The sequence below is a fragment of the Salminus brasiliensis genome, chromosome 19 (genome assembly GCF_030463535.1).
Source record: "Salminus brasiliensis chromosome 19, fSalBra1.hap2, whole genome shotgun sequence".
NCBI lineage: Eukaryota > Metazoa > Chordata > Actinopteri > Characiformes > Bryconidae > Salminus > Salminus brasiliensis.
In genome coordinates, this window is record NC_132896.1 from 4,329,107 (window position 1) to 4,387,308 (window position 58,202).

Sequence of the window (58,202 nt, forward strand, 5' to 3'; positions counted from 1 at the left end):
TAAATTCATTCATGTGACTAAGTAAAGGGAGACATTTTCATGTGTTAATCTGTTAATCTACTTGTTAGCCTTGATTTAAAGTGACAGTCTGCGACCAAAATATAATATGCATGTTTTTTGGGGGTTTTTTTTTTCCGTCACAGACCCTCTGTCACAATCTTTGCTCTAAATGGCAACAACCTCATCCATTAAACATAGGCTCCATATCTCCATATCGCCAGCATATGCACAGTAACCCATTTCAATAAACAACATTACACTGCCGACGGCATCTTCCCTGAAGTCTATCCCAATTTCTGAATTGATTAGTTGGACAAATTCTTTCACACTTGGTAAAAATACATCTCATTACTTGTGGCACAACAATAATACAACCTTCCAGGCGTACACTCGTGTAACAAAACCAAAATATAGCGATCAGATGGAAAGTGAATTGGAAATATAGGCTACTAATGTTTTAATGCGTTTTATAAGTGTGGTGATTCTCGAGATTCCTCAGGGTTCAATTGTGGGTCCGTTGTGGTTCGGAAAAGTTCACTTTTTCATCCTCATGCCTCTATCAAACAGTACAAACAGTCTTATCTTTGTAACAAATGCATAACATACTTTCATATTATACCACTTGATGGCATTTGCATCAGAGCATTTTCAAGTGCTGTGACCAAACAACCCACAATATGTTGAGCATGGACAATGACGCCCAGCGGGCATTGGTCAAGTAGCCCTAGGCACAACTGAGGATCATTCATAGGACTAAATAGTGATGCTAAATGAAGTCTAAGGAAATGTGTTGTGTAATGATCAGGCAGGCAGGCAGCGCTCTACCCTTTAGCGCTAACTGTGAGAAACAGTCACACATGAGGAGGATGAGTGTCTAGATAGCGATGCGTTGGCGAAAAAATGGCCTCTGCCCTTCTTTACACGTTATAATGAGATGGAATAGAACGGGACACAGATCTTTCCTCGCTGAGCTTGTTTGTTAGGGTCAGTGCTCTCCAAAAGGCTAGTCACCTAACGTCTTTTCACACAGGCCCAATTTGGGTCCCCAGGCCGCCGCTACTCTATGGCGAAATGGGGCTATGCTAACGAGAAAGCTAAAAGCATGTTGACTTCGGCAAGTGAGACTTCATTTTCCCTTCCATTTGGCGTGCTGTCCATCAAGGCGCGGCCGTCTCCAGCTCATCTGCGTATCATTATTTGCTGCAGAGTGTTTTCCTTGCTCGCCATTAGTGCCGGAACGAGGATCGCGGTAATGGGCCAAAGACTTTCACAATAGCTGTGGACTTGTGTGGGTGTGGGTGTGAATGTGTGTGTTTAGCTCTGAGGACCACACTTTTACTTAGAAAAACATGATAATTTCATTAATAATTTAGCTACATTTATTTATTTATTCATTTATTTATTTGGTTAGTTGTTAGTTAATTAGGTAGTTAGGTAGGTAGGTAGGTAGTCTGGTGTTTGTTTATTGTTTGAAAAAAAAAAGCTGAAAGGTTAAAGGGCCTGTATGCAATATTTGTTTTGAACTATTTTTCCATGAGATTTGCTTATAAACTGATGGTTTCATACACCAAAATACATTAAAATCAATACATTTTATATACCACTTTTCCAATATGTCTTTATTCCTATAAAAAGTTTAGATTTTAGTTATTGTACCTTTAATTTATATAAATAATGTCTGTAAATGACTTCTGTTCTGATATTTAGCTGTCCTGTATTATGTCCCATTAAAAAGCAGCTGAAACACTCCTTATTACTTAAAAAAGTTGTTAATATAAGTGTGGGTGGGGGCTACACTACTTAATAGGCTGATACTGTGTATGTGAATATGTTGGATTTTTATTTACATTTACATTTATGGCTTATTGGCTTATTTACATTTATGGCGTATTACAACTTTGGGCCAGTGTAGTGTTAGGAGTCTTGCCCAGGACTCTTATTGGTGTAGCGCAGCATCCTGTCACTCAGACAGGGAAATAAACCCCAGTCTCCCACGTGGTGTGGCAGTTCACCGGCAGGTAGTGGTGCCATAGTGTTATCTGTTGCACCACACCAACCATGACACGACATGACATCACAAAAACAAGAAATTAGCCTAGTTCCCATATATGGACTGGGAAAGTGGATAGTTTGGTTTTATGCATTCAGTTCTCTATGATCGAGCTCTTTAAGGTCAGTGTTGGGTTAGCTTTTACATACAGTAATACAGGGACCAGCACAGGTCTGCTCGGCCTACTAAACCTGGCAATTAACAGGTGCGTTTAATCAGTTGTGCATGAGCAGGAAAAGCACAAACTGTGCAGGAATCCGGCCCTCCAGCAATAATACATACAAAGCACATGGAAACACCTACTAACACACCAGTGCAAACAGCATGTGTGTGTGTGTGTATATGCATGCATATGAGTGTGTGTGCCTGGGTGTGAAAGTGACAGAGAAAAGCAAACACTGGGAGAATGACCTGAATGGAGTTGGCTGTCATGGCAGAAGAAGGTGATACCGTGAGAAATGGCTGCTTTGTCGGGTTTCACTTTGTACAGAAGTAACAGCTTCTTCTGCTCCAGTCTCGGGAGGCCTGTCCCTTCCTGCTTGCCATGACAAGACAGTGAATTACAGGACATGAAGAAGACACGGCAGACAGTGAATGTACAGTGAGTTTGCTGGACTCTGAAGGACAGCTGGTATATCTTCACAGGGAACAGCATTTTTTTGTCTGGTCCCTGTACAGAAACATTGGCAATAGAATATGACTCATCAGCAGGTAAACATTAACCTATGGGCACCAAGCTGCCTAATGCCATGAGGTCATGAGGTGGTGATTGTTCAACATCCTGACCTCACTAATACTCTTGTTACTGAATGCAATCAAATCCTCACAGCAATGCTCTGCTCCAAAATCTAGCAGAAAGCCTTCTTACCTGGACATTAGAGACAGTTACTCCAACAAAAGCAGGATACATTCCTTTTAATACCCTTGACTTCAAAAGAAGCAATGAATGAGCAGGTGTCCCAATACTTTTGTCCATATATTGTATGGAAACAGACCTATCTCCACCTGTCCTGATCAACATATGACAAAGAGCAGCGGCGGACACCTCCGTCTTCACGTTCCCTCGTTGAGGAGAAAAGAAATACCTCCGGCCTGTCTCTTGACAACACTAATTCAGTCAAAGACGTGGAGAGGAGCGTGAGGATGGAAAGGCCCATTAGATCCATCAGCAGGTTGAAATTAGGCCCGGAAAATTATATCTGACACGGAGCATAATTACCTTTGAGTGGAAGGGAACATAGATCACAGGTTTTCTGTCAACGACTCGCCGTTCATCTTCCTTACTGTCACCCGTCTTTTCTTTTTTTTTCGACGGCAAAACAAAGGATTGACACCGGGTGTCATCTTTAATGAGTGAGTGTGTAATAATCATCGCTGCTGCCGGGCGCGTTAAACATAAAGCTGCAGAGCAGATTCCTTACTGTTACTGCCGTCATCGATCTCATAACACTGTTGTCATAAGCAAACCTCATGTTTTGTATTTTTACAATATTAGAAAAAGGTATTTTATGACAATGGCTTGTAACAAAGCTCTGTTTGACACCAACATACACTATATGGACAAAAGTATTGGGACACCCGCTCATTTATTGTTTCTTCTGAAATCAAGGCTACTAAAAAAGATTTTCTCCTGCTTTCGTTGGAGTAACTGTCTCTACTGTCCAAAGAAGAGGCTTTCTACTAGATTTTGGAAGAGCATTGCTGTGAGGATTTGATTGCATTCAGCGCCAAGTGTGTTGGCGAAATCAGGTAAAAAAAAGTATTGGATGGAGCACCACCATCATTTTACAACAACATTTGTAGTACATGGCGCTTTCCTCCGAGCCCGGTGACGTTGCATTGGCGGCAGTTTCGGAAGGAGGAGTTGCGTGTTGGTCTTCACCCTCCAAGTGTCTGGAGCACTGCATGTGATAGCGATCACATGCATCCAGTGACCGCTCGGTATCTCTCAGCTTGTCCAGAAAGGCATGTGTAAAGCGGGTGGTTTAGTGGTGGTTCACAGCGTGAATAACACTTCCCCGACTGTAGGGGGAGCCTAGAAGGAGGAAATACCAATTCTCATGCAATGCTGCTTTTGCCAGTGCGGACCCTCCCCAAGATGGAACAGGAAGGGTGGACTCCAGGTCCAGGTCGACCTTTTGAAGCCGATCCCCCCGTTGGTGTGGTGAGTGTTGGAAGAAAGGGAGGAGAGGTGGAGTATGGGGCGTTATGTCATAACTCCACTTAAATATGACAGATATGTAGAAACATCTGGGAAGAGCACCGAGCGCAGCTTCCAAAAACATACTTGCTTCCAATGAACGGAATTGGAAGTTCCTGACTCTCCGCCAGGTTTAGAAGAAGCTCTCCAGAGAGGAGAAGTCAATGGGATTAAAGATGGATAATTATGCTTTGGGTCCATCATGTACATTCACTTATGAATACACACGCCAACACACTTACACACACATACATATGCACAGTGCTGACTCTCTAACCCAAACATCTCAGGCTTGTGTGTGTTCGTAATTGAGGTTGAACTCCCTCTCTTTTTCTCGGCCCTCTGTGTTTCTCCTCGTCTGCATCTTTGCGCTCGTAGACGGAGCGGAGGCTCGAGGCTCGAGGCAGAGGGAAGCTGTGGGCCCGTCCCGCGAGACATGGGAGCCCATCTGTCTGTGTGTGTTTCTCTCTCTCTCTCTCTCTCTCTCTCTGTATGTGTATATGTGTATGTGTGTGTGTGTGTGTGTCCTGCTGAAGTTAAACTAAGACCCAGCTCCTCCTCAGAGATCCCCCCCATTCCCCCCATCTGAACAGACAACAGATGGAGCCCCCCCAAACACTCCTCTGCCATGTTTGTTTAATACATTTAATTAATATTCCAAACTACCTCAATAGAGACCCACCGCATCCCACCCCTCCCTCCCTCCTTCACTCCCTCCCTACCTCCTTACCTTTTGTTCCCTCCTCCCTTGTGCCGTCTTCCATCCTCCTCCATCTCCTTCTCTCACTTTGTAGATCTCTCTTTATCTCTCACTCTCTCATCTTTTCTCTCCTTTGCTCTATTTTCTCTCTCTCTCTTTCACTCTCTCTCTTTTACTCTCTCTCTTTCACTCTCTCTCTTTCACTCTCTCTCTTTTACTCTCTCGTTCTCTCTCTCTCTCTCTTTCACTCTTTTGCTCGTTTTACTCTACTTCAGCTCTCGCCTCTCTATCTCTCTCATTTGCTTCATCTCTCTTTCTCTCTGCGTTTCTCTCTCTATCTCCCTTTTTCTATCTTTCTTTTTCTATCTCTCTTTTCATACATTTCTCTCTATTTCTCAGTGTCTCTTTTTCTATCTCTCTCTTTAATTCTCAGTCTCTCTTTATCTGTCTCTCTAATTCTCATTCTCTCTCTCTCTCTCTCGCTTTCTCACTCTCTTTCTTAGTGTCTCTTTCTCTCTAACTCTATTTCTCAGTGTCTCTCTTTCTATCTCTCTTTCTAATTCTCTGTGTCTCTCTCTCTTTCTATCTCTCTCTCATTCTCAGTGTCTCTCTTTATCTCTCTCTATTTCTCAGTGTCGCTCTTTCCATCTCCATTTCTATCTCTTTTTCTCTCTCTCTTTTTCTCCATCTCTCTCACTCTTTCTCTTTCTCTGTCTCTTTCTCTACCTTTCTCTGTCTCTCGCTACATTTTTCAGTGTCTCTCTCTCTTTTTATACATCTCTCCAATTCTTAATGTCTCTCTTTCTTTCTCTCAATTTCTCTCTCTATTTCTAAGCGTCTCTCTCTTTCTCTATCTCTCTTACTATTTCTCAATGTCTCTCTTTCTATCTCTCCAATTCTCAGCGTCTCTCTCTCTTCCTATCTTTCTCTCTAATTCTCAGTCTCTTTTTTATCTTTATTTCTATCTCTTTCTCTCAGTTTCTCAGTGTCTCGCTCTCTTTCTCTCCATCTCTCTCACTCTTTCTTTTTCTCAGTGTCTCTTTCTCTACATCTCTCTGTCTCTCACTGCATTTCTCAGTGTCTCTCTCTCTTTTTCTCCATCTCTTTTTTATCTCTCCATCGATCTGCCTTTATAATTTTCTCATCTCTCTCTCTCTCTCTCTCTCTCTCTCCCTCTCTCTTCCTCCCATGCCCCCACCCCAATCTCCATGTATTTATCCCTCCGTTCCGATAGACCAATCAGCACTGATTGCTCACACACACACACTGAGACACTAAGCATGCCCGGGGGTCGTCTCTAAATGAAAAGCTCTGTGTATTTCTCACGGTGTCGGATGTGTTAATTACGCGCTGCCCTCAGGACCAGCCAGACCCCGACGTCTGCTTGGACATTGTCCACTGACAGCAGTGTCAGTATTAGAGGCCGTACAGACATGGGCAAAACACTGCGGCCCGAGTCCTCGGGAATATTGGACTGTACGTCAAATCCGACCAGACAAGACACTGTGACCCCTGGGTGATGCCGGCCCCACAATTAACAAGACTATTTTTAAAAGGCACTTTTCCGCCGCGGCCGCTGGTCAAGATTAGAGCCAGGGGATCCAGGCTGCTAAAAGACGGACGCAGACAAAAGCTGTCATGTTATTGCCTTATTACTCAGTGTTGGGGAGTAGAGAGGGAACGACTGTCATGTTGCAGTTCTGACAGACTGAGGGCTGCTAGGAAAAAACAGATGCACTAATTGGTGATCATTACAGGAACTCATAAAGGTCAGTGATGGAGACGTGTTCGGAGGAGGGACGTTAACTGTGTGACGTTTAAAGTTTGTGACTGTATCCCACTGTCTCCTCTCTCCTCACCACAGACGACAGCCATATTTACATATTCCAGCTCTCTGCCAATTACTAACCATGCTGACCTCATTACACACAGCTGTACTGCAGACAGGAATAACCCTTAAACTGCAGGCTTATTATTCAGATTAGGCTTATTATGAATTATTCAGTGTTTTCTATGAATTACTCAGGGTATACTACTCTATTTACTACTCTATACTACTATTCAGTATGTACTGTGATTACTGCTATTCATTAGTTATTAATATCTATTAAAAAATCAGTATCTTCTGTGAATCATTTAGTATCTACTATAAAGTATCCACTACATTCTGTTAAATAGTAAGTATCTCCTGAAAAGTATTTAGTAACTAGAATTCATGTACTATGAATTATTATTTAGTATATAATACTAATTATTTAGTATTTACTAACTTTTAAGTGTCTTCTATAAATTAATAATTACCTACTACTAATCGTTTATTAATTAATTTACTGTCTACTGTAAATTATTTAAAAAGTACAGTGGATTATTCAGTATCTACTGCAAATTATTTAGTATTTACTACTAATTATTCAGTATCTACTATTAATTATTCAGTGTTTCCTATGAATTACTCAGGGAATACTATAAGTTACTTAGTATGTACTGTGAAGTATTCACTAGCTAATTAATTATTCATATCTATTCATCTTCTGTGAATCATTGAGTATCTACTAATAATCTTCCGATACTATACTATTACAATTGAGTAATTATTGAGTATCTACTGAAAGGTATTTAGTAAATATCAACAAACTTTCAATTATTCAAGTAGCAAAAAACTTTCAATTATTTAGTATATACCATCAGTGGTCAGTGAGTGTATCTACCTGTAATTAACTCTATATAACATTAGAATAAACCTAAATAAACATAAAGTCAGTGGTCAGTGAGAGTGTCTACCTGTAATTAACTCTATATAACATTAGAATAAACCTAAATAAACATAAAGTCAGTGGTCAGTGAGAGTGTCTACCTTTAATTAACTCTATATAACATTAGAATAAACCTAAATAAACATTAAGTCAATGGTCAGTGAGAGTGTCTACCTGTAATTAACTCTATATAACATTAGAATAAACCCTAATAAACATAAAGTCAGTGGTCAGTGAGTGTCTACCTGTAATTAACTCTATATAACATTAGAATAAACCCAAATAAACATAACATCAGTGGTCAGTGAGAGTGTCTACCTGTAAAACCTTTTTTATACTAACAAGGTATAAAAACAAACCTGTGTGTGTGTGTCTGGGTGGCTGTCAGTATGTGTTTGTGAATGCATGCATATTTGTGTGTTTATGTGTGTGTGCATGTGTGTGTGTGTGTGTGTGTGTGTGTGTGTGTGTGTGTGTGGAGGGGTAGTCTGTTTACTTCTCAATAAACTCCAGCAGTTGCAGTTGTCCTCTCTCTGCAGTGCTGCAGACCTCATCATATCTCTGACCCGGCGAACAGTTCGAGCGGCCCAGTCGAGCGTGCAGCATGCTATCTCATCTCCTCCAGGACACACACACGCACACATGCAAACACACACAGACACACACACACACACACATGCATACAGGCAAACAGCCTTGCCGCTTCGTTTACCGTCTTCATCCACACCCTCATCTGGAATAAAGCGTTAACTCACATCCTGGTGTGTCCTGCCCGTGCAGTGAGAGGGCCTATAGCAGCCTGTTGCAGAACTCAGTCATAAAGACGGACGGATGGACAGATGACAGGGCAAAAAGGATGACATTGGTGCTTGTTTTGATGGGGGGGGGTGTACATATATATATAGAAATAATAGGATGTAACAGCCACTAGTCTTCTGCAAAGGCATTGTATTGCTGTGAGGATTTGATTGCATTCAGCCATGAAAGCATTAGTGAGGTCAGGTGCTGAAAATGGATGATTAGTTATAGATCAAAAATGCCCAAAAATCAGCTCCTCTGCTCCAGAGCTCAGTGCTCCCAGTGCTGCAGGGCTTTATACCCACCCCTCTATCTACCAGATTAAAAATTGGGCTGCATGGCAGCTCCAGAGCATTGGGTAATATTGGCAATGCTTTTCTGTGGCCATTAAAATCAAGCTTGTGTCAGTAATTGATGCACTGTAAAGTAGCTGAAGTCTCTCATTAAAAGGAGTGTCTGGATACTTTTGTCTTATGTATAGTCTGTTTATACTGTATATATAGTAGTTTGTAAAATTAGGACACCCATGAAAGCCTTGCTTTGTCTTGTTTAACATATTTAAACTTCTGGATATCAGATCCAAACAAAAAAACAGACCAAGGCTCAAGATTCATCTGTCTAATGCACGCTGTCTCAGAGGGCCTGGGCTTTGTCGAGGTGTTTGCTGGAAAACTTTAGTAGTCTTGCTCTGAGATAAGGGAGCCGCCATCATTCCCGAGAACTCAGTACTTCCACTGCGCCACAGCTCAATGCTGTGGGCTTTATACCCCTCTAGCCCACGTCTGGCAGACGCTCCAGATAGTCCTATTCTATTGGCAGTACTACTTCTCTACAGGGGCTAGACAAGCTGTGTCTGAGCACTTGCACATCTGTGTCAGCAGTGGGGAACATTTGAAGTGGGGAAGATTTTTCCAATTTTTTTCCAATCAATCTTTCGAACCTTTCGTCCTGTGACTCGTCATGTAATAATAACAGTAATAATAGTGAGGGTGATGACAGCACTGTGGCCGCCGCACGTCTTTGTGCGGAAACAAAAGAAATCGCCTTCTGCGTCTTGTAGCCGAGCAGCTGTTCGTCAGAAACAGCTGTGTGTAAGACTCTTCTGCGTTTGCTCTGTTGTCAGGCCCTGCTTTTGGGAGGCAATCCAAAGCCTCGGGGCAGAGCGAACGAGTGAGCGAGCGAGAGAGCTCCACTCTGCTAGTCCCGCAGCTTCCACACAGCTGCACATGGCCCGTTTCTCGCCGTGACTCTTATCAAACATGAGCATTTACATACTGAGAGCAGGACATGAGCAAATCAAACGTGTCATTAGCATATGCGCCGCGGGTTCATTTGACTTGCTAACGCGGCAGGCCTGGATTTTGCCACGGCGGATATGTTCTCTGCGTTCACTAAGACAAAGGTCATCTGACATGTACTCCAATTTGGAGTGTCCTCCGGCTCGGCTTTATTCAAAAAGCAGCTGCTGGGACTCCAGTGTTACCAACTAGACCAAGTACTGAGTTTATGTATGCAGATTTGCAGAGGGAAATATTCAAATGGGATTCTTGTCATACGGTGGTCAAATGGTGCCAGGAAATGGGCTCAGTTTGGCTAACTCGCCCATCCCTGAGAGCAAAACTCATCGTTGTTGTTGTTGTTGTTGTTGTTGTTGTTGTTCTTGCTACGTTCGTTTGAGTTTCGCCAGCATTATTCCACCCAGGCCTGTTTGAATCTGCTGGCTTTGAGCTTCGTCCCTTTCCAGCATTCCTAACGCGGCCTTTCCGAGGCCTTTGTGTGTGTGTGTGTGTGTGTGTGGGATAGAAAGAGAGAGGCACTTCAGAGGTGGGATGTGTGTGTGAGAGAGCGAGAGGGTGTGTGTGTGTGTGTCTGCCCGTGTTTTATTTTTGGGTTTTTTTATGTTCGGCTAGCTTTAGCAGGCCGAGCCACGCGATTCTCTTCTAGGCCAAACCTCTGCCATGTTTAATGGATGACTTTTCAGCTAAATAATGAATCTATTTATTGAACTGCACAGTAACTGACACACAACTCCATACACATCATGCATATTTCATCCCGCTTCTATTCTTATTTCAGGGCTTTGCAGTAGGGCAGCTGTGGAGGCTCGGCTCACTCCGGCTGCTGCCAAGAGGAGGCGAAGAAGCAGCCAATTACAGACTAACACTGCCCTCATGTGGATAAACACACTGTCAGTTTTATAGGCAATATCAGCAAAGTCAGAGTGACATGTCAGTTTGTGTGATTTTGGTGTTAACAAGTTGGAATTAGACACAGAAAGTAAAGATCATGAAGGAGTGAAAATAACAATAAGGCAAACTTCCCAGAATCATTTTAAGATTAATCCCAGACTAAAAAAGGCCAAACAAACTACCATTGGCTTTATAATTTAGACCTGGACTAAATCCAAAAGTTATATATATATATATATGGTTGAAGACTGTTTTTCATAGTATTACTTAATTTAGTACTTTTACTGTATTGTGCTGTTACATTACATTGAAATTGCATTAAAAATACATTTACTTTTGCATTGGCATTATATTACATTGTACTGGTTTTAAATTACATTGAAAACATTTAATTACATTAAAACTACTGTTAAATTACTTGTACTGGTGTTAAATTACATAAAAAATTAAATTTACATTACAAGTACTGTTAAATTACATTTAAATTACATGCAAGTGTTAATTTACTTTAACACCACTGTTAAATTACTTGAACTGGTGTTAAGTTACATTGAAATTACATTAAAAAAATAAATTTACATAAAAAATACACCCAGTACCCTTTACATAGGTTGACCAGACGTCCTTTTGAAACATTTGTCCACGTCCGAAAACATTTCCGAAACATTTGGCTAACAATGTAAACTTTTGGCTAACAAAGTAAAGCAAAGTTAAGTTTATCCCGAACTGTAAACAAGAGGATACAAAAACAATAGTTCAAACAATGCAAGTTCAAGCCCTAAATATTATTGTTGCAAAGAAGGGCCTTGCTCAAGGGCACAACAGTGGCAGCTTGGCGAGCCCAGCCACTGAACCCAAAACCCTGTCATCAATAGCCTGGAGCTCTAACCACTGCCCCCCAGTGGTGACAAACAAATGTTTTGAGAGTAGAAAATACAATATTTGCCTCTGAAATGCAGCAAAGGTATAAAGTATGATAAAGTCACATAAAGGAAACAAAAACAAAGTCCTTTAGTGCAGTTCTTGACTGAATGTACCAAAAGTAACACATCACAACATCACATATGAAATGAATGCCCAAAAACACTTATCTACAATTGAACTGAGCAACTGTCCAGCTTTTAACATTGAAACTCTGCCTGTAATTATAAAATAAAGCACAACCAGTGATGTAATACAGTCCCAATGTCCGAGAACTTAATAAGAAGTTAATAAGTTACCCGTTATTATGGCTATTTATTAGTGGTTATTATACTGGTGAGGATGATGATGACAAGTTTAGCCCAATTGAGTGCACTGTGATTTACGTGCTGAAGGCCTTCCATGAAGCTGTGGTCCCAAAGCTTGCAGTACCCTTCATTAAATTTCCTACAAGGACCATCAGATTGATGCTGTGCCAAGATTGCCAACATTTAATGCAGTAATTACAGTATTTTCATTCATGTTTACCATTGGTTCAATATGTCCAGATATCTTAGTATATCTATGTAATCAGTAATAAGCTCCTTGGATTAAAAATAAGCACTTTACATCTTTAAGGTGGTAGTAACCTCAGGTTCCTGGAGGTTCCTGCAGATGGCGCTGCACAAGGATGAAGGGGCTATCAATACCTGTGGAGTGTGTGGTGGGATTCATAGATTGAGGAAAGATGTAGCGTGTTAATGATTGCATTGGCAAAAACCCAATCAACCCCTGACCAACAACCTCACTAACGCTTTTGTCGCTGAATACAGTCAAATCCTCACAGCAATGCTCCTCCTCCAAGATCTAGTAGAAAGCCTTCTTCCCTGGACAGTAGAGACAGTTCCTCCAACAAAAGCAGGACCAGCTCTTTTGAGTAACCTTAATTTCTTCAGAAACAATAAAGGAGCAGGTGTCCCAATACTTTCGTCCATATAGTGTATTTACCTTGTAGCCTTTCTGCACTTCCATAGGCCAGTTAATAAAGCGCTACAGCACAATGTGCACTGATTACAGAAAGCAAACGTGAGAAGAGCTCAGTGTAAACTGATGGGCCAGTGTGATACAGCTGATGGAGTCTGACGGAGCCTGTGGGTGACTGGTGTGTAAGGCCCAGCAGATGAATTCAGCAGATCTTATCTACTGCTAATCTGCTAATCTCTCTGTCAGTAACAGAAGATGTTCTCACCGAATGTTTTGGTGTCACTTCCTCCCGTTTTGCGCTCATCAGTCAACGAGGGGGTTCCTGCACATGTGAAAGTCAGCCCGATAGCCGGACATATGACCTTTCACCTAGCTGACTGCGCTGGCCTCTGGGCTCAACCTGGTCGGGTTCACGTGTGTGTGTGTGTGTGTGTGTGTGTGTTTGTAGGTAGACGGATGGATGTGTGTGTGGGTGTATGTGTGTTTTAGTATGATGAATGTGGGCCTGAAAGTGAATCCTCAGTGAAGAGCTTTATCAGGTCATGTGCTCACTGTTATTGTTTATTTGAGACGTGTCTCTACCTCTAATAGTTCACCACTACTTTACACTGCGACGAAAGACAGAAGCAGTCTGGACCCAGAGTCTGGGCACTACGGGTCACATTAACCCATTCAGGTCCAACAGCTGCGCATTTATTAATGCAATTATTATAAGTAGGAAGAAAAATGTAATATCTTCCAGCTGCTCTAAAATTATGGAAGTAGTATATATATATTATACTTCCATGACATTCCATAACATTTTATAAGATATATATATATATATTATTTTTATTTTTTTGGTAAAGGTCAGTCGTCTCATCCAGCCAAAACATAAAGCTTAAAGTCACTCAAGAGAACACTTCTTCCACTGGTCCACAGCTCCTCAATGCTGGGGGGCTTTATACCCCTCTAGCCCACGCCTGGCATTAGGCAGCATAGAGCCAATAGGTTCATGTTTGTTTATCTGTTCCAGAGAGTCCTATCCTATGTGCACATCTGTACAGCAGCTGAATGCATTCATTAGAAGGGGTGTCCACAAACTTTTGGATATATAATATTGATATTTTTGATGTTATTTGTCTCTGGTATCTAGCTTATAACATTTCAATCTACATTAAACAAGTTGTTAAATGAAATAACAGCAGTTATTTACCCTATAGATTTGAGCTGTGGGGCAGTGGAGGAACTGTGTTCTCTGGAATGAGGGTTGGGGCTCTTCCCAGTACTTTTGGGATGAGTTGGGGAGTTCCTCATAGCAGTGCTCTTCCAAAAATCTAGTGGAAAGTCTTCTTCCCTGGACAGTAGAGACAGTTACTCCAACAAAAGCAGGATCAGCTCTTTTTAATACCCTTAATTTCAGAAAGAAATGAAAAGAAATGGATGAGCAGGTGTCCCAATACTAATGTCCATATAGTGCATGTTAATGTTAAATAGAGCTGTTGAGGCCTTCTTCCCAGCAGTCCTCCAATGCTCAATTAAACATGTCTGTGAGGTCATCTACGGTCCACCCAGCGGAGAGTGCTCACTGACAGTGTAATGTAGTCCAAGGCTGGGCCTGGTCTGCGAGTGTTGGTGTATTTAAATAAACAGGGGTGTGAAGGAATGCTGAACTGTTTGATGTGCTGCTAACACAATGGGCTGTTTGTGCAGCTCCAGGTGTCCCAACACTGCTGTGATTCATTCACACTGTGCCAAGGTCTGGCAGCCCACAGCATCAATCTGCGCCACGAGAGGGACCAGAGAGCGCAGGCATTCCACCCAGACACAGAAGAATGAGCTGCTTGTTCAGGAGGAGACTCTCGCCTCTGTTTACTGGCAGCGACGGACACTAGAGGACGCCGTTTCCCTGCTTACTGTAAGTGTGTGTGTGTGTGTGTGTGTGTGTGTGTGTGTGAGAGAGAGAGAGAGAAAACAGGCCTGTTATCTGTGGTTATTTTGTTTTGCGTTTGTTTGTTTGTGTTCAAACTATTTGTTTATTTTACAGTAACTTTTTTTCTTTAATAAATCATATCCTGCATTTCAACATTCAAACATATAAAGTGAAATTATATCACTGTTATGAAAACAATTATTATTATTATTGTTGTTGTTGTTGTTGTTTTTGTTTTGTTGTTGTTGTTGTTGTTATTATTATTATTACTATTGGTATTAGATATTATTTATATTATTTGTTTTATTATCACATTATTATTATTATTATTATTATTATACTTATTATTATAGTATTATATAATAGTAAAAATAACAATAATAAATATATAATATAAACATATAATAAACAACAATAATAACAATTACTTTTAAAATGATTAATATTTTAATTATGTTATGGGTTATTAGGACTTAGCAGACTATCTCTACGCCATCACAGAACCACAATAATAATAACAATTATTATTATTGTTATTATTGTTATTATTACTATTTATATTGTAAATATTACTAATATTACTATTATTATTGTTATTGTGAATTAAAAGAGTATCTTCTTACCATCACAGAGTCATGTTATTATTATTATTATTTATTATTATTATTTTTTTTTTTTAGCGGGCAGCCTCCGCTGCAGTGCCCGGAGAGAAGCTAGGGTTAAACTGGCCTTGCTCATTAGCCCAACAGTGGCGGCTTGGTGAACCTGGGTATCGAATCCACAGCCTTGTCATGAGTCGGTTTGAAGACTTTGGAAATTTGATTCAGCTGAAGTTCTGAGTACTATCGCCTAGGGTGTCCAAACTTTCATCACAGTTTTTGTATTTTTTACATTATAAAGAATGTTTTATGTTATGTTAAGAATATGACTGAAATATATATATATATATATATATATATATATATATATATATATATATATATATATAAATTTATATTTGATTATCTACAAATGTTTGTGTTCACGACTTCTTATAATATTGTTTTCCCCAAGGTGCCAAACGTTTCTAAAGCATCTTAACAAAACAAGGAAAAAAATTTCTGAACTTTCAAAGGAAAAAGTCAATGTAAAAAACATTTCGTTCCAGGTCATTTTGGAGCATTTCTATTGGTCGGTTCGTCATAGAATTTGAACACAATGTAAAGAACGACTGCCAGATTCACATTAGACCAAAAAGTAAAAATCGGCAAAAACAGAGATACAAGGCTTTTGCTTGACAGCGAAGAAGACACACTGTGCTGTTCTGTGCTACATAAGGTTGCACCCATTGCTGACACAGATTTGCAAATGCACACACACACACACACATGGCCTGTCTAGTCTCTGTAGAGGAAACGGCCAGTAGAATAGGACCCTCTGCAGAGAGGCCTCACTTCCAGATTCAAAAATGTGTCAAAAATGATGTAAAAAAGTGAAAAATGAAAAAAAAAAACTCGGTCTGGTCATGAAACACAGTGAGAAAGGTGTGTTTATTTGGGAGCTGATGTTGTAAATTGTCTTGCGTTTGGGTTTGGGGAATTAAAGCTGTCTGAATGATCTCCCTGTTCCGTCCTGTTTGATTCATGGTGCTTCACCTTTACACCCTGTGTGGGCAGAAACCAGCTTTAACAAAGTCATTAATAGTTTATATAAACCTTCTATCCGTGACATCTGCGTAGGCTACTGTTATTAATACTGCAACCTTTTGGACGGCTTGTTTTCCTGCTACTTTTTTGTTGTTCTTAATCCTTACAGGCTGTTTACCCGAGATGCTATCAGCGTTCTAGGGGCTGCTTTTGGAAATACTGTTTTTTTGGGGGGGGTTTTTCAGTTCGAGCTCCAGCACGAGGGCAGGGGTTGTTATTCCCACATTAGCACTGACAGATGAAATCAGGTAAAGCTGCGAGGAGCCGGGACTGGAATGCACCTTATTCCAGTCACTTCTATTAGAATGCATCTGATGCTGAAGCTTACACTATGTGGACAAAAGTATTGGGACACTTGCTCATTCATTGTTTCTTCTGAAATCAAAATGTTATCCTGCTTTTGTTGGAGTAACTGTCTCTACTGTCCAGGGAAGAAGGCTTTCTACTAGATTTTGGAGCAGAGCATTGCTGTGAGGATTTGATTGCACTCAGTGACGAAAGCGTTAGTGAGGGAAGGATGTTGAATGATCATCACCCCACCTCATATATCCAACTCCCTAACTCATCCCAAACGTACTGTATGGAGCACCACCATCCATCATTCCAGAGAACACAGTTCCTCCACTGCTCCACAGCTCAATGCTGGGGGGCTTTATACCCCACCTCTAGCCCACATCTGGCATTAGGCAGCATGGTACGAATAGGTTCATGTTTACGTTCAAGTTTGAATCCCGAGCCATGCTGCTTTGCCATCAGCAACCAGAGTCAGAGAGAGCGCAATTGGCCGTGGTTTCTCCAGGTGGGTAGATGGCGCTCTCTTCCCTGAGCACAGACTGTTCTGTTAGCTGATGTAGTGGGGCTGGAGGCTGTGACAATATGAATGCTCAGGTAACATGCCCATGTAGGGCCTGTATGGGTAGCCCAGCTGGCAACCAGAAACCAGTTTTCTCTGTGGGTTCATAAATGGCTGCCCACCAGGGTCAGTCATAAGACCAGGAGTGGGTTAAACATGGACCCTATCTGGGTTGTACATCCCATTTAAAATGTAGGTGGGCTGTAACGATGGGGCCACGAACAAAACCTGGAACCCACCCATGTGAGCCCAACATGAGCATGTTGGCTGGAAGCCCCCTTATACTAGTATACAGTCCTGACGCCATGTTTGTATTTCAGCCCCTGAATCTGGTCCAGACGCCCTAGCTCGGCTTTTATACAGTAATTTAATTAATCTAGTGGCTAATCTGGCCACTGAGTGTGATCAGGCTGTGTCATCTGTCGTGTTACTCGTCACTGAGTGTCTGAAACCTCAGATGAAAGAGAGAGGATCTCTTGGATTCCTCTGGAGTGAGTAAAGAGTTGAGCTTGGCAGTCTGAGAAACACCAGCAACCTGCCAGCCCACTGTGCTGCACTGCACAAAACAAGAGGGGAATTTTAAAAGCAGTTTAAATCAAAGCCGGTCACTTAGTTACCCTCTTTTACACCCGGAGATAAATTACGGGATGGTGGTGGGCTGCACGTGCATTGCCTCCTCTTCCTCTCCCTCTCTCTTGTCCTCTCTGCCCGTTTTAGTGGCTGTGAAAGTGCAGAGTGGCCTCTTATCTCCAGGTTTTAGTGCTGGTGTGAAGCTGGGGGAGATGAGAGGCCTTTGCTTGCTGTAAAGTTGAGTGTGTGTTGAAGATGCAGGGTCTCAGTCAGTCGTTTGGTCCCTGTTTGTTTGAATTGGCTCCCATTGATTCAGCCTGTAACTCAGCTGATGCTTAACAGCACCAAGGTTACGGGCGAAGTTGGACCTGGGTTAGGTTTAGGACCATAGTCAGGATTTGGGTTGAGGTTATGATTAAGGTGAGATTTGAGATCAGAACAGAATACAAGTACTGTAGTTGCACTACATGTCCAAATGTTTGTGGACACCCTTTTTTAATGAATGCATTCACGCCAAATGTCAGGCATGAGCTAGAAGGGTGTAACACCCCCTAAAGCATTGAGCTGTGGAGCTGGTGATGATGGGGATGCTCTGGTGATACAGTACGTTTGGGATGGGAAGCTGAGGATGATGAGGTGGGTGGTGGTCATCCAACATCCTGACCTCACTTGTTGTTGAATGCAATCAAATCCAAACAGCAATGCTTCTCCAGAATCTAGTAGAAAGCCTAGGGCTTCTTGCCTGGACAGTAGAGACAGTTACTCCGACACAAGCACGACAAATTCTTTTTAATGCCCTTGGTTTTGGAAGAAGAATGGAATAAGCAGGTGTCCCAATACTTTTGTCAATATATTCTACCTTGAATCTACAAAACTACTGTCCCAGAACGCAGTAATAATGTGATTGGCTGCTTCACTGAAATGATTAAGTCAAGTAAATGTAAAAGTAGCTACCAGTGCCACAAAAAACTCAAGTACTGAGTCACCTCTAGAACCAGAGAGGAACTTCTTTCCACATCCAGCATCTACAAACACAGGATCTACAGCCTGTCAGACTCTGTTCTCCTCTTTTTAGATCCATTTGTTGTCAAATGAAGCTTAAATGATGTAAAAACAACTGAAGTACCTGTAGCTGAATAATTGTAAATGACCCCACTCAGGCGAATGCATCTAGCGTTCCTTGCTCATAAGTAATGCAGTGGAATGGGTGGAGGGGGTTATTTGGCTGGGCTGATGGAATGCAGCCTGTGGACTGTATTAAATGAATGAGTGGATTCGTACCAGGGCCCCAGCATCCAACATCATCTGAAGCCATTACTGCATTACCCCCAGAGACCTAGCCCCACCTGCAGACTTTCCCTTTTCTCCCTCACTTACCTGTGGGTTAGGGATGACATATGGTCACTTCAACATCTACTGCAGTCGTGGATTTGTATTCCTTAAATGGTAGGAAATGGCTTTCCAGATACAGTCTAAGTCAATCCTGGGACTGAATATGCATTCACTACAGACTCGCAGAGCACACTAATATGAGGGTTATGGTTGATTCGGGACATTTCTCATCTCCCATCATCTTAAATTACTTACTTTTCTACTCATTTGAATGATCAGTCGGTCAATGTTGGCTGTGTTCATGTCATATGTCACTGTTGTTCGTTTCTTTTATGGGAATTGTTTTCTATAAGGATTCAGAAATCTATACATTCTTTTCTTATAAAAAAATAAATAATAATAATAATAATAATAATAATAGTAATAATAATACTGTAATTCAATTTAATGTGAGCAATAACTCAGTTGCAATAATTGTACATATTTATTATCACTGGTATTACCAATATGCCACATAACTATATTCATACAATTTATATTTATGTACATTTTTCAAGTTTTCTCTTTTTTTTTTTTTCTTAGTCCAAAATGTATTTTATTTTATATAGTGTTTATTTATGGAGTATCTATTCGTTACATGAACTGTTGCAACTGTAACAACTACAATATTCCTCCTGGGATCAAAAGGAATCAAGTATTTCTGATTCTGATTCTGATTCAGATATTTTGTTAGTTGCGCACAGAGAACAATAATTGTATGAAAAATCAATTAAAGTTATTAGCAAAAAGAAAAGCTAAATGATTAGGTCAGGGAATCAAGGAATGGCTGATGATAAATCAGCTAATGTGGCCCCTTTTAAAATAAAATTCTTTTAAAAAAATAGAAACTTTGCAAAATGCTTTTAAAAAAGTGCCTCAAATGTTTTATGGGTTTTTTTGAGTGATGCCTCAGAAGAACCACTTCTGCTTCCTTAACCCTGGGTTTATTTTTCTAATGCAGAAACTAGTATGATTTGTTTGGTAACCATTTAGTTGAGTGTATTTTATGGAGTTCCACAGGGTTCTGTCTCAGGGCCTCTGATGTTGATGTTCATTGTGGCAGAAATGAAGGGTGGGCCTCTGTACAGGGTTTCAGGGGTTAAAGAACAAGCTTCGCTTGATGTAAAGCTTCTTTACCAGATTAAAGTAACTCACATATTTATTGTAAACATGGTTCTTAATGGAACCCAAAAGGTTGAAGTAAGAGTGGGGCAGGATTTGAGGTCTTGCATGGTTGCTAGAAGTTCCCATTTTCTCCAAAGCTTTGAGCTTTCAGTTTTCCACTTACTTTCCTTTCACGTAGATCATTTACGTAGCTTATCTTCTAGCTAATCTCCTGAGAAATTAATTATAGCATATTACCGTACCTCATTTGCAGTAGAGGCAAGTAGGCTAGTAGTGTAATGACCGCTCCTACTTATCTAGTCCTCTGATAATCCAACTCACACTCACACCGTATCAGATCAGGCATCTATCGTGCTCGTTCACTCACTCGTCCTCTCAGCCCATCCATCACCACACCTTTGTTCTTATCGGTGTCTCTGTCGTTTATCTAATCTAATCTAGCTCCATGAATGAGCAGCAGCCACAGGGTTCGTGAAGGTGGCAGCGATTCAGCCAGCTGCTCTGTCCAGTCAAGCAGCGGGAGGTGTTATCGGCCCGGAATCGGCCAGCAGCGTTTACAATCTCGTCTCGGCGTGAGGGCTCCTCTGTCCATTAGCTCCACGCTGGGCTTCATCAGGGCACCGGTGGCCTTTTGTAAGGTCATTCAGGCAACCCAGGATTGTTCCGCATGCAAATGCGCTGTACTCTCCGGCATGTTTCTGTTTCATCACTGTTTCCCAACACCAGCTGGAGATCCCCTCCTTATCATTATACATAAGATGTTTCCCAAAAGCAGCTTTCCAGGAATGTGGGTAAAGCCTCTTAATGAATGGAGATGTTGGAGAGGGAGATAGCGGCAGGAAAAAGTTCTGGCTACAGAAAATGGATAGTGTCAAAGAACTGAGCTATAGCAACATCTGATTTTCAAGATCTGATCAACGTTTTTAAGAAATCCAATAAAAAGATATATTTCAGCTCAGAAAAATGTGACCTTCTTCAGACGTTTTGCTTTCCTATGGCCGCCGAGGCCTAATAGCTAGAGAGGTGGACCTACAACTACAAAGGTCACCAGTTCGATCCCCTGGACTGGTAGGAAGCGGGGGTTGCAGGAGTAGGCAGTGAAACAGGGCTTTCTCCTCCCTCAGCATTCACAGCAACATTCCCTAGAGCAAGGCACCCAACCCCCACTTGCTCCCTGGGGTGTGTGCTCACCAGTGCGAGTGTGTTTTGTGGAAGCTAAATTCTGTTGTACTGATGTGCAATGCTGGAAATGGAAGCGGAGGGAGAAGAACTGTCCAGGAAAGCAGCAAAGTGCTTGAATTATCTCTTCTGCAGTTCTCAGAAGATCAGAGTATTTTTGTAAAGGTAATATATACTCTCTGATGTCACAGCAGTGGGCGGGCACTATGCAAATGAGCTTCTAATCAGTTCTTTTATTGCTTTGAGGATCCTGACCAATCGCACACACATTCACACACACACACACAGTTGGGGTGTTTAGATGGTTCTTAACATTTGAAATGGAGCATTAGCAGCAAGCAAGTAGCCTGCTAAAACAAACAGACTCTATAAGACCTCTGAAGGCGTCCTGTGGTATCTGACACCAAGACGCTAACAGCACAATCTATCCTTTAGGTCCTGTAAGTTGTGAGCTGGGACTACCACGAGCACCAATCCCAAGAGTCTTGGGAGCCCATGACCCTGTTGCGAGTTCACCAGCTTTTGACCCACTTTTGGTAGGTACTGACCACTGCATAAGACCTGCCTGATGTTCTGGAGATGTTCTAGAACACCCAGTCAACACATCAGCTATGTTCACTTGCTGCCTGATATAGCCACCCCCTGATAATCACTGTTTTTCACTTATTACGTCAGTGGTACTAATGTTATGGCTGATCGGTTCATTGTTATTGGAGTTTGGGTGTTCTGAGTATTCCCTTCATCCAATATCCAACTCTCCATCACCTTCTCCTGAGAGCCTGAGGAAGAGACACTGAGATGAGCCAAGACTCCGAAGAGGAGAACCTTTCTTCCTCTGGGTCGCCTGTGTGAAGTGATGGTTGACTGTCTAGGTCAAAGAACATAAGACATGTGAGGCAGAGTCCCTCTCAGTGATGACGGCTGTGTTACGCTTATTTTCACAAATTAACGTTACTGGTTCTGGTCCAGTGACACGATTGTTAGGATTATTATATGATTATTATATTATGTTGCACACCTGAGCAGTACAACAGTCTTTTGTTGTCAGTTTGGTGACTTTTATACATAATTTATTAATAGTTCTGATCAGAGGAGGATGGGTCGGGTCCCCCTTGTGAGTCTTGGTTTCTCCCAAGGTTTCTTCCCCCAGCTCTGAGGGAGTTTTTCCTTTCCACTGTGGTCTTTGGTGCTCACTGGAGGTCTTCTTATGTTGTTGATTTATTGTCTTTTTACCAATTACTCATTGTGTAAAGCTGTAAACAGTTGTAAAAAGCTATACAAATAAATTTGATTTCATTTGATTTGATCACATAGTGTAAATAATTAAGGAAATAGCATTTAACTCTGAAGCAATTATTTAATAGTTATTATACATTTATAAATATGTGTCATTCTCTAGTCATGTCAAACAGGCCCACAGAAGTTTCAGATATTTTTAAATGTACAAAAAGAATTTGTCCACACGTAATTTTGTCATTTTCATAAAGTAATGTGATTTTTCGGAGCCCACTTCCAAACTGTCGTTCTCTTAACCCCAGATAACGAAGGGCTCTGAATTTCCTTTGGAATTTTGAAGAAGTCGTCCTGTGAAGCTGGATAAGGTTCGAGCTTATGGAATCAAATTGCGTTTTCCAGGAGAGCTTTTGAAAATACCCACTTGGATGTGAAAAATGGAAAAATCCGGCGGTGAATCAGCAGTTTTGAGCGTGTGCATGAATCTCTTCTGAGAGCTTCTGACTAACTTTCCTAGACTAGAGCTGCTCAGTTGAGGATATCTTCATTGGCAGAGATAGGGCAGGCCTGGTCTGAGGGCTCAGAGGGCTGGGATGTGAGACGTGTGGTTATTGGCTGTATGTAGATCTTAGTGAGATGTTCAAGGATTTCATCAAGCTTTTTTGAGCTCCTGCAGTAGAAGATGAAGAGCTTGGCTGCTGGTTGATGTTATTTTACTACAGTATATTGTGGGGTGGGGAGGAGTTGGTGGGCCTAAGGCTCTTACAGTCTAAATAAATACTGTAGCTTCACCCATAAGATGTGGGAACTGGTGCTTGGTACACAGAACAGCTTGAATTCATAGCAGATCAGCAGTGTTTTAGTAGCAAGGTACTGAATGTGATCTGAGTGAACAGTCAACAAATCAGCCCATTCATTTTCCTGAAACCTAATTACAAAAGGTAATTAGGTAATCCTAATGCCAGTATTGTAACTGAACAATAAGACTTTGGATGCAATAAACCTACGAAGTTAAGAGGTTAATTTGCCCATAAACAGAATAATAGCAGTGTGACATATCACACATACTTTACTAATTAACCAGTAATGAAACCAGATAAACCAGTTAAATAAACAGATGCCCAGTATAGACTAAGACTATTCAACTTACTATAGATCTTTCCTTGGAGTCTCTTAAGATTTGTAACTTTTACTATATCCTAAGATTATCCTAAGATAATTTACATAGAAAAGCAACGCCAGTCTGGAATGGTGGTCCTGTGGAGCATTAGCGATGAAGTAATCCTAGGGTCTATAGACTTTGGGCCTGTCATCGTTACATCATGTGTTTGATGACCAGAGATGACACAGTCATCCATGTATGGTCATCACCATTGGACTTCCTCTCTCTGAGTGGGTAGAATGGTGGACCTCCATTGCCCCCATCCTTAACTGTGCTTCGCTAGCTAGCATGGTTATCTGTTAGCTGATGTAACAGAATTGGCAGTTAGACTATTAGACTATTAATAATAATAGTTAGACTATTAATTATGTCCGATGTTTTGTTCAAATATATGTCACATCGGCCACAAAAAATCTGATCTGAGCATAAACATAGCTTTAGTGTTCTCCTCCAAGCGTGTTGAGGCTGGCCTACACTACACTAACATAAAAATCTTAACCAATGTTGAAACCATGAGACCATGTGGGTGAAACTGTGCTTTTAAACTGCCATGCTTTCAAATTCTTAAGTCAAGGTCAAAGCCACATTTCCCACAAGAGAATCGACATCCACTCGGCATCCACGCTACAGAACACTGAGTCGTAAATATTAAAGATGTTTCATACTTAAGATTCATGATCGAGGGGCCCAGCTGCTCTGGGAGACGATCGGAGGACTAACGATTGGATTATAGACACCACACACTACAGGACAATCTGGGAAGATCATCATTTACGATCATTTGAAACTTTTTGTGATTGTAAGAAAAGGCAAATCTGCCTTAAAATCGATCCGATCCTCCTGAAGTGTGGGCCAGGCATTAGTGGAAGTTTAAAAAGTACAGGAACTTCAAGAAGAAGAGTTTAATAGGTCAATGGTGAGAGTTGGGTAGTAGCTTGTCAATGGGAATTGGCCGTGATTAAATTGAGAGGATATAATAGCTATTATACGTTGTATAATTTAGTATAAAATAATACTGCATATTACAGAATGAGAAGTACCGGCTTACATGTACTTTACTTATACAACAAAAGAGCCCTACCCCACCATTCATACACATTCTGATCATTCCTGATGGTCTGATCTACACCCCCTTCCATAAGCACATTTTCACTACATCCGGACATTATAAATCTGACATTAAGTGGAAAAAAAACAAGTCCAACTTTTAACTCTATGAACATGGATTCCAGTTCAAAAGTTGACATATAAATAAAGTCACTGCTACAGGCCAGGAATCCCCTTCTTCCTCCAGACCACCATATCACAAAGTCCAGACCCTCCAGTCGTGGTCATTTCAAAACCATGTCTCAATGTTGACATTTCATCAAGGTCCCCAGTTCAGTTTCTGCACTGAGATGGGACCAATGGCTCCTTTAATTTAAGTGGCACGTTTGAACGAAGTGTCCAGTACGAGTGGACTGTGCCGGAGTTACAAAAAGCAGCCTCCCCGCCTTCAAAGGCCAGGCAGCCCAAATCTGGGACAGAGATTAAGCGCTGTCACTCTGAGATATAGCGGGGCTTTTCTCTCTGAGTAATAGGGTGGAGAGGCTCGCTAATTTACACAGCACTGGGGGCCAAGCAAATTGTTCGAGGAAGAATAGAGGTAGACGTCCTCAGCTAGGGCTCCACATCAGAATGAAATATCATCAGATAGCTGTGCATTCCTAAGGCACAGCTTTAATGCAGAGTATGTGCTTTTGAAGAGCTCCGTTTGTTGCGTCTATGGAATGCTAGAGCTGATCTACCTCTACTGCAGCTTCCAGGCTCAGGGGTGCTTCCAGAGTCAAGCGAACTACAACCAAAGTCTTCTAGAAGTTAGAAAAACAACACGAAAATAGAAGCACCACTTTTTTTTTGTCTTCGCTCCTTTGTCTTGCTTTGCTTCTTGTCCCAGAGCAGCTGAGGAATCCGAAGGAATTCGAGGCCGAGATAAGGAAAACGGGTTATGATAGATTGGCAATATTTTTTTCTTCATTAGCGCTGTTATTATAATCCTGCGCTCCTTAAGCTCATCATGTGATTCCTGGCAGATGGAGTAAGGGCAGTAGGACGTTCATAAGTTACACTAGGTCAGTGCCTTTAAAGGGGAACTCCACCCAAATATTTCTTTCACACTACCTTCTTCTAGATCCTGCAGGAACCTTTGGAGGTTCTTCAGTTCGAAACTGTGGAGGAACCTTTAAAGGTGCTTCTTCTAAAAACCTGGTTTACTGTAGACTGAATTATTATGTATTGCTGCTGTAACACACAGAAGTGCTAATCCTGTGCACCTTGATATACACTATGTGGACAAAAGTATTGGGACACCTGATCAGTCATTGTTTCTTCTGAAATCAAAAAAGAGTGTATCATGCTTTTATTGGAGTAACCGTCTCTACAGTCCAGGGAGGAAGGATTTCTACTAGATTTTGGAGGAGACTAGCTGTGAGGATTTGATTGCATTCAGTGACAAGAGCATTAGTGATGTCAGAATGTTGGATGATGATCACCCTCCCACCTCATCCCAAAAAAAGTACTGGATGGAGCTCCACCATCCATCATTCCAGAGAACACAGCTCTTCCACTGCTCCACAGCTTAATGCTGGGGGGCTTTATACCCCTCTAGCCCACGTCTGGCATTAGGCAGCATGGTGCCAATAGGTTCATGTATATTCATCTGCTTTAGAGAGTCCTATTCTATTGGCAGTACTTCTCTACAGGGACTAGACAAGCTGCTAGATGCATTCATTACAGGGGGTGTCCACAAATATTTAGACATTTAGTAAAAAACACTATAGTGCTGTAAAATAAACCATTAAATAAACAAATAAAATAGGAAAAAAAAGTTAACAGTGCAGATAAACTAAATAATTAATGACAACAAATCAGAAAGCAGGAAACTAAGTGTAAAATGACTGTAAACATATAATCACATGACATTTTTTAATATTTAAATATTTACAAATTGACCTTTTGATGCGTGTTATTCAATTATATTGTCATTAGTATAATATTAGTATTATAAGTATTAAATATAAATTTGAATAAAACATGGTAAACAGACTGATTCCTTTTGAAACTTTTGAACAGGAGCACAGCAACGTTTGACAAACTTTGCAAACCTTTACACTCACCAGGCACTTTATTATACTCTGGCCACACCAGCATTAGTAAAAACCTCAGTTCTTTGTGGCAATGGATTCTACAAGCTCTTAAAAATCTTCCATTGAGATTTTGGTCCATGTCAACATGATTGCATCATACATGTCCTGCAGATATTTTAGGAGCACCCTCATGCTGTAAAGCTGTAAACTCTACCACATCCCGAAGGAGTTCTACCGTGTTCAGATCTATTCACTGGTAAGAACCTACTGAGGAACCTGGAGAACTGAACCTTATGCCATGTTCATGAAACAGTTTGAGAGAGTCATGGTGCATCATCGTGCTGGAAGTAGTCATTAGAAAATGGTCAACTGTGGTCATGAAGAGATGCACCAGGTCAGGAACAATACTCAAATGGGCTGTGCCATTCAAGCCATGATTGATTGGTATTAACAAGCCCAAAATGCCCCAGGAAAACATTACACCACCACCTTCTACATATAATAATAATTATATATATACAGGGCTAAATGAGCTGCTCTTCTTCATGTTTATCTTTAATACACCATAAACTAAAAAAAAACTTTAAACTAAAAATTAAAAAATAGATATATGCATATAGCATATTCTATATGCTATAGAATTATGGGCCTCATTCACCAGTTTCATAAATTTGTTCTTGAGAAAGGTCCAAACTAAAAGTCTAGGTCAGATTCATGATGTTTTAAAGCTGAGAATGGTTCACCGCTCTGCTCTGATAATGATGGATCCCATTGTCCTTGTCAACTGAGCAAATCCAAATAAGAAAACACTGGTGAAAGTCAGAATCTTCGGGTCCGGACCTAGACACCATCTTAACCTCCAACCAATAAACTATAGAGAATTGCGCAAGTTTTCTAGCTTTTACAGTTTGGGTTTATCGGCCCAGGAAATTCACAGACCAATCATATGAGTTGTAAATATCACAGGTGGCGTTACTTAGCCAATCAGATCTGTGCATTACGATGAGCACTGCGAACTGAGTAACGAGAATTCGCAACCAGTGTGTCTCATATACTCTGGGAACGTGGCGAGCGGGACTATGAGAAGAGTCATTAGGCACTTTATTTGAACCCCCTTATGCAGAAAGGCTTATTACACACTAAGGTGTATTACTCAGTAACTACAGAGACCTCTGTACAAACTTGTGGGGCTATTTTTTGATACTAGAAGTTTGTAATAGCACTTTCGGCCCACCGGTGGCCGAAAACTGACAGTAAGGACTGTTGAAATTGACAGAATTATTGTTATTGAACTTTAAGGTAATGTTGACTACATAAAATGTTGATATAGCCATATCTAGGCTACTTTGGTGGTTGGTGTGGTGCAACAGATAACACCACTACCTGCCAGTGAATTTCCACACCACGTGGGAGACTGGGGTTCGATTCCCGGTCTGGGTGACTATGCTGCGCTACACCAATAAGAGTCCTTGGGCAAGACTCCTAACACTACACTGACCCTCCTCTGTAATATGAGTAACATTGTAAGTCGCTCTGGATAAGAGCGTCTGCTAAATGCCATAAATGTAAATTTTCTATAGGATATAATATGACAACTTGACTGTAGAACACTTTGTATAACAGGACTTTCCTGAATCCTAATGAAATACCCCTGTTCTATGGCACTGTTCACAGAACCACCATTTGTAGCACCTTTATTTGTAAGAGATCAGCTTCAGACACACTGCTGGCCCCTTCGCCCCTTTGAGCGATGCTGAAAAGAGTCCAAACCCCTCGGCCGGGAAAAAAAACCCCAAACAAACTGAGCATCCAGATTGTTACTGAAGTCAACAATTTAATTATAAAAAAGCAAGATTATCAGTAACATCCTGTATATGCTTATATGACACAGATAAAACACAGTTTAAGAAACAAAAAAATGGACAAACAACTCTGAGTAGTTTTCACATTTCCTGTCTTTGCTGATGTGAGTCACATTTTCCGTAAAAAAAGATGCTTTTTTTCTTTTCCGTGTTCCAGCTGTGGACTGACAGTAATATTTACAACTTGACCACAAACCATAGTCACATAGCCAGTGTGACCTACTCATAATTTAACCGTTTATGGTTAAAGAGAGAGGCTATTTACAAACGGCGCACACACACACATACACACACACACATACAGGAACTTCAGGGGTTATATCATTACCTTACTGATTGGCCTATGAATGCAAACCTTATGGCGCAGAGTTGAACTACGATATAATAGAATGGTTTGCTGGTATGTGGTTTATTAAAAGGAGCAATTTTAATTTACAAAAAAAAATAATAATAAATTAGTCTCAAAATTCCTAAGAGCTACTATTGTAAATATAACGTGCACATATTACTTTACATCTTAAAAGCACTAGCAAATTATAGGCGATGGTATTACTTCCACTCTGGGGGGGGGGGGGGGGGGGGTCCATACCAGTACTGAAGCGTTGTAGTCGGAGGTGAGGGATGGGGTTGACTGGTTCTAGGGGGTGCTACACATATCTGCCTTTTATCACATTGTAATATATTTGCGCTCTCATGTCTAAGAGCTGATCTCGGACCAGGTTCCACTGCCTAACCCCTAACAGTGGTCATACATGATATTCCCTAATATTATACCTATTTTTAAAAATCATAATAGAAGCACAATTCAGTCGTAAACTGATTAAGTCGTGCAAACTGGTTTAATGTGGCTTAATAATGGTAGAAGAACATCCCTGACTTTACAGTGGTGATGATAGGAACCACACAGAATTCTTTATTTACTGTCCAAAACTACCTACACATCCCTGTACGTCTTCTGAGTTTACATGCTGTTGATGATGATAGTGATAACAGATTGAGTGCTAAATCCAATATGTATCCAATAGAAATCTAGAATTTTGTCCATATACCAGACAAAAGTATTGGGACACCTACAAAGTAGTCCTACCGGACCTTTTGTGACATCCCATTCTAAACCTATAGGCATTAATAACACAGAGTCGGTCCCTCTATGCTCTAAGCTCTACCAGCAGCAGCAGCAGGTCTGGAGCTCTGCTGCAGTTACGGAGTCAGTTGGAGGCTTTTCTGCACTCTGCTCTGAGCTCAGCACTCGGCCCTGACCCGGCTCTGTAACTTTACGTGGTCTGACAGACACTCGGTGGCTGAGCTGCTCTCTGTGAGCTGTTCCTCCTAAACTCTTCCACTGTTCAATAATAATACCACTCACAGCTGATGGAGGAAGATCTAGGAGGGAAGGTCTAAATTTTACCAGCTGACTTCTTGTTGTTGTTGGTGCAGCGGTGTCTCCTATTACATACAGAACCACGCTGGAGTTCAGTGAGCTCTTCAGAACCTCCCGTTCTTTCACTGATGTGTGGAAGAAAGGCAGACTGAATGGCTAGGGGCTTGATTTTATACATCTGTGGCTGAATGGGAGTGAATGAAACACCAGAATCCAATAATTAACCAAGTGTGTCCCGATACTTTTGTCCATTTACCGTATCTCCCAAAATAAAAAAAATAAAAAAATAAAAACTTAAATCTACCAATTCATGTACTGATGTTCTGTGAAGGAGCTTTAAACTCAGCTTCAGACGTCTGGGTCCGTTCACCACCGCTGTGAACAGTTCTGACTCTCTAGAATGGAGATTTTCAGAGTATGCTGATTTCTTATAGACGTAGTTTTGCAGATAAACTGAATAACTGGTGGCGTTAACTCTTAAATGTGTTGAACAGCTTCAGATCAGAGGTGTGTTTTATCCACACTTGATGTGTAAGATAATAATCCGGACAGCTAAAGTGTAGTGGGGGGCTAGACTCTGGGTTTAACATGTGACAGCAGAACCAGCTTATATGGTGGCAGGTCCTTCAAATGGCCAGCTGTAGCTTGGTCAGGTTCCTCTGGTGCATGTTGTGGTGCCGGACGAGCTCGTCAGACCTGGCGAACTTCTTCTGGCAGTTTGGCCACCTGCAATTAAAGGGCTTCTCACCTGAGTGTGGAGAACGAGAGAGAAGGGCATTTTAGACTGGGCCAGGGGTGAGTATTTGAGGTAAAGGATGAGCATTAATAAGGAATATCAGAAAAGAGGTTAAGCTCAAGTTTCTGAATAAAAATATTAAATCTTATGGAAAACTTCTTTAATATATTGTTACTGTCATAAGAAAACACTTTTATTTTATCATTTATAATACCATTAAAAAATATATATTTAAAATATTTATAAGCAATGGACTGAGAGAAGTGGTCCAAAACTACTCGGACTGAAATTGTGTTATGTTAACATGCGGGGCTGTGTGTCCCAAAGGCTTCATAATGCTAAATAATTTTTGTAACTTTTTCTTTAATTAACAAGTTTCCTAAAAACTGTACTTAGGAAGATTTTTGACATATCTATGCTTTACTTAAGCATCTCTTTCACTTAATACTTTTTACTTCTGCTTCCTGCATTTCAATACTGTTTACATTTTCAAAACATCCTCATTACTTTAAATATTTCATGTAACTTTTATTAATTGGGCAGTCACTAATCACGCACTGCTGTTAATGAATCTAAAACTATTGAACAATTTAATGTGATGAACCGCACCGATAGATAACCTCTAACTGACACACTTGTGCAGCCTAGCCCCTCAACCCCGCCTCCCCCTGCCCCCCGGCGTTAAGTATGGTGGCGTTAATTTGGGTTGAGGGATCCACATTAAAATTATTAATATTAATAGTATTGATAAAGTAATAAACATCATTCCTATTATGAAACTAATATAAAAGTATACCTCATAAATATCATCAACAACAACAAGAAGAATAATAATAAATAATAATAATAATTTGTTGTTGTTATTATTCAAGCTAATAATATGTTAGTCAAATATGCACATTAATTTAAGTCATATGCACAAGTTTGTGCACCCCTGGTTAAACTCCCTGTATGGTCAATGTTTTGAGAGTGACTTACAGAATTAAAATTATTGGAGAAAAATATAACATCACATATGTAAAGTTGCATTAAGAATAATAATGATAGGATTCTATGATAGGATGATAGGAGTCTAATGCGTGACCACTGGGGCCTGGGAATCACTGCTGCTTTGCCATCAGCAGCCGGAGTCTGAGAGAGCACAACTGGCCATGCTCTCTCTGGGTGGGTGGATGGCGCTGCAGTGTACGGGAGCATTGCTAGTGCTAGGGGAAACTATAAGCAGGTGGGGCAACTGGCAGAACCAAATTGGGAGGGAAACGGAAACATTCAATAACTTTATAAATAAACAAATTTATTTTAAAAATTCACATTTATTCATCTCTTGGCCAATCAGATTTTAGGATGATACCAAAATCAGATTTTTTTTCTGATGGGATAATAAGGACTCTGTATACTGTATCTCTCATATAAACTGATGGATCAGAGTTCGACTGGTCACGATGTTTCAGGGAAGAACGTACTTTTACAAACACATACTTTAACTCATTCGTTAAGACTCACTAAACTGACTCATTCTGTTCTCCCGTGCCTCATTAGTTTTTGTTCGTTATTCACTAAGATTGATGTGTTTTTTACTCCTTTTGTAAATCTGCCTTGAAAATTTCTGAGATCTTATGACAGTAACAATATCCTGATATTGTTATAACTCAATGTGGACAGATTTATCCACTACATGGTTACACGGTTCATAAACAAAAGTGAGGATATAGAGCAAGATTTGAAAAAATAAAAGTTTTACGCACTTGTTTTACCTGTATGAGTCCGGGTGTGGGTCTTAAGGTGGTCTGACCGTGAGAACTTTCTCTGACATGTCTCACACTGGAAAGGTTTAACACCTATGTGCACACACACACACACACACACACACCCATATAGACACAAACACACACACACACAAAGAGAGAAAGAGTGTAGGCTACAATAGAGGCCAGGAGAGAATCTCCTACTAGAGGAGGTGGACTAAAAGTAGAGGGTCAGATGTGGAATTGGACAGATGATCGTTTAGTGTGTGCCCTGCCAGTGATACGCTGACGTGCAGCAATACATCGGCAACACTTTCGCTGACAGGCCGTAAGTTAGGAAATGATAAGACATCTTCAACCCTCCGCTGACACTTTCTCACAGTTTCAACACACTTTATAACATAATTATAAACTTTTATGCTGATACGGACTGTGTTATGTCACTGTGCTAGACTGTATATTAGGTGGCGTAAATGTAAGCCTGTTAGCAAATGGTCATTCGTATTAGCACTAATGACTCATTTATAATATAGTATAAACAAGTGCCTTAAGAATGGAGTCACTGTGCAAATACAGTAATAGAAGTGCTCATTATGAGCTATTGGTTTAAGGCTGTATCCTTAAGAACAGTGCTGGCTAACTTCTCTCCTCAGTCCTTTACCAAGTTATGGTCTAAACAGCAAGAAAAGAAGGCAGAAGAAGAGGGAACTGGATCAGAGAACAGATGAGAAGGGTGAAGGCAAACCTGTGTGTCTCCTCTGATGCCTCTTCAGCTGGTCAGACCGTGAGAATCGCCGGCCGCAGTCTGTGAAGTCACACTGGTAGGGCTTCTCACCTTCAAAGGCATCAGAGTAAGAGTCATCCTGTACTTAAAATGCTCCTTTCTTCAGCAGAAATTCAGATTTTGCTGCCTAACAATGTCTGGACTGGAGGTGGTGGGGTTAAGTGCCCTGGTCAATGTGGCAGCCGCTAACCAGGGATTCAAACCAGCAACCTTCTGGTGTGATGTCATTTGTGGGATGTAAGTGGCTGATTGGTACAGGATGAAAGAGCTGTGTAATTGTCGGGAGTGAAAGGTCAGCATTACGCTACAATAACAACATGATGTACGTCTGTGTCCATTTGCATGTGTTGTTATTCCGTTAGAGAGAGCTGGACTCTCTAATATTAAGGGACTTCTATTAACCGACACACTGCAGATTCATACTGGGTTAAAATCACTCCATAATTATTACTGTCAGGATGTAGAACCAACACACACTGCAGATTCATACTGGGTTAAAATCACTCCGTAATTATTACTGTCAGGATGTAGAACCGACACACACTGCAGATTCATACTGGGTTAAAATCACTCCGTAATTATTACTGTCAGGATGTAGAACCGACACACACTGCAGATTCATACTGGGTTAAAATCACTCCGTAATTATTACTGTCAGGATGTAGAACCAACACACACTGCAGATTCATACTGGGTTAAAATCACTCCGTAATTATTACTGTCAGGATGTAGAACCGACACACACTGCAGATTCATACTGGATTACAATCACTCCGTAATTATTACACCAGACCATATTAAACTACACACATAGTAGATTCATACTGGATTAAAAGCAGTCTGTAATTATCATTATCAGGACGTAAATCCTACACACACTGCAGATTCATACTGGGGGGAAAAAATCAGTAAAACCACATCTTGTTGGTAAGGAGTGTATAATGTAGTGATCAGCACTGCAGATCTCTGTGGAGCTGACTGGGATTTGACTCCATGCCTAGGAAAGCTAAAGTTAAATATATATATATAAGCTACTCTGGACAAAACTGCCATGATACATCTAAAATGACCAGATCTAGAGCTCGTCTGTTCTTCAGGAATTGAATCGCTTAGTGTTAGTGCAGTGTTTCAGAGTGTAGCGCTCTCTACCTGTGTGTTTGCGGCTGTGCATCTGTAAGTGGGACAGTTTGAAGTAGCGCTTGTTGCAGCCTGGATAGGCACACATGAACGGCCGCTTCTCGTTGGTTTCCGACGAGCGTACGATGGCAGGAGTGATGCCTGGTACTCTTCTCACGTCCTACAACACAGTGAACCAGGTTAGTAGTGATCAGATTAGCATCATTCAGCAGATGGGCAGTTCTGGTGCACTGAGCTGTTCAGTGATGTTCCTGTTCCAACACACCTGGATGCAAAATGAGATCTGCACTACTAAAAACTGCCATGTTCGGTGATTCTCACCTGCTGAGATCTACTTAATGTGAATTAGCACACACTGATACTCCTTTGGAAGACAGTAACAGTTACCATGCAGGTGTAATTGATGGAGAACACCTCCCTCTTAAAAAAAAGGTGCTTCAGAGGGGTTTATTGAGGCGTGCCATAGAACAGAATCTTCAAATCTGGACCTTGAATCCAGGTTCCAGTCCTGGACTTTGTAATCCTTGGTAGGTATGACACTATGTGGCCAATCAATTACATTGACCCTTCCATTAACTTTCAATGAGATCAAAATCCAAGACTGGAAACTAGATTCAAGGTCCAGATCTGAAGACCTGTGCTATAGAAGACCCACTTTAGGGTCCATAAAGAATCATGTTTTTAGAAGAGATGTGTTGAGAATCTTTCAGTTGGTAAAGAAGAAGAAGAAGATTCTTTAGAAGGTTCCTCACATTCACATATCTCCTACAAATAAAAGTGGCTCTTCTATGGTATCACCCATAAAACAGTTTGAAGCACTTTCATTCAATGTAAATTTGTGAGACTAATGAATAGCTGTTACACTGCATTGACAAAAGTATTGGGACATCCGCTCATTCATTGTTCTTTCCGGGTATTGAATAGAGAAAGACTGACACCAGTTCTGCCCAAAGTGTGCATCGTTGGTCAACAGCACTACAACACCAAAACAGAGCAGGTCTGATGCAGCTGCAGTGTTTCTCATCCCTGAAAAAAACAAAGGTTAGCACACCAAGAGCTCATTAATGTGGAATTAGCAGTGAAATGATCGCTGGGATTCACCCATGCCCACCGATTTAGCCGCCAAATGGGAGCAGTTAGTCACGGATGTTAGGCAGACCCTATTCCAGTGCTCCCCTCCCCCAGCCCTCATTTGCCCACCGTTAGAGCCCATCTGCTCTTAATTAGCTAGCGCTTAGCATAATGGCGTTTTGTGGACGCTGGTGTGGTAATGAATAGGTGGTAAATGCTATTGATAAGTAAATTACTAAAGTGTTTTATGGCTGTACTGCCAGATTTATCTATTGACCCCATGGGAATGATAACACAGCGGTCAATGCCACGGTGCCCAATGCGGTGCATTGTGTTCGTACGCTATGCTTTTATAGGCTAAGGAAATTATTTATTTATTATCTATGTTTAATATGCTGATTGCATGGTTGTTTAAATTGCATTCATTTGCATAGCATGGTTATTACCATAGGCAGGTCAAGTATGGTAAGTTCACAGAAAGGAGTGGAAGGAGGACCCGAGTACAAGTAAAAGTAGTTACCCAAAAAATTATAAATTATATAAGTTGCACCCACTGCTGAAACAGATACACACAGCTTGTCTAGTCCCTTTAGAGACGCATTGCCAATAGATTAGGACTCTCTGAGGCAGATTGTAAACATGAACCTATTGGCACCATGCTGCCTAATGCCAGGCGTGGGCTAGTAGAGGGATATAAAGCCCCCCAGCATTGAGCTGCGGAGCAGTGGAAGAACTATGTTGGAGGTGGCAACTGAGAGTTGGAGATGACCTCACTAACACTCTCGCCACTCAATGCTTTTGAATTCTCACAGCAATTCTTGAAAAAAGCAGGACAAACTCTCAATTTCAGAAGAAATTAAGAATGTGCATGTGTCCCAATACTTTTGTCAATATAGTGCATTTCCAAAACGTTCTTCTAGAGCTGCATTGGAGCATAGGTGCTGAATTCTGTGAGACTCTATTTTACTCTTTTTGGGTCCTATAAAATGAGGTGGGAGCAACAGCAGATCGCTCAAAACAGCTGAGCCTTCAAAACAGAACGAAACCCTAGAATTAGGACGTCAACGTTAATGAGTGAAAAGAAAGAAGAGTCCTTTCTTAGCAGAAATATTTAAGTGGAAATAAAGGTGTTATCATTTGGAAGTGCTTAATAAAGTGCACATCCATCCAAATTGCACTGAAGTACTTGAAACTATCCACTTCTGCTTATTATAGAGAGCAGTTTCTCTCATGCTCGTGCTACACAGCTTAATGCTTTCTGAAACGTTGAGGCTCGGGTGGAGAAGAAAAGGCAGCTCTCTTTGAGACGCCAGCTCTGGAGAATCTCCACCAGCACTGCTTTAAGACCCATGACAGACATTAATTAAGACCTAATGATTTATTAGCATGTGCTGGCGAATGGAAACTGTAGCTGTATTGCTAATGGAGGTTTTTTTAGGTGATTCCTCTTCTCTTTTCATCCTAAAATGTCTTTTTAAACGTCTCAAATGTTCTGGCAGGCCCCTGCTTCCTCTCACATAGCCCGCTCATTGCGTCAGGACCTTTTATTTATTTATTTATTTATTGACTTCTGGCTGTTTATTTCACTTACTCACTCATTCAGTTGTACTTCATCACCCCCCACCCCCCTGCTTTATTGAGTACGTTCCTTTGCGATGCTGTTGCTTTAGTGGTGAAACCATCAGGAATTTCAGTGTGTATGACAGTACGCATAAGTGCTTGTCAGTGTGTTTGTTTCTGCACTCGTCTACCCTGCCCTGTCCTGACCTTGGCCCTGTATTAGCACATAAGGGAAAAAAAAAACACAGAGTATCCAAGTCTGGCCAGGACTGCAGTGGACTGTGGTGTTCTTCGCTGGGATCGGTACTGACCTGGAGGCCTCGGAAGACTCCATGGGTGTGGATACGGTACTGGGTGCTGCAGCTGTAGACCATGGGCGTGCTGGGGTCATTCTCATAACCTGCTGTATGACTGAATGAGGAGGAGACACACAATGCATAGTATTAATATTACTGCAGGGATGGATTTAAAGGGGAATTCCAACAATTATTCAAAAAAAAAAAAATGGAATAATTTAATATCACAGATTGTAATTCAGTAAGTCCTAATGGTTTAATGTAAAATACACCATTCTAGAGAAACTGGCTGACTGAAACTTACAGTGGTGGGGATTGGAAACAGGGGTCATGGTGTCTAAAGCCCAAACAGCCATTTGCGTCACCATGAGTCTCTCTGGCATCAGGTAGTATTCATAAGCACTTCATGTAATAGCTTTACTGTGACGTAGGCATTAAACTCTTCAGACGTCTGCTTATGATCACCACCACTGTGAACAATTTAAGGACTAATTTGGACACTTCCAAACTGCTATTTCTCAATCATGGGTCAATCAATCGTCCACTCAGTAGATGTCATAAAAACCACACACCATTTAAACAGTTCAAATGAATGTATTGCTTGAGTTGTTTCCACTGAAAAACACTAAAAGTTCAGGAAATTCAGCTATCTGATTCAAATGTGTACCTAATTTATTGCCCAACATTCTTTGCTGCAGTAACAGCCTTTACTCTTCTGGAAAGGTTTTACACTAGATGTTGGAACACCACCTAGAGACTCTGACTGCATGGAGCGCTATCACTGCTCCACAGCCCAAAGCTGGTGGGCTTTATACCCCTCTAGGCAACGTCTGGTATTTGGGTGACTTTTTGGTGACTTCCGGGCCGGTCCAATTAATTACCTGCGTTTTTTTCTATGGAGACTGCACAAGCTCTGGGTGCCTAATTGGACATAGGTGTCAGCAGTGGGTACCGTAAAAAGCTGAATTTACTCTTTGAAAGTGTCTGGATACTTTTGGACATGCAATGTTTGGACAAAAGTTTTTGGACACCAGCTTGTTCATTGTTCAATATCAAAAGTATAAATAAAGAGTATATCCTGCTTGTGTTGGGGTAACTGCATTTGCTGTCCAGGGAAGAAGGCTTTCTACTAGATTTTGGAGAGTACTGCTGAATGTTGGATGATCACCACCCCACCTCATCATCCCCAACTCATTCCGGGCATATTGAATGGAGCACCATCATCATATCAGACAACACAGTTCTTCCACTGCTCCACAGCTCAATGCAAGGGGGCTTTATACCCCTCTAGCTCATGTCTGGCATTACTGGCAATATGAACAATAGGTTCATGTTTATCTACTCCAGAGAGTCCTATTTTATTGGCAATACTAGACAAGTTGTGTGTGTGTGTGTTTGCATATGTGGGTCAACAATAGGTGCAACTTAAACTAGCTGATTGCATTCATTAGAAGGGGTGTCCACAAACATTTGGACTTTTGGAAACAACTGTGTTGATGTATATTTTATGCATGTGGAAATGTGCAACATCAGCAAATTTTGTGAGTAGCTGTTTTCACACACTAAACCTCAACTGATGGTTTATGATTGCTTCATTTTTCATGATGAGAATTTACTGCAGCTTAAGTACGTGCTGAAAAGTGAACGACCAGCATGTCAGCGTTTACCATGTAACGCAAAATCAATGACTGTCAGTCGCCGAAAAGGTTGTCTATACACCTCATCATCTTCCCCTCGTGGAGCTGTGTGAATAGCAGGCATTCTTCTGCTCCCTGTGCATTACTACATGGGGTTTAGATGACATATACAGGGCAAGGCTGGCTATAAAACACAGAGGCTCATCTCAATAACTTATCCTGACGTTGGGGCAAATTGCTCTCTGCTCCAAAGTGCAATATATTCACCTCAACAATCCGAGGTAGGGCCGGGGAGACAGATGAATGGGGGACCTAGGGCCTCTTTCGCTCTGCCTCTGCTGAATTTATACCTGAACCTCAGTACACTGGCCCTTTCTATGACCCTGGGTTTACACAAGTTTCCTCTGTCTCAGCCCAGACATTTCCCAATTCTGTGCATTTCAAAGTCAAAATCAAGCAGCAGAGGCTGTCCAGTACAGAACTTTGTACACTGTAAATAACTTCTCTGCTGTGTTGTTTGACACGGTGGCTGCTGCTATTTTTTCATTTTCCTACGTACAAAATAGCAGAAGAATTCAGAATAAGCTCAAGAGTGAGAAGTAAGTGTTTATCTGCTCAGTAAAACACTGATATTAGAATAAACACTAAAGAGGTGGTGGTTCTCCATCACTGTGTTCATCATTAGAACATCTCCAAAGTTCTCCTCTCTCATGAAGTCTAGTATTATTTAGAGTTCTCCTCAGATCAACACCTGGTTTGATGGTAAATCAGGGCTTAATGATGGTAAATCAGGTGAGCTGCTGCTGCTGCTGCTAATGGAGTTGAACACATCCTCCATGCTGTGCTGGCTGGACTGGGGGGCGTCCATGAGAAACCTGAAGGAACCAAGTGAGCTCTGTTCTTCAGACTAGCTCACCGACAAGATCTCACTACTTTCTTCAGAATGAGAAGCTCTTGTTTCTCCTTTTTACTGGATTCATGTTCACCTGCTTTATCTGTTCTGATGAGATCTGGAGCTTCTACTGTAAAAACTCCCTTTCTAAAGTCATAATATCGGAAATAATAATTTAAAAAAAGGTAATTCGCTCTGCACGAGGCTCTAAAGTTCGCTCAAGGCGTCCGTATCCTGTGTAGTATGGAAGCCCAAAATGGAAGAGGCGCTATAAAGCCCTCTTTGTCTCTTTGTCTGTACGTGTGGCCAGAATGAAGGACAGTGTAAAATGGCATCCTGCGATAAATCTCCTCACAGTTCATTCATTTGTTGGCTCGGGCCGCGAACAGAGCGACCTGCCCTGGCGGCCAGAAAGAGCCTTCCTGGGAACGAAGGCCCGGGACGAACAGACGGACGAATGGATATTGAGGAGACTGTGTTTGGATAGAAGAGCACCGACGGCTCGTGTAGACCAACCCTCCCCAAGACGTCTGATTTTCCACCCACGGGACCCAGCCCAATGCGTCTCGCTGTGGCGCGCATGAATCAGCCCGTCACCCAGGCCTCCTCTGGCCTCTTTTTTTTTTTTTTGAGGAGGTGGGAGAGGGGTCAGAGCCTGCTGTCCTGGCAGGATGGGGTGGGGAGGGGGCTGTGGATTCTCGGCCTTGTCCCAGAGGAGCAGAGGATGAGGGGCTGTCCCATTGTGCAGCCGTGCACTTCCACTACTCCCCCAGTGCTGCTCCCTTCCTCCCTATGGGCCTGCTCTCAGCCCGCTCAAGGCTAAGGTGCCACAGGGGGAAATATATGGCCGGATATCGTCTCTTAGCCAGACAAAACAGAGTGCGCACACCAACAGAACCGAGCAGAGTGCGTGCAGAAACGGACTGAGCATTGGGATGAAATGAGAGGCTGGGGGACACTTTATCCCGTATGTTTATATACCATATATATATATATATATATATATATATACATCACTATGCAAACGTCTTAGAAGTTATAGAGATTTGTTCAAGTCCTCCAGGCAGACACCAGAGTTAACTGAATGAGGAGCTGATCAGGCAAAGCGTGTACTTGGTGAGATCTACAGATAATACTGGGCCTCCTCAAGGAGAGATCTGGAAATGGTAAAACAGATACACTATACACAGATACATGTAAAACGTGTATATGTAAAATATGTGCGTAATCAATAAATTAATTCATTAATAAATAGCTTTGGAAATACTGTTTTGTCAAAAGATTTTGAACAATTCACTTTGTGATGAATTTTACTATAATGAACCATGATCATGAACAATGACGATGAAGGACTACCAGAAATGGCCAAAAACATGATGCATTATAGATGAACAATCTGCAATTTCCATTAGAGCCAATTAAGGAGTTCTACTATTTTTTGTTCAGTTTTTGTATTTTGCTAATGAACTATTCCCTCTGATTTTCTATTCCCATTTCTTAGAAAAATGTCACAGATATCTGTATCTGTGCAATCTGCCACATTAAATCATAATATCTTTTTGGAGAAGGAAAGAACTGTTTGTTAATGGCAAGAAAATATATTCTTTAAATTGATATGATATTATTTTAAATGATATTATATATATATATATATAGTCATTTTGTGTAGTTTCTGTTAGTCAGGGTTGCAATGTTAAGAGATTTTCACCATATGATAACCGTCTAATAAAATATCACAGTTTAACAATATTATAGTAGTATGTGTTTCGCAATTCTTCCTTGTGTTGTAATTGTTGTTTTATTTATTATTATTATTATTATTGTTGTTGTTGTTGTTGTTGTCGTTGTTATTGTTATTGTTATTGTTATTGCTATTGTTATTATTATCATTATCATTATTATTATTATTATTACTACTACTATTCTAATGATTATTATTATTTTTAATCCGTAAAGGAATGAAATGTGAACTTTTTGTTTTTTTTTTGGTTGAACAAACACTTAACTGTAATCAATTCTTAAAAAACAGTTTATGTAAAAGTACATGTAAAATATTTGAAAATAACTAAGTTTTTTAAAACTATTTTATTTTCAGCTAATCAATATTTTAATTGTAGATTAATGTGCTGGTTATTTTCTCTATTAATTCATTGTTTGGTTTTTAAAAGGGTAAATAATTGCTGGGATTCTGTTTGGTACCAACATAAAACAACTAAACACACTATGATAACCATCCATTTTCATACCATTATATACCTAACAACGGCACAGCGCTGTAACTCTACTCTTGGTTCATTTATCATGAAAAAGAAAGCCAGGTGGCATGACATGAAACGAAAAAAAAAACGATAAAAAAAATAACATAACATATAACAACATAACATTCTACTGCCCTCAACCACTATTCAGCTTCACCTACTTAAAAAAACCTGACGTTGCTCATCAGCATGATCATTTGTAAGTCAAATGTAAGCGTCCGGTGAAGGCCCGGCTGACCACAATACAATTCCAGACCATTACATTCACAGAGCTGCATAAAAGTGTGCACCATTCTTAGGGTTTTTTTGGCATCAGCTTTCCTTGCTATCGCCTGATTTACAAACAGCCCCTTCAGAGACCCCAGCAATGCGAGCGAATGCTGAAATACGTGATTTAGTGGACAACTCTGAAGATGAATGTGACCTTCACTGCAGCTGAGTGGAAACTGTCCTGTGAGCAGGTCAAGCGGACGTACCTCTTTATGGTGGGTGCCAGTGGGTTGACAGGGTTCCATGCCATGCACTCCAACTGGGACGCCATTTGGTATAAATTGTCACCGCTGGGACAAACACAAAACAGAGGAACTGTTATCAATGCACAGCATGTTTACCACTGTGAGTGCGAAATGTGACTTTCTCTAGAAACTGATATTCTGATTGAATGAATTTTACTCTGTAAACTATAAGCATTTTCACGGGGAGTCTTTTAATGGGAGTTGTCTGGAGGACCTTCATTAGTGGGGACGTTCACTAATGGGGACTTTTGTACCTCACTGTCGGGAGCGTAGTTGTTATAAAAGTTATAAAATTGCCAAAAATCTAAATCCCAATTGTTTTTTGGTCTGTAATGTCACTCAGTGGCTATGATACTATCCCCTAATACTGCAGGGTGCCGCACTGTTTCCATAGTAGTTACATTATAACAGTTAAAGGGATATAATGAAGGGATACCAGTATTGCAAAGGCTGAAACTGCAGCAATAATTCCCCAAAAATACTAAATAATAAGCCAATAGTTTAGGATTACATTGGTGTGTTGGTTCCAGTAAACAGTGTCTAATTATTTTTTCCATTATTTTCTATAATTAAAATAGAAATAATCAAGATGCAAAATGTGACTTTCTCAGTATACAAAAACAGTGGGTCCACACCAGTTTAATATATATATATATATATATATATATATATATATATATATATATATATATATATATATCATTGCTGTAGCACATACACTTTGTATGTCCAAAGCAGCAACTTTACAGGAGGATTTCAATGGAAGTCAATGTAAAAGATTTAAGTCATTTTGGAGCATTTCTATTGGTCCATTTTGATGCAATGTAAAGAACAAGATTAGTAGATTCATATTATCTATGTTTTTAATTTGTAAGGTAAAAATAACATTTTATAATTAAAAAAAGGCTCAAACTGAATAAATTTTAGGTGGATATTTCAAAAGATAAATTACAGAACCCAACAAAACTGCATGAAACAAGAAGACTTTCTAACACTGATGATTCTGATGATTCTGTTGTATTCCAATTTCAACTCATTGCAGTTTTCTATTATTAGCTAATGCCTATTTTTATCTTAAAATGTAAGAAGATAAAAATTTGCTTGGATATTTGACAGGTAACAGCAATCCTGGGTAACAGCAAGTGAATGTCTCACACAGAGCGAGAGAGACCTACTCAAAAATGGGGTCCCCCCCTCCAGCAGGGTGACCGCTTAATGAGATCAGACTGAAAAGCTGCCACGTGTTATTGAGAGGTTGACTGGAGAACTGCTCTGGAGCGTACCCAAACACATAGTTTCAGATTTATCTCCAGCGCCCCTGACATCACCGCGTTTCATCATAGCAGAGAGGCTGTGAGCTCTGGTATGTGCTGGTACCTGGTACTGTACACCTACACAACTGCAGCTCCGGCGCATGCACATGCGTCACCGCTGGAACACAGCCGACGCTGCCTGGTGCTCTAGGCCTCAGCGTTTATTACAGTATCAATATGTCATGGCATTGTAGATACAGAAAGCAGACGTGTGGCCTGATATTAACCCCTTACACCCCTTAAACTGCAGGGTGCCCACACCTCCCTTCGCTACACAGCATTTCCAGCTACTTCCCTGGGGGTTATTTTATAATTCCCAAATGATGCACCCATAGTTCTTACTGAATAATACATCTAATAATTAAAAACTGAATAATAACGTCTCAAATAAATACAGATAACACAGATATATTTGATATTCTACCTTTTTTTGTCAAGAAAGGAAGTGCGAACACTCTTGGAGAACCAACCCGGGAATCCACACTACTCCACACTGACAATTTTATTATTTAAAAGTAATTAATAACTTTGTTGTGTTGTTATAGCTGTAATAAAATACCTATTTTGTAATCTTAGAGAGAGATAAAGCACTTATAATGGGGGAGGGGGATGTGAAACCCCTAAAACTCCCCACATTTCACTTCACGACACAGCAGTTCTGCCTCCACAGCGGTTACTTAGCTGTTAATAGCCAGTATCACAAATTCAGTTCACAAGTGATCAGTTGTGTGTCTCTAGTAGTTACTGAATAATATTAATACTAATTATTAATTAATATTGATTAAAAACTGAGTAATATGGCGATAGGATTTATAAGCATATTTAAACTTTTGCAATAATGTGTTGGTTCCAGCAAACAGTGCCTAATTATTATTTTGATTATTTTCTGTAATGGAAATAGAAACTATCAGGATTCCTATCAGAAACTTTTATATCTATAAGCACATTTAATTTGTGACACTGGTCAATTCAGATTAGGTATATTTGATGTGCTCATCAGGGGGTTTTACACAAACCTGAAGCGCAAGTTGTTATTTAAGCTAAATGAGGCCAGAAATTCAGAAATTAATGATAAAATTCTCATAGAATACTTTTTTATCAGTAGTTTTATAAAAGGTTGTCTGGAGGACCTTCATTAGTGGGGACTTTCACTAATGAGGACGTTTGTATATCACTGTTGGGAGCGTAATTGTCATAAAAACTTCAAAATCAATCCTAATTTTATTTTAGTTTTTGTCTGTAATATCACTCAGCAGCTACGAAATTAACCATCTAAACTGGTGGGTGCCCACACTTCCCTTCACTACATAGCAGTTCCACTACTTCCATAGTAGTTATCAGTATTGCTTAAAGGCAGAAACTGCAGCAATAATTCCCCAAACATTCCAGTAGTAACTGAGTAATAATAATGCTAATAATTAATTCATTTTGTTTAGGGTTACATTGGTGTGTTGGTTGGTATTTCTAAGGAAATATTCACATTGAAGCCCATTTGAGACACTGACCATTCAAAGGCTTTTACACTAACTTGTGAAGTCCATGCAGCTCGAGCTCAAGTTGTTATTTAAGCAAAATGAGGACACACTAAATACTGAAAATTAGTTTTTCATAGAAACTGATATTCTGATGAAATAATTTTACTTTGTAAACTATAAATATTTTCACTGGGAGTCTTTTAAGAGTTGTCTGGAGGACCTTCATTAGTGGGGACGTTCACTAATGGGGACTTTTGTACCTCACTGTCGGGAGCGTAGTTGTTATAAAAGTTATAAAATTGCCAAAAATCTAAATCCTAATTGTTTTTTGGTCTGTAATGTCACTCAGTGGCTATGATACTATCCCCTAATACTGCAGGGTGCCGCACTGTTTCCATAGTAGTTACATTATAACAGTTATGAAGGGATATAATGAAGGCATACCAGTATTGCAAAGGCTGAAACTGCAGCAACAATTAATAAATGATAAATTGTTCATCCCTAGTAGTTACTGAATAATAAATCTCAGGATTAAAAACTGAGTAATAAGTCTACAGTTTAAGATTAACAGCTGCATTGGTACCAGCGCTCAGTAGGAGAAGAGCCTTTCGTTTCTGGATGGTTTATATTTTGGAATATCTGTCTTCATGCTTTACACACTAACAATGACTTGCCTTTGGCTCTGGCTGTGATAAGTCGACATGTTTTTATTCCAACCACCTTGAAACGGCTAAAAACAGCAGCTCAAGCAGAGGCTGTGTAAATACTGCGCTGTTGGTACCAGGCATTCGATTAGAAAAAAGCGCCGTAGCATTTTGATTTGAGGATTCCCAGCCCCCCGAACCCTGGCGAGATATGAGTCTGTTTATTACAACATGCTGAGCTGGAACTGGAAAGCCAAGCCAGGACCTGAGTGGAAGCACCCTTATCAACGCTATTCTGTTGTTTTGAATCTTTATGTTCCCTCAGAGTTGCAAAACAAAGCTCCCGAAGCATTTGAAGAACGCTACAGCTCATTTCTCTGGCTTGGAGTGAGAGGACGGCCGTCTACGGGCTGCAGAGGGAACTCCTCGGAGGACAGTCAGCCACTTATCAGAGTGAAGGAATTCAGAACTGGTTAAAGAGTGGAAACTGCCGGTGGACAGGACAGTTTATCTTGGCCTGGTACATTCTGCTGTTCAGCACTTGACCTTTTGGCGATTTCAAGCTGTGGCCCGTTACGGCAGAGTCCGGCCTTGACGAAGTACGCTGCCATTGATCAAAATCACACGTATCTTCATTCAAATGCTGCAAAGGTTTCATTTGAGGAGCATAATTGTGTTAAGGCTTCTCAAGTAAGCTGAACTCAGGTAACAAGACTGATTTCTTTCCCTGTTTCCCAGGTTTCCTTTCCTGCCCAAAACAAACCCTTCACTGCTCCTTTTCCTGCTCTTGTTACTTCTCTTCCTCCTTCCTCGCTGCTTTGGGCTACCTCAGTGGCAGCGTGACCTTCTGAAGTCAGAAATAAAGGCAGGGATTGCTACCTGTTACCTTTGCAAAACCTGCCAGTGTCATTTTAATCCATTCAGATAATTGAACAACTTGTTTTAAGACATTTTTAGGTTAGGTTATGTTAATGTAAGCAAGGTTCTTGAAATAGATGTAATAGGCCTGTACTTCTCTTGGGCTCTAATGGTATGTTTGGGGTATATCAGCTAACCATCATGGAAGCTGTTGAGCAGCTCTTAAGGGGTATGGGAGAACTGAGTAAAAACCATGGATTATAATACAATACAATGTGGGAAAATGTCTCTGTGTTTGGTTCTACTGGATATTTTGGTTGGGTGCCGACAGGGTTCTGATACTCTGGGCCTAGCTTTGAGATTATTGCAATTAAATTAAATAAATTAAATAACATGAACAAATTATTCAACTAATAAAATTAAAAAACAAATAAAATTAAAGGGAAATATTCACATTTAAGCACATTTGTGACACTGGATATTAAGATGATTCCCAGGTATTTTGATCTGCTTATCAGAAGCTTTAACACAAAATTGCCACGTCCATGTAGCTCGAGTGTAAGTTGTCATTTAAGTAAAATGGGGTTACATGAAATACAGAGAAATTCAGAATTCCATGGTAAAATTAAAATAATAGTAATTTTATACTGATTTAATACCAAATTATATAAGCATTTTCATTGGTAGTCTTATTAGAGGTTGCATGGAGGTCCTTCATTAGTGGGGACATTCACTAATGGGGACTTTTGTACCGTCATTTAGAAGCGTAGTTGTCGTAAAAACTTCAAAAGTGACAAATTCAGTCTTTAATGTTGCATTTTCTCCTGTTTGCTTATTGCCAAAACATAAAGTCTTCAGTCTAAGAACATTACTGACAGATCTAAACTTCCATTTCTCGTTCTTTTAATTACTAACTTTACTATTAGTTTCACAGTTTAAAATTTTAAAAGTGGAAACCATGGCTAAACCTTTTTACTGCCCTCTGGGAAACAATAAACATTTACTAGGCAGGTAAAAAATAAAGGCAGTCAGGGGAACCACTAGAAAGTCCATTAAGACTGAGGACAGTACCTGTTGTAAGGGTTTCTCAGCAGGAGCGCTTGGCTTCCCGTACAGCTGTCCGACGGCGTGTGGCAGCCATAAACAGGTGGAGGGACGGGATACTGCTGCTCACCTTAACACAGGACACACAGCCTTTAGAAAGGAGACATCTACAATAACAGTACCCAAAGCCCCCTCCCCCCGACACACAACCACACACATTTATCTAAAGCAAGCAAAAAAATATAGTGGTGACTTCAAACCGAAGGGCCTCTACACCCGCCTGGAGCTTTACAAGAAGTAACACAGCTCAGTCAGTGGTACAACTCGCTTAGGGGATTTTTATCTTAATCATTTTTAACACTGTCACATTTTCAGGCCACTCCCGCTCTCAGATCCTGAAGGCTGCGGCTCTTGGAAAATACGCTTAATTTAGAAAGCCAGTCCTTTGTTTTCGCTTTTGTCCCCCCAACTAATGAGAATGAGCCCTGTGTGCACACTCTGTATGTCTTAAGTCTCACACGGAAAAAAAAAACCCTCAGCTGGATGCTTCAAGTATCATAACTTTGCGGCTCTAATGAAATGCATGAGCGGCGCATGTGTGTATCTATATGTATGTGTGTGTGTGTGGTGCAGTCTGCCTCGTATAGGGGATCTGAGACTGGGGGGACCCAGCCGAGTCCACTCTGCAGTTATGAAAACAACAGCCTCGCTCACTTTGAAGCCATAAAGCACGCCGACCCCTCGTTCGCTCTTTCAGAGTGCAAATGAGGGATCGGTGCCTTGGCTGGACCAAAGGCCTCTTATTGTGAATGGCTCCCATGGCAGTTCTAAACATTCCGAAAAGGCTCTCACACCGCTATCAGCTCGTGGGCCCCGGAAGGATTTACAGCGGCAGAAATGAAGAGCAAATGGCCCGATAAGGTGTTTACCAACGTTTTAACGCCGTGACACGCAAAAGAAAAGAAAGGCCGATGAAATAAGAGACGCACTGATTTACGGTCCGGGGATGGGACTGTATGCAGCTTGACCTTGGACTGATTTGTACAGAGGCTGCCCTTTGACTCCAGAGAGAGGGGAAAAACAGTCAGGCGCTCAGAGAGTATGTGCTGAAGTAGGCTGCGGAAATTCATAATGCATGGTTTACCCATGTTGCTTTGCTGTGGGATGGGGTCTTCGTGTTTGAACGGGTGGTTAGGGTACTGAGATGCATGGTGGGACGGCGTGTGTCCATAGTTTGTGGCTCCGTCAAAAGCAACCGCGCCATAACCTGGAGGAAGGACGGGAAAGGCAGGGCATTAGAATGAGAGGTGGGCAGAACAGCAAGGCAATTACTAATTACAAAATACTTTTAATGTTACTCATCAATTGTGATTAGGAAAAAGCTTATACTATAAAATATTTTTTTTTCTAATGATGGATAATGGAAGTCAAAAAATGGGAATCAAAAATTACATTTGAACACATTTTGGAAACCAAACTCTTTTTTTGGTCCCATGAAAAAAGATATTACACTGAGCTCCACAGCTCTAACAATTCTGCCAAAAATAGTCAATTCAACTCAATTCATACATTTTTCAGGGCCCCTGTCAGTCATGGGGCCTTAGAATCATCCTAATTACCCTCCCATATGGCTCCCCCGGTCTATATACATATATATGTTATTATATTATATTAATATATGATATGTTATAGATGTTTTGCTTTGTATAAATGAGTAAATGTGGGTAGAGTGTGTAATTATGTGTGCGTGTTTATTATACATTCATAAAAGTAAATGTTAAAAATGTGAAAAAGTGCCATAATGGGTTTTTCTTTCCATGCACTCTAAGCAAGGAGTTCTGTATAGAACTGGCAATAGGTTCTTTAACTCGCAGCAGAAAGTGGAACCCATTTTGTTGACATATAGAGTTGTTCCACCAGTCTGGAGAACCCTTTAACCAAGCATCCAATGGGTTTTTGATTGAGTTGTTCCATATAGAACCATAGCTTTTGATAAAAGAATTGCCCTTATAAAGAATCATTGTTTAAGAGTGTAGAAGAACAACTTTTGGTTCCCTAAAGAACTTTTAAACAGATTTCATTTGTGCAACTGAGGCCGTGAATTATCTATCCATCTATCTACATCTAAAAAGTCTCAAAACAAGTCAATTATCAGTCAATAAAAGCTCAGATTCACACACTCTAGCTAATAGCTAGATAATACCCCCTTCTCCTGCCCTAATCACCCCCCCCCCAAGCTGGAGGGGGGTGGGGGGTGAGCAGGGTGACGAGCTGTAAGTGCAAACAAACGCTGGGCAGGACACCGCGGCCGAGAACAGACATCAGCTTTAGGGGTGAATCATGCCTTAGATGACCCCGGGTCAGCCTCAGCCTCGTAAATCACCCTGCCCCAACTCGGCCTTCATTAATTACACACAACCACTTTCACCTCCGAACGACTAGAAACTCATTAAAGACGACCATCCCTCTTCCCCCTTACCGGGCGAGGTGAAGGGCCTGGGCAGGCAGGCGAGAGGGTGTGAGGGTATGTGTGTGAGACTGAATTAGGAGTTTGGGCTGGGCACGGACTGTGTGTGTGTGTGTGAATATGCAGCCTGTATATCTAGAAAGGATGCTGTTACTGGTATCTTTAGGATGTGCCTCAGTATGAATACAGCCTGCATTGCATTTCGACTCTAAACTAATACCTGGATGATGATGTTTGGATCACTGTAAAAATAACCTGTTTAAAATGTGTATTAGTGAATAGAAACAAGGCCATCAAAGGCCCGAATGGCACAAGAGAGAACCTGGACTAGGGGGATCATATGACCCGCATCCCAATAGAGTGTTTCTACTGCTCTTCCTAATGTAAAAGCAACGTCCTATAAAGCTTCGGAGGACTTTTGGAGTGCTGTAGGCCGCCTAAAATGCAGCAGAGCTCCACTGGTTATTCATCCGGCTACAGTCCGGCATTAAGGTCTACACTCTAATGTCGATATCAGTATCTGTGCTTGCATTAGACATGCAGCTCCATTTTCTAGAAGGCTTGCTAATTCCTTTGAGATGACATTGCATACATTCACTCTGACAGCCTCAGAAGTTCTTATTGAGGGATAAAAAACGAGTGCACGCCACATGGCCGATGTGAACTCGTTGGATTTTATGCACTCTATAACTCACTTCAACTCCACAAGCCCTGTAATGCAGAAAGGATAAAACACCACTCGCTTTATCACTCTGTACCTGCCTGGGCCTACCTGTGTCTCATAATTTTATTGGTTTGATTTTTGTACAATTTTGGAGATAAAATGAATGTTTTAATATGTTCAAGTCAGGATTTATATATAAAATATATAGTTCTTATATAAACTCATTGTAAGATGATGAGAGACAGAGGCATCGTATTCAGGTGCTATGTAGGTGTGTTCTATATGTTTAAATATAGATATGCTAATATGGCACCTATAACATTGGTCTATAAGGTATTATCCATAATAAATGTGACTATTTCAGAGCAGAATTGGATACTAGTTACTGAATAAAACATTCGTATGCAGTTTTACGGCGTGCAGTGTTCTGAGCCGGCCTTTACATACTGTGTGATACTGTGTTATACCATATCTCCAGCTGAGCTTTGGAATAATACACAGTTAATTTACAGAATTTACAGAATTTATGTCGTAAAACTGTGTTTTAGTGGTTCATTTATTTCCACATTTCTTTTTTGTTGGAATTAATATGCTGATATTATCAATTAAGTCTATTTGAATATTTTATATTGGAATTGCAGACAGCACTGTTGTATTAAAACGGCCTGAAAGGTTGTTGTATCTGCTGGCCTGGAGGCTTGTTCTTCAGATGGGTTTACATTTTATTTGAAATGGCAGGTGTTGAGCGTCTGAACTGGACTGAAATTGAGCGTGCGCTGGTTAAGGATCATACATGTGGGATTTAATCATTTTTCTAATACTATTTGCTTGAACGCAGCTAAGCTTTTTTTTTTCCTTAGTATGATCCATCACTGTAGGTGGAAAAACCTGCAGTTTTTCTCGCTTCACTCCCAAACTTTTATCAACACTCCCCGTGACCAAAAGCAACACGTTTGATGGTCTTAAATAAAGTTAAACATTAATCACTCGCATGCCTCGCATTTCTGCTGGGCGTGATGGAGATCTGATGCAAGAGGAGCTGGAATAATGGGTGAAAATACAGGAGGCCTGTCTGTGACTGATTTTATTTCTACAGGATGTTTTACAGAAAGGCTGATTAAAACGTTTACAAAATCTGTTATGAAATGAAATTATTAATTTAAAAATTCATTATTTTGATGATGCCTTAAATGTAGAGACATGTAAAGATGAAAAAAAAGTTTTCATACAACTTTTGTATGCTAATATGTATATATATATATATATATATATATATATATACACACCAGTTAATTTATATATGTATATATATATATATATATATATATATATATATATATATTAGCATACATATATTTGCATATATACATACGTATATTAGCTTGGTGACTAGCTAGCGTCTTGTATATGCTTAAAATATTAATTTAATTTTATATTATATTATATAATATAAAATATAATTGTAACTACTTTAACAAACTAATTAACATTATTGTGATGTATAATGTAACAGTGTTAATTTAGCAATTATACCAACTCTCTCTTTCTCTCTCTCTCTCATATATATATATATATATATATATATATTATAGTCATCACTGTCTGGTTGCATTTTTGTATTCCTTTTTGTTTAAACATCTGAAATTCGAAGAGAAAGTCTGCAGATTATCAAACGTACCAGGAATATCTACGTTAGGTATAATAGGTCCACTACATAGCACAGCATGTGCAAGTACAGAACCTCACCTAAGAGCTCTAGGCCTACAAGAACCTCAGTTAACCCAGTGACCACCCCATACTCATCTCTGATACAAGCCTCGTCTGAGAAGAGCCGTGACATTCAGCGTGACCCGCTCAGAGACCCTACAGTGTGAGCGTACTACCATGAAAAGGTGGTCTTACCCTGGTTCCTGGAGCTGGCCTGGCCATCCATGCAGTTGGACAGGTAGGGGCTGTTGCTGAACATCCTGGGCTGACTGGCCGGAGGCTGGTTGGCAGCAGGTGCCCCGAAGGCCCCGTACCTGCAGGCCCCGGTGCCCGTGAACTGGCCGGAGAAGTGGACGGTGAAGGCACTGAGGCCACAGTGAGGGTCCTCATGAGGGTCAGCTGAGCCCCAGCTGGGCTCCTGCTTGATGAAGGAGTGGCTGTAGGGTGGGCCGGTGTGGAAGTCCAGCACGGGAGCCCACTGAGGGGCGCTGCTGACGGGCAGCGGGCAGTTCCCATTCCCTGCGGGCAGTGCCGGGACTGGGGACAGGAGGGTGTTGAGGTCACGGACGTCCGAACCCATGCCCGACGTCTGGCACACCTGGGACACTGGATCCAAAGTGGAAGGGGAACGCTGGGAATCTCCAGAAAGCTGATTTCACTTCTGACCGACGGCGAATCCAGGACAACGTGAAAAGTCAAGTCCGGAGAAGCCTCATCGCTGGGTTTTGAAGCTGTACGTTTCAGGCAGCAGCACAAACACTGGCTCCGTGCATGAGAGTCCCAAGCAGACGACCTTTTTTCTTTTCAGTGATGCTGTTGTTTGAGACACGAGAAAAAGAGGGTGAGATACTAAACAGAAAGGAGAAAGGGAAAGAACCGGGATCCTCGGTGGGACGTCCCAGCCAGGGAGAGATCTCTGAATGGAGTGAAGGGAGACAGAGAGTCAGAGAGTGAGAAGGAGAGAGGAGGAGGAGGAGATGAGGAGGAGGAGAGGAGGAGGAGAGGAGTAGCTCCTTTGCCTGTGTGTCTGTTTTCTTTGGAGGCCAGAAAGCTCAAATAGAGGCACAGAGAGAGGAGCCAGGAGGAGGAGCTTCAGCCTGAGGAGGCTTCATTCATTTACTTCAGCATATACTATACACCCCTCCCTGCATCTCACAGGGGCCCTCAGTCTGTAAGCCTGGTGTGTGTGTGTGTGTGTGAGAGAGAGAGAGTGTGTGTGTGTGTGTGTTTAAGCCAAGTAGACCGATTGTAATGAACTGATTGTATTATTTCATTTTAATATATTATATATTATATATATGTGTGTGTGTGTGTGTGTGTGTGTGTGTGTGTTGTTGTTGTTATTGCTTGTCTGATTGAGGGAAGTAAATACCTGTATATTATACTGTAGATTTTTGGCTTCCTCAGGGTTGGAGGATAAATAGTAAAAATACAGCCTCCTCCTTACAGACCACACCGTTTCTCCAGGACAGTCTTAGCACATTGACACACCGCTGAATTCCTTCACTAATAAATACCACATTAATAGAAGTGCCTCATTTTTCTATAATAATAATTTCTAATCGCGCGCGACTCAGACTAGACAAACAGCCTTTAATTACGTCAGAAAGATCGTTTTAATAAGCGCGTTTATCCGCTAAAAATGCGAAAATACGAAAACGATTTTAAAGCGTTTTTTAACGCATTTTTTAAATCCGATTTATTTATTTATTTTCATTTAATTCAAATATTTGATATTATTTTTTGCACATTTCTATTTTCAATCGAGTCTAAATTCAGCTGTAATGCCAGAACTGTAATGATTTAACTGGGGTTTTATTTTCTAGTCGGTCAAATGTGAGATTATTCATCTTAAAATGAATGAAAGTCTTCTGCAGACTGAGAGATGATAATTAAGGGAGTCGTTTCGGCGCTTAATAAAGTATAATAATAAGAGCAACAACAGAAATTATGATGACGAGGATGGCAAAAATAATACAAATAATAATAATAAGAAGAATTGAGTGTTTTAGTAGTAATTATTAAATCATATTACAATACTAGCAGCGCGGTTATCGTCCGTGTGTTTTTAATTAATTTAATTTAATTCATTTTTAATACAAATGTTTATACGAATTACAAACTAATTTAAATTAAATATGGATTTTAATGCGGGGTAAATAAATGTGCCTGTAATTTCCTGAAACGTCAGCCTGAGAGATCAGCAGTGTCAGTGTAATTAAAGCTTATAAAATCATTAATTAATTTAAGACACAAATATCCAACATTTAATCCGTTTTTTAATATTAATTTTAAATAAATGCCACGTAAAACAGTTTCGGCTGAAGTCAACATAAACGATTTTATTCATTTGGGTCATTTTGATGGATTTCTATTGGTCCGTTCAGCTTGAGATTTAGACACAATGTAAAGAACAACTGTCAGATTCAGAGGATGTAAAAAAAACAGTGAAAAAAAGACTAAATAGATACGAGGTTTTTACACGACAACGACGATAGGCAGCCAAAACGAGTTTCCCCAGTACATTCAAATGGTTACACACACAGATACACACACACACACACACACACAGAGATACACACACACACACACACAGAGAGATACACACACACACACAGAGAGAGATACACACACACACACACACAGAGAGATACACACACACAGAGATACACACACACACACACACACATATACACACACAGATACACACACACACAGAGATACACACACACACACAGAGATACACACACAGAGAGATACACACACACACACACACATATACACACACAGATACACACACACACACAGATACACACACACACATATACACACACACACACACAGAGATACACACACACATATACACACACAGATACACACACACGCATAGATACACACACACAGAGAGAGATACACACACACACAGATACACACACACACATATACACACACACACACAGAGATACACACACACATATACACACACAGATACACACACACGCATAGATACACACACACACAGAGAGATACACACACACACATATACACACACACACAGAGATACACACACACACACATATACACACACACGCATAGATACACACACACACACACAGATACACACACACACAGATACACACACACACACACACAGATACACACACACACACAGATACACACACACACACACACACACACACACACACCGCCCTGCAGGTCTGACGGAGGTGGTTTCAGAGAGGGGAGAGCAGCGGTCAGACTGTGGGAGATGGATGAGGAGGTTCGGCTCTGTGGAAAATAACCTGGCTGAGATAAAAGAGAGGAGTCCCTCATCTCCCAATTACAGCAGGACCACAACCGCGCACAGGTGGTCACTTCTGAACGGACTCTGCTCTGGATGATCAGGTAACATTCAAATAGAGATGGAGAGCAGGGCAGCAGGGCTGACCGCACTTATCTGGTCGAGAGGAGCGGAGAGGAACCGCAGGTCAGCGGCCGGCCGGCCGGTCAGGAGGTGCGCTCACCTGTCGGGCAGGGCCGGTGTGCTCTGCAAATGAGGCTGCTTTACATTTACAGCGGCCTGATCGCTGAGGGCTCATTAAAGTGCTGTAATTCTGCTCTGATAGAGGGATGGCGTCATTCCCAGCCAAACGGCAGAAGAGGAGGAAGAGGAGGAAGAGGAGGAAGATTCAATTCCAGAGCTCCACAGTGCGCGAGGAGAAGACCACTGTCCCTCCCTCCCTCCCTCCCTCAGCCCGGGCTCCACTCCTCCTTAACCTCTGGCTTACTGTCTGAACGGGAGGAACACGGCTGGACCTCTTGGGCCTGTCCTCACTTTAAGGGCACCGCTGTAGCTTAGAGATACAAACACCCGGCCCGGACACAAGCACTCAGTATCTAAGGTTATATAATATATACCTGTACATATATATATATTATGTATATATGCTGTTAATTTGTATGTATTTATATTTACCTTCATATACATACATAGATACATATTTCTTTGCATATATAATTATCAGTTGACAGAATACCCTTTCTCTCCATATATATATATATATATATAGTATAGAGTATTGTGTGTGTAGAGTCTGTGCATCTATATATATATTCACATGTATATAGACATATACATATAGACATATATATTCATATATATATACACACATATAGACATGTATATATATTCACATATATATAGACATATAGTTTCATATATATATATATATATATATATATATATCTCAAATGTGTGATGTTCATATAAATAATGTATAGATAAGTTCACATCCTGTGTAATAAATGTTTTATTTTTCTCTAATATGTTAATTTCAGAAAATAGTGATCAATTGTGTTGATGCTTCATTTCTTAAAGTACTTTTCCTTTAATCCAGTAGCTTATTGGCCCTTCAATAATCAATCAAATGCATCAATTGCATTTGACCAGGGGCGCCCACATTTTTGCATAAGACGTGTGAAACCACTGTATCTCCATTGTTGATGTTTTTTACTGTCTGCTGTGAATCTGGCAGTTGTTCTTTACACTGTCTGAATTATAAGATGAATGGACCAGTAGAAATGCTCCAAAATGACTTGGAATAAAATTATCTTTACATTGACGTCCATTGAAGGTTAAGGTTTTTTTTTCCTTCTGGGAAGTTTTGGACATTTTTGAGATACAAGGCTTTTGTGTGATAGGAAAAAAATAAAATAAATAAATATATATATACACACACAGTTCATATTCAGTGAAGGCATAACCTTTGTTAACTTTTGAAAACAATTTTATTTATTTAATTATTACAATAATTATATATAATTATAAATTGTAAAACTTTTATATTAATAATAAAACTGAAGTTATCGAAGTGAGAAGCCTGAATTCAGATGATCTTTCTTACATGGTCACAGGTCCAGAAAACACATGCAGCCCAGCAGAGAAGGCCCTGGACAAAGGCCCTGAGTTCTTGAGCTTAATCACAGGAGCCAGAAACTGGTGTCCTTGAGTGTTTCTTCTCGTTTGATGTACGATGACTTTAAAGGTTATCTTCACTGCTTCTAGTCTTGCCAGCCATTTCGCTCTCATAGCAACAGTTAGCCCTACACACAAACACTGCCGGCGAAGGACGGACAAGACAGTGTTACTTCATATCACAGAGGTAGCTGTTGCCATAAAGTTGGAGAGAACATGAGAACCCGCTCCTGTTCATAACAACTGTTTGGATCATCAACAAATCGACGGATTGCTGCGTTACTTTAACTCCACGCACGTCTATTCGTTCTTCTGCTCGAGCGATCCTCCAAAAAAGGTCACAAGGACCTGAAATGATGCTGGAAAAACTGTCATAAAGCATACTTTGACTT

General features: G+C 40.7%; 1 protein-coding gene across 2 annotated transcripts; it reads right to left on the reverse strand.

The window, feature by feature from the left end:
- Positions 1–28,603: 28,603 nt before the first annotated feature.
- On the reverse strand, positions 28,604–53,799 carry wt1a (WT1 transcription factor a). Of its 2 annotated transcripts, none has more exons than XM_072663323.1 (9): positions 53,031–53,799; positions 49,142–49,264; positions 48,025–48,127; positions 42,625–42,708; positions 37,377–37,476; positions 34,447–34,594; positions 33,259–33,348; positions 32,523–32,606; positions 28,604–30,780 (listed from the first exon to the last, which is right to left on the reverse strand). In XM_072663323.1, the coding sequence occupies exons 1-9, from the start codon at positions 53,413–53,415 to the stop codon at positions 30,659–30,661; spliced, it is 1,239 nt and encodes a 412-aa protein (XP_072519424.1). In that variant the 5' UTR covers positions 53,416–53,799; the 3' UTR covers positions 28,604–30,658. The 2 variants fall into 2 exon arrangements, with proteins under 2 accessions (XP_072519424.1, XP_072519423.1); XM_072663322.1 differs by having other exon boundaries at positions 32,514–32,606.
- Positions 53,800–58,202: the final 4,403 nt, after the last annotated feature.

What these genes read in the sequence shown, in the direction of transcription:
- wt1a (XM_072663322.1), bottom strand. Translation starts at nt 53,415, where the DNA reads ATGGGTTCGGACGTCCGTGACCTCAACACCCTCCTGTCCCCAGTCCCG. An exon ending in CTGAGAAACCCTTACAACAG is followed by an intron (nt 42,709 to 48,024) that starts GTACTGTCCTCA and finishes TGTTTGTCCCAG; the next exon opens with CGGTGACAATTTATACCAAA. An exon ending in GCATCAGAGGAGACACACAG is followed by an intron (nt 32,607 to 33,258) that starts GTTTGCCTTCAC and finishes GTGTGCACATAG; the next exon opens with GTGTTAAACCTTTCCAGTGT.